The sequence below is a fragment of the Takifugu flavidus genome, chromosome 9 (genome assembly GCF_003711565.1).
Source record: "Takifugu flavidus isolate HTHZ2018 chromosome 9, ASM371156v2, whole genome shotgun sequence".
Taxonomy (NCBI): domain Eukaryota; kingdom Metazoa; phylum Chordata; class Actinopteri; order Tetraodontiformes; family Tetraodontidae; genus Takifugu; species Takifugu flavidus.
The window spans coordinates 7,731,997-7,792,944 of NC_079528.1; the positions used below are offsets into that span (position 1 = coordinate 7,731,997).

At 51.0% G+C, this 60,948-nt stretch overlaps 2 protein-coding genes and 1 long non-coding RNA gene across 5 annotated transcripts; 2 read left to right on the forward strand and 1 right to left on the reverse strand.

Moving 5' to 3' along the window:
- The first annotated feature begins 28,349 nt into the window (after positions 1 to 28,349).
- On the forward strand, positions 28,350 to 32,977 carry LOC130531015 (uncharacterized). Its single transcript, XR_008951990.1, has 4 exons — positions 28,350 to 29,760; positions 31,577 to 31,756; positions 31,847 to 32,187; positions 32,281 to 32,977. It is a non-coding gene; the product is annotated as an uncharacterized LOC130531015 (long non-coding RNA).
- ankrd50 (ankyrin repeat domain 50) lies at positions 32,828 to 57,998 on the reverse strand. Of its 3 annotated transcripts, XM_057042693.1 has the most exons (6): positions 57,498 to 57,998; positions 55,651 to 55,917; positions 54,879 to 55,562; positions 47,511 to 47,743; positions 34,391 to 37,935; positions 32,828 to 34,303 (listed from the first exon to the last, which is right to left on the reverse strand). In XM_057042693.1, exons 3-5 carry the CDS (start codon positions 55,382 to 55,384, stop codon positions 34,394 to 34,396), a joined length of 4,281 nt encoding a protein of 1,426 aa, XP_056898673.1. In that variant the 5' UTR covers positions 55,385 to 55,562; positions 55,651 to 55,917; positions 57,498 to 57,998; the 3' UTR covers positions 32,828 to 34,303; positions 34,391 to 34,393. The 3 variants fall into 3 exon arrangements, with proteins under 3 accessions (XP_056898673.1, XP_056898671.1, XP_056898672.1); XM_057042691.1 differs by having other exon boundaries at positions 54,879 to 55,917; XM_057042692.1 differs by lacking the exon at positions 57,498 to 57,998 and adding an exon at positions 56,953 to 57,230 and having other exon boundaries at positions 54,879 to 55,917.
- Positions 57,999 to 58,344: 346 nt separating this feature from the next.
- Positions 58,345 to 60,247, forward strand: LOC130531885 (complement C1q-like protein 2). The gene is made up of 4 exons (XM_057044062.1): positions 58,345 to 58,510; positions 59,357 to 59,503; positions 59,640 to 59,768; positions 59,838 to 60,247. Exons 1-4 carry the CDS (start codon positions 58,345 to 58,347, stop codon positions 60,107 to 60,109), a joined length of 714 nt encoding a protein of 237 aa, XP_056900042.1. The 3' UTR covers positions 60,110 to 60,247.
- Positions 60,248 to 60,948: the final 701 nt, after the last annotated feature.

Genomic DNA, 60,948 nt, shown 5'->3' on the forward strand with positions numbered 1-60,948 from the left:
ACTGACATGTGCACACGGCTACACTTCAAATATTTGGTCCTTTTATTTATTCTTTTGCTTCCTTTTATGCCACCTTTACTTTACTTTATGGGCCATATATGTTTCCAGTGCAATTTGTCTTCAGAGAGAAGGTGGCACTCAAAGCCTCATAAAGCCCCCCCCACTATACTTTTGACTAAACCCAATCCTGATTCCATTAACCTCCACTTCTGTTTCAAAACTCTTTTAATAATAAGAAGTAAAGGGCCTTTGAATAGCATCAAACATCACACATCCGATTAACAAATAACCGTGCTGGAATCCCACAGGGCTCTGTATCAGCACCACTGTGATCAACAGCAGAGGCTCGTCAAATTAAAATTTTACGCATTTTGTAAAGTTCAGAGGCAACATGGAGTAAAAACAAGGAATTTAGGGGGTCCCAGCACAACGGTTCACCCCGGTTTTCGGTGTGTGCACGAGCAAGAACCAGCAGAATTCCTGAGGTCCGCTTTTGGCGTTCAAAATAAAGCTCTTTCAAAACAAAGCAGTGAAAGGTATGCTGGGAGGAGTGCAGCAGGATGAGATGGGCTGTGGGAAGTGAGGGTTGGAATGTCAGGAGATGAACCTGGCTGTCACCGACAGGAAGTGGGAGTAACCATCTGAGGGGAGTGAAGAGGGAGGAGGTGAGGGGTGGTTTGGACGAGAGAGCACTAATTTAGGAGCACCACCTGCATCATTTACCCACCAGTCCAGAGAGCTTCTGACAGCAGGAGTGACTCCATCCAGAACTTACAAAGCTAGTGCACAAACATTGCTGAAAGTTGCCAGGTGGACTCTGCAAAACATTACGACCTTTCAACTATCAGCAGATTCCTCCTACGGTACACCTCTGTGATGGCGGCGGACTCGATCAGTTTCATCAATGGGGTTAAAATGATCAGCATAATGACGAGGTCACCGTTAGCTTGCTGCTATTACCTGGTGTGACCTGTAGAGGTGGTAGTGAGTTCCTCTGTCCAGTGACAATATGAAACATTGCAATTTCAACATTAAAAAAACCCAGAACATTACTGTTGCACCAATGCAACAACTCATCTGGTCAGTTGTGAAAATATGTCTTTAATTTTAAAATGCATTCCCTGTCTGGCATGTTTGTTGTTGTTTTTAAAAAAAATCAATGTTAAAAATAATGTGTCGCAGCTTTCTGAGAAATGGTAGCATTTTGCTGAAAGAGTGTTTAAATTAATGTGAGACTCATTTTTACAGTAGCTGGGAGAGACAGAAGAGCACAAACGAGAAAAAGACGAGTCTTCTCTGGGGGCTTTCGGGGAAAATCTTTGTGCTTTTTAATGCAAAACATATGGGGGGGGGGGGGGGGGGTTCTCTGGGATCCCAGGGCTTTTCATGTCTGTTGGCTATATATACGCGTGCACCGAAAAGTAAAATATAAGCAGAGTAGGATCGCAGTAAAACCAGAGGATAAAGAGTGATACCTTCACGCTGAGGGTCCGGTTGGGTACCAAGACCGCGCTTCTGGAAGGGTTTTGTCCCCCCTCAGAGACAAAACATTCCACGGGGTGGCTAATTTCTCTAATTACCTTCATGTGAAATGGCTGCCAGATGACAACTACAGGAAATCAACACTTTTACAGTCCTATTATCACTCCCAATCGTACAGTTTCAGAAGCTCTGCAGACAAAACCCAGAACTCGGGAATATCAGGCATGATTCTCTTATGAGGACAACGTTTAGAGACAGAAAAGCAACACTTGTTTGTTTGATTTTATGTCATTGCCAGATTTGGAAGCTCTTTTAGAATCCAGATCCGCTGAGAATAACTCACTCGGAGAACACTCGGCAAGATGACAGGTGCCTTCCCCGACCAAATATGCCAGAATACATTTACTGCCTGGGTCACGACCCCTGGGGGGTCAGAGCGATGTTTTTCAAATGTGCCTGCCTCGACCGGCGCGAGGATGTTGGCATTCTCACTCGCAGGCCCTGCAGTCTGCCGAGCAGCTGTTTGGGATCAGATGCGAGCTCTGCGCGTCCATGCGAGGCTCAACAAACCCTGCCGATTAGTCCCAGTAGAACCGAGACCGCTGGCGCATTCCAGGAACTTGATCTCATGCGATTTCATCACCAGCGGGGGTAGAGGTCTGTCAAAAGGGGTCTCATCTGGAAAAATATAATTGTTTATCTGCTTTAGCATTTGCCTTAACGTCTCTGGGCCCTAAAGGCGTCTGGAAGCCTGGCAATACCGCATTAGATAACGTAATAACACAGACGCGCACGATACACCGCCACAGTTTAACATAAATTCTATTAGAAGAGGTAACATAAAACTTTAACTGAATTAGGTTTTGTCAAAAGATATCGTTTTTTTGTGTGAGCTCAAATATTTTATTATTGTTCGTAATGAAGTTTCGGGCAAAGACAGAGGAGGCTCCAATTCAACAAGCTGTCCAAAAACAAATCCGCGCTTTGCTAGCAGTTAAGCTAGCTTCCTTTGTGTGCAAGTAAAATAGCAATTGAGCTCCAGTCTGTGTCGCCCATCACATTAACGCCAATGTTTAGACTGAAGCCCTTTTAGCACCTGTAAAGGAAAACCCTGATATCAACATCTGGGATATAAGCGAACAAAACCACAACTGAGGTTATTATGTACTATCAAATCGTTAGTTCACTTCTCATCAAATTCCGCGAGTCAAAACCCCAGTTTGTGTGCAGAGCGGCGCTCTGGCGGTACAACTGTTCCCGTCAGCAGCTGCGACTCGACGAGCTGCACAAACGATTGAACTCGAATCAGCAGTAAAACTATCCAAGTCCATGAAAAACTATTTGCATTAGCATTTAGGCACTAAGCTCCTTTTGCACTTTCCACCGGGTGATTATACATTTCTGCAGCAGCATGCGCCCTGCAACTGGAGCACAGAAGATTTATGGCCACAAACATTTGGAGCAGGTGGTGCCTTGACCCCACTTCACTTCCCCTCTTCTGCTTTTTTCCCTTCCTCCTGCGTGCCTCCCTTTTTTTCGGTTGTCCTCCCATCTAATAAAAACAACTCGGTAACTTCCGACGTCTGAAGAGCTGCAGCGGAAGAGAAAATAAATGTTTCCACTCCTGGATGGACCATTGGATTGACAGGAGGACAGGAAGGAAGAGAAGACAGCAAGGAGGAGGAGGAGAAATGTGGATCCGGGAGAGCTTGAATGTGGACTGCAGCTGCAGAACTCCATCTCTTTGGGGTCTGTCAGCTCGGCTCTGATTGGTCTGACATGGCTAATCCACCAGATGTTCGGCATTAACTGATGAGTGCGTGACTGTTTGCTGCTGTGAAGAATGGGGCCGAGGTCCGGGACGGCTGCAGGGTAAACGGCGCCTCTCGGGGACCCGCTGTCCGACGGGGTCCAGGAGACCTGGAGGACAGGGCGACCCTACCCCTCCTGTTAGCACCTTCACACATCCATCCACCGTCTGAAGCCCTTCGTCCTGACCCTGACGGCAGTCCGAGGAGTTTTTGTGCTATTTTCATGTATTCACGCGCATCCGATAACAAACTATGTGAAGAAATAATTGCATCTCTGGAGGTCATGAAAGTGGACACCTCCTTGTTTGGGGGCGTTTAGCCTTCAGACCATCTTGAAGTTTAACCACAGACGTCAGATGGCTGGGCTGCTTTTCTCCCTCCGAAATAGACCAACAGAATGGAAGCAGCTGCGCCGGGCCCCTCTGGGAACCAAAGTGAACCTATCGAATGCCTCCAGACCGAGGACAGACTTCTCAATGTGTGAAAGCTGTGTTGCGCTCACAGACGTGTTTTGTCTGCGCTGTTGGGCCTGTCAATATGTGGGCTCTTGTTTTCCCCCTTCATATTAGCATGGAGGTGTAAATGAGGCGACGTGTCCCCCATTCTGGCTGGAGTAAGTCCACGTCCCCCTCGGCGAAGCTAATGGGCTGGAAGTCAGGGGGAGGTGGTGCTGCGAGGAGGGGACTTGGTTAGCAAGTTTAATTGCGCGGCTGTTGTTTTTTATTCGGCGCACGAGGCCGTCTGAAGGGGCCGGTCAGAACACCATTGTGTTGTTGGCTCGACCATCAACCCTCAGCCGTTCGCCACGTAAAAGCCAGAGGCATCGTGGGAGCTGCCACTTAGCTGTGGTGGACAAGGACAAAAGCAAGAAGCACCCAAATTCACTTGAGTTCAGTGCAGCTTTATCCACTAAGTGTCTGAATCGAGGATATCGTTCCTTCTGAAAACCTGATTTGAACAGGAATAAACCTTGGCTGAGGGATGGGTAGAGAAGAAGATGGAGAGAGAGGTCGGGGAGAGGACAGAAACATTGCAAATGGGAAAGGAATTAGCACGTGGTGGGACTTCCACCGACTGTACAAAATTTACAGTGGTGCTCTGATTTTGATTGTGAAATGTAGATGTCAAAACGAAGCCAGAGTCTTTAAGCCAGCAGCTTTTCTGGGACCTCGTTCTGCTTCAACGGAGGTTTCCAATCTAGGAATAATCAGGAATCAGCATGAAGGAGGTATTGGGAATTGTTGTTTATTTACCCAAAACGTGCAAAGACCAATCTCTGAAGGTTATCTTTTCTGCTCTTTCTCAACATCTGGCTGCAATCCTCCCGCTAATCTGTTTGTAGATCGTGAGAAAATGACAAACCTCGTTTCTCCTCCCTGGAAATGTTCACTTGAACTTGACAGCGGAGACGCAGACCGGTGGCGGCTACTCCCAAATTACATTTCTCCTCCAAATTACACTGCAACCATCAAGGAAGCAGCAGTTTCACACATCCAATAGCTGGAAAATTCACTTCCTGTTGCGGACGTGGCTCCTGTTAGCTTCATGGCTAGCAGTACTCTACTGTAAACATCGGCCTTGTTCCCCTTCGTACAGCGGCCTCCTACTTCAGAAACATGAAAGACACGGTTCACATGGCAACCATTGTTGGTAACGTACAGTCGTTTACAGAGACGTGGGCTTTCTCCTCGTTCAGGTGTTCCAAGCTAGCATCAAAAAAATTCGCCATCAGGAATTGATTGTCGCTCGCTGACTCGTGGACAAACTGACATGTGCGTCTTTTTGTGCAGCTGCTTCGGGTCTCGTCACCACTTTAACACCATTTCTTTGTCGAAAACCCTCTTTTAACCCTGAATAATGTGTAAAGTCCTTTTTGTCCAATCAGACTCTTTCAGATTAGCGTCTGACATTTTGATGCTTTTTGTCATTAATCCTCACTCACTTCCGCTTCCTGGAAACTTTTGGAACGTAGGTTTCTTTGATGGGTCTTGTGGTTTGTGTTCAGGTCTACTTCCCGGCTGCTGTGAACAGGTAGAAACACCTGATGAGGCCCATCCGAACCTTTGTTGTTGGTGTGTTGTCTCTAAGGCAAACTTCACACATCCAATGAGCAGCAGAGTTTGTTTCCCTGCCTGAGGAAACCGCCCCGGGGAAGAAATGGATCCCGGGCGCATCCTGGAGAAAATTTACGATCATCTCCTTTATTTAGGAGCGATAATGACGAGTGGCATGATGCGACTTGTGAGGAACAGAGAAAGAGAGACGAGGCAGCGGATAAATACAGGCTTTAGTTTGGATCAGACATCAGAAAGGCAGAGAAGAAAGGAGATGAATGTGCTCCGCGATGCTTTTTAATTCTGCCATGAAAGGCAGAACACATGTTCAATTGTTGCTATTATAGCCGTCGATGGGTTCGTTGCTTTGTGTGGGAATAAATCATTCGTGAGCTCACCAGCTCGGAATATTTATGAAAAGAACATCTGAGCATCAGATTCACGATCACACAGTTGATGCTAACAGTCACTGCTAACTGACTCGTATAGCAGTAGCTAATTAGCACCTCCAAAGCTGGTTAAAAGACAACTTATGATTAAAAAAAAACAAATCAAGATTTCACATGTTTTTGGCAGAATGTCCAAAATATGCTAACGTTGTAGCCTACTAGCCTGGCATCTGGATTTGTGTCTTTTTAAAACCCGTCTCGGATCTTTTTTTGCGTTTCAAATCTCGACTGAACTTAAAGGTTTCGCTGATTCCACGATGTGTAATGGCGTGCTCTTTACGACACGCGCGTGCGTTTAAAGAGACCTCAACGGCGTGTTGGCATTAATGCTCCGTTCAACCGCTCACATCATCGGCCGGGGCAAAGTTCAAAAGTTGAAGTTGAGATTGAGCAATCTCGGCGCGGACTGTATTTCATTAATGTGACACCTCGATAAGGCGCCAGCGGGCACGGGCTCGGCCCTCGTCGCATTCCAGCTGTGCTCATTAGCCCTGCCTGCTACGGAGGCCGGCGGAGCCGCTAGCCTGGCGGAGCCGCTAGCCTGGCGGAGCCGCTAGCCTGGCGGAGCGCTATCAACACCTCGCTGAGTTCAACTTTAGCTGAGAAATAAATAACACGAGCGTCTTTCCTCGCGGCAGGGCCAAACATGCTGGTTTTGGACGGCGTTCAACAGGGCTTTGATTTTGAAGGAAGGAAAAAAAAAAAAAAACCTCGGGAGGCAAAACAGAATCGCCATTTACAGCCTGTGACAGCCCGCAGCTCTTCGCCCCCCCCCCTCCCTCTACCTCTCGGTGTTTTTACTCCCCGCTCACGTTGGGTAACTGTCATCCGGCTCCTTGGAGCTCGGAGTGTCAGGGCCCGTCAAACTGGATCCCTCTGATGACAAGTGCTGCCCCGGAGCCGTGCAGCAGGTTCTGCAGAGGAGAGGAAGTGGAGCCCCGAGGAGAGATCTTCAGATAGATACCGGCGTGTTTTCAGCGCGCACTTGTACTCGCTGTGCTTCACGTACGCGGGTGCAGGCTTAATTTATTGATTTCAGAACAATAACATGAACCCGACCTGGACTGAGGTACTTTTCTTGTTCGTAAAAATAAACATCTGCCTCTTTAAGCTGCTGCCATATGGATTGTCACAGTTTTGCTTCTGCCTGATACAGTAAATCTTTGTATTTCGGGGAGGGGGGGGGGGGGCAGTATTAAAGCCCCTTAGCTGAGCAGGGGTGTGCAGCATCCCACCACCAGGGGGCATTCAGGGGCCTTTCGATGGGCCTTCCTTCTGTACTCGTGCAGAATCTGACCAAAGGTGACGAATGAGCTGTTCAGCATTGTGGTTGAGGACTCTTGGGGGGGGGGGACAAACCGAGTACTCTGCCGCGCACGTCCAAAAATGCTAATTAATGTTTTGAAGCGGCAGCGAGGCTTTGGGGTCCGTCGGCCGATAACATCTGAGCTGCGGGGATGTGTCGGAGACTCTGCAGTCTTTAATCTACAAATTAAAACCATTAAAGGATGAAGCTACGCCGCCCATTAGCCGTGTTGTGTAAGCAGAGCGAGGCAGACGGTCGTTAAACGAGCCCCGACGATTAACAGCAATTTACTCCGCACCACTCGTCGTGCGTCTGTGTGCATTAGGAGAGGGAGCCTGATTAAACGGTGACGCTTTGGTTCACGGTGGACAATGAAGAGAGGAGGACGACGGCGCCGCTAACTCGCGGCTGCTGACGGATCGGCGCAGGGCGCTCATGACCTCGGTGACACGCTGTGCAAACACGCCGCGCACGCACAAGAGCGGCAGCAGTTCGGTGGTCACGGCGCCGGTTTTGATGGGGACAAAACGCTGACGAGCGGTCGGGCGTCGTGCGTACGGAACCGTACCAATTGGTTTTCCGACCGCGGCACATCTCAGTTCCCACCACCGGGGGGCAGTAGCGATGCTTTGGCTCAGGTTTAATTCAGAAAAACACAGAAAGCGATCAATTAGCTGCCTCGTGGTGACCGAGTCCCGTCTCATTTGCACCCAGACGGCCGAGTTGAAGCGGTAACACCCCCATTTGGGGTAAAACTCCAAGGTAAACACTTCCAGTCCTCACCGGTCCCCCCCCCCTTCCCCCGAGTGTGATTCTATGTTCACTAGTGGGAACCTCTCATTTGTCTTCAGTGGTGGTGACACAATGAAAACAGCTACATGCGGCGCAGCTCACCACACACAGCAAGAGCCCCCGGCCGCTTTATTGGCGAAGGTGCTCTGTTGAATTAACCGGCCGCTTTTGTTCCTAAACCAATATGGCCGGGACATAAAGGGGTCAGGGGACGGCAGGAGCGCACAAAAGCCCGCTGTGGAGGTAGAAGGGCTTTTGGGCAGCTTTCCGCGCACACAGAGTTTGGTTTAGGTTGAAAGGGAACTCTTGATCTGGAAATAACAGAACATTCCAGTAAAAAACACAGCTGTCCCACCCACCCGCACAGCTGCTCCCTGTCTGTCGACCTGACCGCCTGTCTGTCCCTCGCGCCGGCCCGAAATGTTTGTTCTACGTCAAACCGCTACTGTCCATCTTCCTGTCAAAACTTTGCCACAGCAGCTGTAGCAACTAGGCTAAGCTAATCTGTACAAGCGTGCGCAGGAAATCCTCAATTAGCATGAATGCTAATGTGGAAGGTAGTTAGGTAGGACCAACATGGAAACATGAAGCAGGGGGACTTCCCGAGCATTGCTAATGCTAGCAACGGCCAGTAATCCAGGACGAATGGTGCCGTTAAATGTGAGAGCTAGGGGCTAAATCGTACGCTCGGGTACGATATTCCCACCAGGATCGAGTCTCCCCTTCGACATTTCAGCAGGGATTTTGGTTTTCGTGGTGAGTACGGAACGTGTCGTGGCAGAGTTCACAAAGTTTATGGGCTCAGACGCCGCTGTGGCTCCTGGACACTGATTATTGTGTCACTTGTGTCCATACTTGACTGGTGGATTATTTTTAGATGATTTCTCTGAGTTTTCCTGGGGGCGGTAAGGACGACACTTATTGGATATCCTTTTTCTGACTGGTGACACGTTGGCTTTGATGTTTTCTTATCCTTTAATGAGAGGAAGAGATTACCTCATCTTTTAAACGGGGGGCCTCGGAGCATCTCCCGGTTGTTCCTGTAGGAGCCATTTTGGACACAAACTGGATAGCACTCAGGCTAACCCCCGCAGGCCTGGACACGCTTTGGCATGTGTGTTCTGTGGGTCCCGTGAGGCTTCTGTGCATTATAGGAAAACAAGCCCAACAGACCGAACAATGCTCGCTCCTAAAGAGACGCCATAATGTCACATGGTGGGGGTTTGTGCCTCCTGGACCGTCGCTGGTGCGTCTCCGCCGGTCGTCGCCGTGGAGACGTCCCTCTCAAATAAAACCCAACGTGAATAAAAGGATGTTAATTAATGATCTGATCTCGGTCCCACATCACACGGCTGACGATAAGTTTGGAGACGGAAGGCTGGGGGGCACAACATGTGGGTTTCCCCCTTTGTTTGGTGCTGTCAGGAGTGGGGGGGGGGGGCATCAAAGCCGAGCAGAGCTGTTATCAGGGCTCAGCCGAGGAGCTGTCAGAGATAAAGGAGGAAGTGGTTAAAGTGGTCAAAGGCAACGGCGTTCCTCCCTGGAATCCAGCACACACACATCCACAGTCGCACACTTCCTCCGCTCCGTCTGACGGGCTATCTTTAGAACATGAGGGTCGGATGCGCGATAGCGAACAATGCGGCGATTTGCTGCTCGGGTTCGCGTGCGTGCAAAGATGTGCAGCTGGATTTCCTTTGCCACTTCCGGGCTCACGGAATGATTTACAGCGTCTCTGACAGTAACACAACGACAGTTTAATTACTTTGGGAGGTAGAAAGTCATAAATATCACACCTGTGGGAGGTTAGCTTCTCCGTTAGCACCGTTGCTAGCTCCAATATGAAGCTAATATTTGTTCCTGACAAAAAATTTCACCGCGTTTTTTGTTTTTGAAGGAACGCTTGGAACCTCCTTGGGTGATTTTCCATCCTGGAGCTTCCTGGATCTCCGACTGGCGCTCAAGTTATTACAGGTAAGAAACGCAGTCAGGGGCCAATTTCACACTTAAAGGCCGAGATGACACAGAAATCTTGAAATCCGCCTTCAGCCCATGATTACCACCTGCATCAGCAGGGTGTCTTTTCCGAGTGAAATAATGTCTGCTTGTTGGGCTTCATCCTCCCGGGAAATGACAGTGGAATTAGTCTGGACATTACTGCACGCAGTTCAACAAAAGAGGGATTTTTCCACCTGTGTTTTCCCATTTTGTCTCCTGCTCCTTTAGGTTGAGAAATGGTAAAAATGTGAGACTCTTTAGAGGCGAGAGGCCGAAGGATTGGGAATGTTGGGAGCAGAATAAAGCAAAGGAAGGTGACGCATGGGGGCGGGGCCAATTCAGCCCCTTCCCTGGTATCGGTCCCAAAAAAGAACTGTAGAACGCAACAAGGAAACACAGCTGACTCTATTTTAGTCATCTTATTGGTTTGGAGGACCGAAATGCGTCACTTCAGTCCTCCAAACTCCATTTCCTGCATGACTTCCTGTGTTTGTGAGCGAGTTCAGACCGATAGCGTTGGACGCTGTGACCTTCTGACCTCCCTCTGTTCTGCTGTCGATCGCTCAGCGCGAGATTACGCCGACTCTAAAAGTGGTGCCGTCAATTACGGAGTCCTGGAAAAAAAAAAAAGCTCTTTTTTTGTTGTTGTTGTTTCTCTGAAACTCCATTAAACACTAAGTTAAAGTAATTAGATTAGCCGGCTAACAAATGATGAACGGCTGAGAAAAGGGAGAGAGCTGCGGGCAAGGCCGATCAAAAGTAACCGGGATCTATTGCGGGGCGACTGGGCATTATGGATAAGCCGCATCCCTGAAGAGCGAGAATGAAATAAGGGGATTTATCCACAGACACTAATCATTCCCAACTTAGAGCGCTGGCACAAAAAGGAAAGAATGTGTAAAGAGCCCGGGGACACAAAGGCTTCTGGGTGATCAAAAGGGGAATTAAGGGTGACTTCTTCCACTGAGCTATTGTCCGTCTGCTTCATGAAGTATCGCTGCTGGCGGACGGGGGGGGGGGGGGGGATCAAGGATTCCTCGAATTAAAGCCTCTCTCACCTTTTAATCCACCACCTTGCTCTTGCCATGCCTTCAAATCTTCTCCCCGCCGCCCCTGATATTTAAGTGCGCTGGGAAGACTTCCAGAGTCGGCGTGGAGGACTGGGTGGGCTGGCTCCAGCCCCAGGGTCTGGTCCACGCAGAGGTGGGGGTGGGGGGGGGAGGCTGGTGGTTCAGAACCACCGGGATAATGACCATGACAGCCACCCGACCATCTCCCCCCTCCCCCGCTGTCTTTTTAAGTCCTTGTGTAAGGTTTAGCTTCGGCACTCGCTTTGAACCCTGACAATGAATCCCGAACACAACGACACTCCAAGGATTCTCCATTCTCCGGGTCGGGGGTCTTTCTGAGTCGTGTCCTCCTGATCGGCAGATAATGAAAAGTGTTCCCTCTCGACACGATTAACCCGGCGGACCCCACACCTGCCTTTGTGATCCACCCACCGAGCTTTATTAGTTTTCATCCATGGAACCGGGACCAGCTGGAATGTTCCCTTTGAGCCCAAACACCAGAGGAATGATCAGGAATCCGGTCCGTCCTCGCCGTTGTAATTCCCACCTTCCTGCCAAATATCGTGCCGTTAAAACAGCTGCTGTAGGTGTGGAGGACCAGCTCCAGGATCCAGGATCAGCTGGTTTACGGTGCGCATCTCCGCTTCCTGCAAGATCGTGAAAGCCGATGAAAGCGTCCTTATCGTTCCATCCCGGTCTACGGGAAAACGGTTAGCGGTCAGCATCACTGGTCAAATAAAGGTTAAATCAAATAAACTCCAAAAGCAGGAATCTGGCATGGGAGCGCCTGTATAAATCATTCCTATTTTGGCAGGCCGCTCCGCCTGCTTACAAAAGCCATATGTTGGATGCTGGAAGGCTGACAGAGATATTTAGGGAGCTGAGGGATCTCATATGGGCCTCCACTTTTCCAGATGCTCTTTCCTGATGGTGGAATGCATTTGCAGAGAGCTTCCAAAGCAAAGCGGGATTTTAAGGGTGGGGGGGGGTTCACGTAAAATAGGGGCCTCAAAGTCACCACAGAGGAAACATCTGATATTTTCTTGTCTGTTTAATGGGCAGAAATAAAGGAAGGTAAACTTCGGCCTCGGACGACGTTCCCGCTCCTGGTCATTTGTCAAATTAGCGCTAAGTGCCAGCGAGGCCAGATGGGTTTTCCAGTTGCATCCCGGCCTCCTTAAAGAGCCATAAGGATCAGCATTCAGGACACCTTGACTATGTGTCGGCAACCTTCGCTGCTAATTTCAAATGGTTTCGGCATTTTAGTGGTGCAGGAATTTTCTCCTGAGTCCAGAACGGATCCCTCAGCAAATCACTTCCAGCCTCGGACGGAGACGGTTCCTGCAAACACGCGCAGGAATAAACTGGGAATAAAATGGGAATAAGATGGGAATAAGCTGGGAATAAGTTGGGAATAAGCTGGGAATCTGAAAGAACGGGAACCAAAGGAAGGGAAAATGAGCGGCTGCAGACGTGTTACAGCAAGGAAAGGTGGCGACTCGGAGCCGGAAGCGCAGCGCTGGGAACTCACACTTTGGATCAGACCCCTCATATTGACAAGACTTTAATTTCAGTGGCATCAGAACCCGGTTTACTGGTGGTTCTTGTATGTGGCAGCAGGTGGCACCACTATCGGACCCCTCATGGGTTCAGCAACACTTTGGCTCAGCAACTTTCCATCTTTCAGTGAAATTCCTGTCAATTCCTGGATGTGGAACCATTTAAATCTTTTCCTACTTCAGTGTCTCCTCATTCTCCTGGGGATTCTCTCACTGCTCCCACTTATCAGTGTCCTCCAAAGGAACCAGAACCTCCTGGACCAGACCGGAGCAGCAGCAGCAGCAGCGCTTCCTCCCGGTCGGACACTTCCTGCCCTCAGAGCCGCCGCTCCAAACCGACTCTCTCAAAAACCCTTTTAGACACAAAGTGAACACGTTTCCTCTTGAGAAAAACTAAATCCATAAGCAACAAAAGGCAGCGGTACAGAAAACAAACAGTCCGAGCGGCGGGGGACAGCGGCGCTCCGGGCGCTGTCGGAGCGCCGTTTGGTCCGAACGGCGAGAGGAAGTGGAGATAAACAAAAGTATTTTATCTGAGAAAGGTCCACGAAACAAAACAGTCGATGTCCTTGAACAGACCCGGAGTGAAATCCTGAGGAAATGCTATTTCCGTTTAGCGACCTAGCGTCCCGCCATCGGGCCCGGTTTAATCCGAGTTTACACAAGGAGGAAAGGACCTACGAAGATGGAGGCCTCAACGCGCCGAGTGGAACTCCCGTTTGTGGAAAAAAGTTTCCCTGTTTGGAGAGTAAACAGTCGCCTGAAAAAAGATTTGTTTAAGTGTCTTTAAAGTTCTGGGAGAACTGGGAAGTCGGAGTTTAACAGCAGCCAAGTTTGTTTTCCTGCTCAATGCTGGGTTGGACCAAGCCGACTCCCAAAAGAGGGGGATCAATAGACACGTTCCAGGAGTTCCTGGTACTTACTGGTGGCAGGAATTTACAGGAACCGTTCCTCTCACCCCCCCGGTCACCCCCCCCCCCCCCACCCCCCCCTTCTGGGTTCAGCATTACCTCAAGCCCCTCTCAGGAGTTTATCAGGGCCGATCGAAGTACTGGACCCAGGCTCAGTTAGACCCACTAAAGGTTCCTGTAAGTGGCTCTTCGGGGGAGGTTCTTGCAGTGCAGACATGCACCGACGGCCCTGTAAAATCACCCCAAAGGTTGTGGCGAGGAAACGTGCCCGATGTGATTAACATGATTTGGGTGACCACGTTTCCGATCCTTAAACGGGTCGGGTCGACTCTGGTACTGACTTTTACTGCCTGAACGTTACCGAGCGTTAATCTCTACTCTCAGCGCCTTGTTTCAAGTACAAGCAACAAAAATAGTCCCTGTGACTTTAAGGAGTCCTTTAATCTAAAGAAAAGAGCCTCAATAAGTAACGGGCAGTTTTTTAAAATGACATACTGGGCATTAGGCAATATAGACACAATAGTTGGATCTTATTAAATATTCTTTAAGGGGTTGATTTTGTAATTTTATTGGGTAAAATAGTAAAAAAAAAAAAATTATATTAGTGACGTAAAAATGATAACCGTTTGGGTTTATAAAACAGATACTTTAATTTTCTGTAATTTAAGTAGGATTTCTGTCTCCCTCTTGTGGCAGACATACTCATTGCACACACCTAAAAGTTTGGCGTTTATGAGGACTGACAAACACCGTTTTAGCGTCTGTTTCTTGACGTTCTGCTGTATTTTAATAAGGGAACACAATGAGCGTGACCAGTGACGTCACATTCTGGTGTTATTTCCGTCTTGGCTGTGGAAAGAAGGCAGATTAGAGATGGATTGACTGTCTAAAGTAGTGCATGTAATGATAAGATGGTTATCAGTATTTAGATAAATGTTTCTTTCGACATAAATAATTTTTTGTTTTATTTTGAATTAAAAGGCCTCAAAAGCTGCTGTTAGCTTCACCCTGTTGTAGATCGGTAAAGTCGCCGTTAGGGGGCAGTGTGGACACCGAATTTTCCAGTAATGGGGATAAACTGTCAGATTGTGTGTGTGTGTGTGTGTGTGTGTGTGTGTTGGGGGGTATATACGACGCTGACCATCTGTATTTTCCTGATGTGTGCGCAGCTTTTTTGTGTTGAGTCTCCACATTGAAGGTGTGTGTCAGACATGAAACTTTACATCCGGCCGCTGGTTCCTGACTGGTCCAGTTTGAGGGGGCCGCTGGTGCTTGAGAGCCTCTTGGCCCGCTCCTCGGTGCCTGTTTGATTTCCACCGTGAACGATAACGCAGCTGAAGGAAGGAAAAGGCATCTCCTGTGGAAGCTTTGAAGTGGAGCCGAAGGAGCAGGAAGCTCGGAGGTGCGCAGGCCTTTTCTGCATTAGCTCCCACGTTTCCCTCATGTGCCGGACAGAACCGCAGATCTGTGCCAGGACACTGACTAACCCTGAAAACGGCGGCGTGGCCTCTAAATCCCGGCTCCCAACGTCTTCATGCTCTGAAACAGACCCCAGGACTCCACTATTTTATTCCGTTTCCAGTCGATTTCAGCCACCCTCGAAAAAAAGGACAAGCGCCGTCTGATGACAGTAACAGTCCGACTGGAACTGATTAATTGATCAAATCAGTTTTATTTACGACTCAGCTGCAGGCCTGTGCAGCCCGGCAGCAGTAAAGTGCGTGCACGACTCTGATCACGTGTACCAGTGAGCGCACGTGAACTTACCCCGGGTTTGCTGTCACTGCAGTGCCCTCTGCTGGTGTCCCGGGGTACTGCAGTATATTCACCCAGGTTCTGCTTATCCTCTCTCGTGCACGCCTCATATATATACAGCACATAACCTTTGCATGGGCTCCTGCTGCCTCTGCTCTAATCCCAGGAAGGTACATCATCAATTTGAGGACGGTACATCTGTTTGACGTTGATTCGTGGGGGGAGGACGCGAGCGACTGGACGTATCGATGACGTTTATCGGCCTCCTAACTTGAGCCCCACATTCCGCCAGAGACAGCAGACGGGGGATGAAATGTTTTACATACTGCAGTTAACATTTATGGTGTGGAGTATGTGCAGGGACGGGAGTTAGGGGCTCCTCCAGGATGCTTGTAATCTTTTACTGCCGAGTCCATGCGACGTTCCAGTGAGGGATTATTTTACGGAATCAATAAGTCTAGAAGATGATGTCTGACGCCGGAGCGGAGGAGGAGACGGAGCGGCAGTAAAGTCCTGCAGGTTTTACGTGGCCTTCCTTCCCAAACTGTCTCGGGGGAGGGAGCGTTTCAGGTTCCCGAACTCGAAGGTGAAGCATCAGGAAAAAGGTGGAACTCGGTTATTGTGCTGCATTCTTCTGCTCAGCTCTGCTCTGCAGGAGCTGTTATCACGCTCCCAAATCCCAGCAAAAATCCGAGGAATTCCTCTCAGGGCTCCACGCGTGTGCGTGTGCGCGCGCCCCCTCCTTTCCTCCGTATCTGCATCTCGGACTTCCCAAAGCGGGAGCGCTGCCTCATCCCGTGTGGACGACGCCTGCTGTCTTTTGTCTGGAGGTCAATGACGTCTCCTGCCGGATCGATGCTGAGGCAGGAGGATGCCCAAGCACAGGTGGAGGTCTGGGTAGTGATGCCTCACATTAGTTATTGCTGTCCAGTCTGGATGTGTGGTTGCCATAGTGACCCCGGCTGGATTTGGGCCCTGGAGGACTGGACCCAGGTTAGCGCGGCTGCTGATCCCAGTTCCTGTGATGGGACCCAGCTTCACTCTGCTGGGTAAAGAATGTGGAGCCACAGAAAGGTCCCGATGATGTTTTGGCTGTCGACGGTCCGACTCGCCACACGCATCAATCCTGCGGGCGGCTCTGCGGACCCCAGACTCACCCCGACGGGAATGCTGGGGGTCCGGCCCCGACACCCGGGTTACCCCTCACTGAGGGCTGTAATTATGGGGAGGCGGAGAAAAGGAGGCGCCAAACGGCCACACTGGCACCAAAATGGAATGAAACACACACACACACCACACACACACACACCACACACACACACACACACACACACACACACACACACACAGGAGCCAGGTCTCTGCCAACCCTGTCATAAATCTGCCAGCTCAATTAATCAACTGGTCCCCCTGGGGGTTGCTGGAGCCAGGCCCCGTCCCCGCTGACGCCCCCCCCCAACAGAGGACTCCCAGTGGGCTTCAGAAGCTGCTGCTCCCCGGAGAATGACAGGAAGGAAGGAAGAGCCTCAGAATGTGAGCAGCCTCCACAGAGTTCAAACCCCAACTCGAACCCCCCCCCCCCCCACAAGTCATCGGCCTCCTGCTGAAGGCCGCTAATTCCGAATTAAGCTGCCATTTGTCCTTCTCTCTACTGAAAATGTGAGAATTATCTTCCACACAACTGCGATCATCACAATTTAGCTGCAGTTTTGAGAAGTTGGGCAACTATTTTAGATATTCTTTAAATGATTTAAACAAGAAAATGTATCAGGAGGTTCTGCAGTAGTTTTAATCTGTAAAGTTTGAACCAGAGTTTATTTTATAATCTCGATGTTTTTAGGCTCCTAAACTAACAATCCTAGCAGAAGACGCCAGAGGGCGCTGCGGAGCTGTTTAAAGCGCTTCAGAGAAGAATCTTTTTGCTTTCTTTTATTGTGAAAGGATGCTTCATTCAGACTCAGCACAGTGGGGTGAGGACCCTCCTGTGGCCCCTCTGGAGTTGGAAACCAAACCTGCTGTAAACGCTCCTCTGATGGGGTCACACACTTGACCTTCAGCACCGCCGGCTTGTTTCCGAACACAGCTGGTGGTCCTGTAAGATCTGAGGGGAGTGTGTGCAAACCTGTCCGGGGAGCCGAGAGCACGAGATGACCTTTCCTGATATTTCCGGGCGGCCTCGAGCCACAGAGGCCCCCTGTGTGTTCTGCGCGGTGACCAGCAGGGGGCAGCAGTGCGCCGCCGTGAGGGAAGCCCACTTCCTGTGGTGGATTTGACGACTCAGGCATTAACTGAGGCCAGTTTGGTTCCATACCACAGGCAGCTGAGTCACTGCTGCTCTCCCAGTCTCCCAGATAATGAAACCCCAGACTGGATCGGTTCTGAGGGCCTCATTAGCACATCTGAAGACGGGTTTCTCAGATGATAACAGAAGACACACTCAGACGTTAACACAAGGTCACGGTTGCTGTGTGTGGAAAGCTGTTAGCAGAAATCACATCACGCTGGAAAAAGAAGTGGAATTGTAGCTCCGGCAGCTCCACTTTCATCGTTCAGGGCCGCTGTGATGCGTTCAGGTTCAGGAACTCGCCAGCTCGTAAAGAATCTGGGGGATTTCACCACCTTAAAGCCCCCCAAAATCCCACATAATTCCCAAATTAAGCTATCAAAAGGTGAAAACTGAAGCGGTCAACATGGAGGGGCGGGAGGGACGTTAAACGCGACGCTCTCCAGCTGCCGGTCCGGATGATGTCACCCAATATTTCATTCTTCTAAAAGACTTTTGGCAGGAAAAGGCCTCATAATGGAGAGCAGAGGCCCCGATCCCGCACTGCCTCTCATTAGCATCAGTGCATCAGACATTCATCTTCTAAAGACTTGCGTTCGTCTGCTGATGGAGTGAAGCTCGTGTCAGATTTGTGGTCACCAACCCTCAGGGAAACCGGCTCATCTTCCTAAAACCGCCATTTCTTCTGCTCTATATGCTGTCTTCATCGACTCCCTGTCATATTAAACGCATTTAGCATCGCTGGCTAACGCGACCGCGCCGAATGTGTTCGCTGCTCATTTTCACTAAATTAAATTTCGAAAAATGGCGGCGATGTTTGCTTCCCGGAACCTTTTTTCCTCCCCGCCGAGAACCCTAATTCGATGTGGTGATTTGAGAAAACATCGTACATCACTGCTCAAACACTGAGGGAAATTCTGGTTTGCGCAGTGAGAGCGGCGGCCCGGAGGTCCCCGAACATCTGCCTCTCATAAAGGGGAAATCTGCATAAGGAAATGAAAGTTTAAGTGAGCGCGCTGATGTTTTGACGGAGAAATAGATCCTCGAGTCGTCGGAGGAGTGAGCGGTGCGAGTCGCGGGGCCATGGGGGTGCAGCCGCCTCCTTAAAGCCGAATCAGTGATTAACTTATGAGGGAAAATAGACTTAACTCGGGAAAATTAGCAATGCAGGAGGAGGCATTCCTGCGTTAGCGCATGGGAATGCTAGCACACGGAAGCTCCAGGTGGATTTTCCTACAATATCCAAAGTACATTAACGAGTCGATGTAGCCTCGGCGCCAATCGACATGTTTTTATTAGTTTGTGATTCTGAGGCTAGCAGCCGGTAAAACTTTACGTTGTGGTTAAAGGACATGAATTAGCGCTCAGAGCTCAATGTCAGTTATTGCTTTAAAAAATTAAAGCAATAACTTTAATTGGATCAGAGTTTTCTCTGGTTAGCGTCATGATGTACCGAAACCTGATGTACGCGCGTCGTGAAGTCTCGTAGGGGTTTATAAACGCGATGTGTTGCTGTAACCACCGAAAACGCAGCCTGTGAAGGAAGTCGGGCTGTTCTGGCCGACTGTTCCAGCCTGCCGGGGGTGACGCCTGAAGGCAGCAGCGCCACCACCTCCCCCACCTCCCCCCAACTCTCAGCAGGGAGGCGAGGTGTCGACCTGTCGCTCCGCACCGCCAGCCTGTCATTACATCTGGGGGGGAGGAGGAGGAAGAGGAGGAGGAGAGTTTAGATGAGCGGCTGAAGAGGATGAAGACCTTCCGCTGTCTTCTCACTGTCAAACACCCAAAGACAAATTCCTGAATCTCTGGAATGGGAATAACTGGGTCTGGAGTGGGGACCCCATGACCATCCCTCATCCAGCTCCTCCTGGAGAACATCCAGGCATTCCTGAGATAGACGGGTCCGAGGTCTGCTCCTCCCATGAATGCAATACCTCTCGGAGACATTCCAGCTGTATCCCACCTCCGCTGACTCCTTCCCACACGGAGGAGCAGCAGGTCTCCTCGCCAGTGGAAACGCTGCCCACAGCTCAGGAGCAGGCCTCAGGGTCCGGTCGGGGTCCGGTCGGGGTCCGGTCGGGACCGACTGGGGAACCTGCACCTGCCTCCGTCTGGGTTTGCTACCACCGATTTGCCTCCATTTCAGGAAGTGCTTGCAGACGTAGTTTACGGAGCGGGGTCATTCCCCACTCGTCCGTCCTGACGGCGCCGGCCCGGTTCAGAGAATATTCACGGTGTTATGAAGCGATATGAAAGATTCATAAATAATCCGGCCGAGCTGCGTCTTCATCCAGCAGCTCCGCGGAGCAGTAGCTCTTACTGATGGATCGCGCTTCCGTCTTTGAACTCTTCCAGCAAATCTGCTCCGGAATACTAATGGAGCTCATTAACATATTTGGTGCTGGCATCATCCTGCCGCTGCTCTTCAGAGTCCAGAAGGTTGAAAGCTCATAACTACATTAAAGACCACGTTAAAAGAACGTGTTACGTTGAGAGTTTTTTGATCTTGGAGGTCATTAACATCTTCCTTCCTTCATCGGAGCAACGTTCCAAACCTCCTGGACTCTCCGGTGGGTTCAGGGCTCAGGAGACGTTTGTGATCCAGGTCCAGGTTGGGCTGTGGTCTAGCTCTCCAACCCAGTGTCTCAGGGTTGTGTGGTCTGGTTTGCCCTGCCCTGTCCTGGTTTTGTTGTTCCAGAGCACCAAATGGACCAAAACGCTCCAACAGAACCTTCAGGTTTGACCTTCGACCTTTAACATGGAATACAGAGCATTGGGGAGGTTAACCAGCCCACCTGAGATGGTCCTGCTGTGCTCTTCTGAAGCTCTTCTGACCTCCAACGGTGAACTGAACACCCGTCCACTTCACTTCAGCTGTAATCAGCTGTCTGCTTCCGTGGTAACGAGGTGAGACATCCCAGCTCACCCTGAACCTCCAGCAGAAACCCGATGCAGCGGTAAATTGGCTGCGGGGGAGTGAAAACTGCTTGTGAAAACATCTACAATCAGCGTGTTTGCGTCACGAGAGGGAGAACGCATGAAACACCCAACGGCCTGCGTTGCTGCGGCAACCGGAGGGCCCAAGATGGGGGCCAGGCTACGAGCCGGGGCCCAGGCAGCCATCTGAGGGAATCCTCCTGGATTTATTAAATCTGGAATCAGAGGAAGAGTCGGTGACCTGTTGACCTTCAGAGGTCCTCGTTTACAGTCGATAATTGCTTGTATCCCATCCCTAAAAGGTCGGATGATGACACAGGACTTTAATGAATCTGAACATCTGAAGAGACGACGCTTCAGACGGGGGCTGGAGAGCCGCCGTCGGGCCCACAGAGGAACCAGCTGGTTGCTTTGGCTCCTTTCTCCAGAGGTGCTGAAGGTTGCTGTGATTTTTAACCGAAGGTGTGAAGGTGCTCGGCTGAGGGGGGAAGATCTGGAGGCATCTTTGACAGCATCCACCGTCTGTTCCCGATGAATGTTCCTGAAGACCGAACTGTCTCACAGTGCAGTTTATTCCTGGTGCTAATGGCCCCTTAATGAATGTCCTCATATCATCGGACAGCCGATGATGCGTTAGGAGCTGCTCAGGAGGCCGATTGGACCTTTGGAATGGACGCGGAGCCTGTTGTGTGTGCGGCCTAATTGCTTCCCGGCTTTATTAGCATGTTGCCTGCTGGGAAAATGGGAAGCTGCCACTCAGATGAGGTCAACAGCGACGCTCCGGTGAGGAACGGTGTGGTTGTGCCATGACAGTGGCGCTAATGGGATGTCTGTCACCACATTTACAGCAAATATTTCTTCTGGGTAAAAGCACAAGCCGATCCTTCCACCTCAGGAATTAGATCCTCTGTGTGGTCATACCGGAACAACCACCCAGTCTTCCCAACGTATTTCAACTGGGAGACCTCCCACGTCCGTGATGCTGCTGGAGGTGATGAGGAACTAAGTCCGGGTATCATGGTGGATCAGGTTCCAGAGCCCTGGATGACCTCTGTCTCTCAGCAGGACACCCTGGAAACATCTGGAGCTGCATATGGAGCCGGTGTCAGATGTTTGGCCCAGCCGAGCTAGCATGATTAAAGTCGCGCCGTGGCTCCGAGGCTGAATCCAAATCTTCAAACAAATGAGTTTAGATGAATTTATTCATGTAAGCTGATGTTGAACCCAGCAGCTGCAGGACGTGTGTCCCATCAAGAGTTTCAGGCTCCGATTTGGATGCAAAAGCTTCCACAACTGAGTGAGGAGAGGCCGGGAAGACAAAGACGCCCCTCTGAACGAGGCCGTGGACAGTTTGATCCAGCTTTTAAAGGAGCGCTGAAGGGTTGAATAAATAACACAACACGCAGCTGCTCCACCACAAAGCCTCCAAGGTCGGCCTGGATTTTCTCCTCTGAAGGAAGAAAAGCTTCTTAATCCGGTCACAAATATATTTATGGAGAAAGCGTGAAGGAAAACTTTCTTGAATGTAAAATATTAATGGGGCTCATTAAAGGAATCCGAGTCCAACGCTTGACTCCATCTGGCCTGACTTCAGACTGAACTTCAGTGAAGATCTGTGCTTTTGCTTTTCTCTCGCCCCCATCGTGATTCATCCAGGTGCTTCTCCAAGTTCTGATGGGTCCACAGGTGATTCCCAACGTGAGAAGCCACAACTGGTCCATGTGAACGGGGAAGCCCGACGTTTCCACCTTCTGCTCTCTCCAAAGATCACCTGTCAATCACACCAACCAACATTTGTCCTTCTCCTCTATCTAAGCGACTGATGGGGAGAATAATGGAGCCGGGAGAGGGTTTCAGAGGATCCAACCGCGACCTCAAAGCTGCGACTAACTGCCTTTGATCTTTCTCTGGACGTCAGTGCAGCACCGGAACTCCGGGGAGCCGGGATGGAATTTGATGGATTTGCGAGCTTTTATCTTCTTCCGCCTTCTTGTGTCTGTAATGACAAACCAGAGTTGGTTCGTCCTCCATCGTCTGTCCCAAAATGCTTCCTTGACCAGCACTTGATGATCTGTGGAATTCCGCCGGCAACCCTTTGAAACGGTGACTCGATGGAGGTTTCTTTAGAAGTCTGAGGAGGACTTCCTTCTCCTGAGGCGTCTCTGGACGTCTGACGGGAAGCACAGTTTCTGCTTCCCGATTGGCTGAAACGTTGTGAGTTTGAGTCCCTCTGCAGCATCTAAAACTTGTAATTTTTCACTTAGGGTGAACTTTCTGGGGTAATTGCTCCGTTGGCTCCCTCGGGGGTGTCGTTGCCTCTCCGTGCCATCTTGGCTTTATTGCTTTTTCTAGTTCTTCGGTCTGTTAAGAACCTTTATGACGGAGCGGTGTCACAGAAGCCTGGAGGGAGCTGCACAATGGCGTCGTTCCTCAAAGATATCTGCTCCCCTGCCTGCTCCTCCATGTCGGAGTTTAATAGCAGCGGCTGATTTTCCACTTTCCGGTCAATACTTTCTTCCTCGCTGCTCCGACTCTTTACCGGGTCATCACGGGTCGCACGGACGATTCCCGACTTTCCTATATGGCTCCCTATGAGGAGGGAAATCCGGGGAGCTCCGCGGCTCCCTGAAAATGAACCACCGGCGTCTTCACATCGGCCTCGGGTGTGATTCTGCTGACGCTCTAAGATCTTTAATACATGAGAGATTTGTTGGGTTTTGCCTTTTTCCACCTGATCAATGAGGGAATTTCCAGGCGGGAATCTTTCTAATCTATTATTTACAGCCTGTTTGAAGCGGACCAGCTGAAAATTGTCCATATTTTATTAGAAGTTTGAGCAAGACTGGATCTACCCGGCTCCCTGGCCCAGCGTTGACCCTTGAGCAGGTCTTTAGGTGATTGGCGCTTTAGTCAAACTAATCTGTTTATTACTTCCATGAAAAGTAAACCGGAGTGCAGCAACACTCATCCAGCAGCTGCTCAAGTGCAGCTGCTCCGAGGTCACAGTGTGAATAAATGCAGGACGGCGGGCGAGCGGCGCCTGGACCTGCACAACTTCTCTGGTGTCATGAATATCCAAAGGCTTCGGAAAAGACATGCATGGATTTTCCAGGCAGGTGGAATCAACCTCGTCCTCTGACCCCCTCGAACCAAACAACGTCCTTCTGATTGATGGGCAACCCGGGCTCCCCTCCCCCACACTGCTGAAGAGTAGGCGGGTCTCTCCGGCCCAGAGAGGACCAAGACGTAAACATCAACGCGTTTGGATCCATCCGATTTTCTCCCGATTCCCTTTCATTCTTCATCATTTGGCACCATTAAATTCACGCGAGTAAACCGAACTGTCAGCAAAATGGCGCGTTAGCATCGCGCTCAGAGCGGAACAGGGGGGCAGCTTGGTTGTCTCAAGTCTAGTTTTGCGTGGACTTCCGACTTCCTGTTCAGCTCCAATGAGATCGGATGGATCTCATTGGAGGGGAATGTTTGGAGTTCATGGCTCCAACAATCCCTCATGTTAGCTTAATATTTGGGAACATCGGTGTGTCGGACCGTCTATAGTCTATAGACCGTCATTTTATCTATCAGTGTTGGATATCGGACAGGACTTGAACCTGCTCCACACCTCCTGACCTCCTTCCAACAGAGTCGTTCGCTCTTCTTCCAACACGCATCTTCTTGTTCGTATTCCCAACTCTGCCGCCGTTGCTCTTCGCACCTCCTCGGATCTGTTTTGCTGTTTTCTTCTCATTCTGAATTCATCTGTTTCTCCCTCCGACTCAGGAGGGAACGTGTCTCGGGTCTTAGCCGACAGCTCCACTTAGGCGCGATAAGAGGACTTGAAGGCGACACCGTGATCCAGTCAGATGTCGGCTTTGTGGGGGGCCGCCGAGGGGAAGCCGCGCCGACTTACAAGTAAACAAGCCGCTCGGGGAGTCGTGGAGAGGCTCCCCGGAGAGGAGGCCAAAAGAGCAGCGCCTACGGAAAAACCTCGTCCCGTCTTAGCGATCCGGAACCTTTTTAAACCCTCGCCGTCGTCGTTTATAGAAACACGTCTTACGTAAAGAGCTTTTCTTTTTATGCAAATTCTGACGTCAAGTGTTTTAAAAAGTCCACAATCCAAATCTGCCATCTGCCATTCATGAAGTCAATTATGCAGCCGGCACAGAATAATCGAGGCTTCCTCATTTAGCTCGCGTGTGTCATCAGGCCAAATTAGATTTTGGGCTTTTCACTGACGAGAGCTCCGCGGCCACAAGCTCACCAGCGACTGGATTTGCTGGAACTGATTATTGTGACTTTGACTGGAAAACCTTGACTGCGCACTTCATATAATTGGAAGTTTGTTTTTGCTCGAGTGCTCTGAGCTTCGCCAGGAGCTGCTTGTTAGCTGCGGCCGCGCGATGACGGTAAACTTTTAATCATCAGCGTCGGGGTGTGCGGAGAGACTGGCCGGTGAGATTTCTGATGTGGCGAATGCCCGAGGGAAGAGTCAACAAATACAAACTGCAGGCTCTGTAGCTTAGCATGCTATTTATTTTGGTGGGTAATTGCTAGCCCATCGCAGATATGTCTGTCAAAATGGGAAAGATGTCGCAAATTGTGGGGGGCCGAAGTGGTTTCGGTGGTTTTGACACAAATATCAGAACCGTTACCGTGACAACTGACGGGATGTTGATCTTTTCTGTGACGCGCAGCTGTGGATCGTCGTCGCGGTCAGAAAAACTCCTTTTTAACTATTTTCATCCCGCAGTCCCGTCCGCTAGGTGGCGCCAAATCCCGGACAGAAATAAAGGGGAGCCCTCGATTGAATGTGAAGTTTTAACACATCGAATGTCGAACATGTTCTGCTCCTGGGTGGGAACAGACCTCAAAGAGTTAGCGAGCGGCTCCTGGCCAACCCCCTCCAGCACAGACCCCTCCCACCCCACCCATCCGCCTCCTGCAGTAATTACTGGGCCCTTTGCACCCTGCAACCAAAATGGCTGCCGTCCACAGTGATGTCGTTTGAGTCGGACCCCCCCCCCCCGCTGTGGGCCCCACCCCACCTGCCTACCAGCACTATCTGATGCTGGGTGCTACCGGGCTGAGCCTCCCTTTTATCTGGGTCTTGGGGGAGTTGACTTTTAAGCAGCAAGTCTCGGTCATGAAATATGTATAGACGCCGCGCCTCAGCCGGGCCATCACCGGTCTGAGGACACAATTAAGCATGACACCACCCCCCCCCCCCCCACCCGACTGACTGCACCTGTGGACACCCATCCCCCACCATGTTTTTAGAACAAGCTGCCATGATCAGAGGAAGAAAGAGATTAATGAGAGACGCCCCGAAGCACAGCTGACACAAAAGTAATCATTTTTAGAGCTCTGTCGTTAGCATTTCACCGGCTAGCTTGGTTAGCATGATTCCTGCGAGCCAGAGGGGGGTAAATATTCTTGCTAATGGTGGTTTAACGCTCACCGTGACGTTCACGGCGGCACAATGAGAGCATGTAGTTGTACATTAGCACGTTGCACCGATGTCGTTATGTTACCGCCAGAATCTGCTGACGACCGTTTCATCAAAAATGTCCCCACAACAATCGTAAACAATCACCGACGTTAACTGTTCCGATACGATGGACCCATCCTCCCGTCGTGGCGTCAGGGGTTATTTCACAGGGACCAGTTAAATGATCGCAACAACCCAACGGCTCTCGGGGATCCAGCAGTGGGAATCGATGCGTGCCGGAGCGCGCACGCCCCCGTTCCTCCTGTCGGTCGTACACATGATACAACACCAGCTTTCGTCTTCCGGGAAATTCAGTCTGCAAACGTTCCTGTCGGAGACTCAGGCTAGGCTACGCTACGCACTCTTTAGCTGTCAGTCGTCTGTCCGAAGTCTGACTGCTGAGACGCAAACGAGGAGACGCCCTGAAGGGATGTTCAGCTTGACGTTGTTGATCGGTGAATCCCGACAGAGATCCCAGGCAGGTCTAAGGACTCCATCCCAGAATTACCTGCACCAATCAGCTTTGTCTGTTTCCTGTCAACCGCAGGGGCACCAGAGGTGATCTGGCCAGGGGGCAGGGTGACGCCCCGCAGGGGTCAAAGGGCACCCACGCACCCACAGGTGCACCGAGACGCAAACATGATGTCATCGTTTGTTATAAATAAAACACACCAAGGAAGGTGGTTCAGCGGGGGAGGGGCGGAGCCTAGAGAGGCTGTCGCTCCGCTGCAGGGTTCTGAGCCTCGGCCCCGACGTAGAACAAGGAAAAAACCAAATAATCCTGTTCTGAGCCAAGATCCAGGGGTGTTAGCAACATGCTAACCGCTATGTTTACACAGCAGGAACAACAATTAACCTCTGGGGTTTTGGCTCCTTTTGTCTGCTAATCAGATTTCTCGGACAGCCTCTGAGCGCCGCGCCGCTCCGCGCCTTAATCACGCCTCCCGCTGTGCTAATTCAGAAGCTCTGATTATGTCGAGAAATTCCTTTGATGATGACCCAGTGAACCCGTCCCCTCTACGCCGCTACGCCACCTCTGTTTTAAACTTCATCTCAACCTGAGCTTCCGCACTGCTAATGCTAACGTGGCTATGATGGCTAACCCGATCTTATGAAATTAAACTCATCGTATGTTCTTCAAAACGGGCTCGAGACTCTTTTACAACAAGTTGAGATGAACTTTTCTAGCTGCTATCAGTTAACGCTCGCTCATTAGTGACGGGGGATTTATTAGCTTAATCCATCGGTTGCATTTTTGATAGAAATTTCCACATCGATCATCGGTTACCAGCCGACTTTTACAGCAACTAGACAGTAAAAGCACAAAAGTAATGGTTGCTAAGGTGGAACCGGCGTTAGCTTCATGTCGTGTGAGCACAGTAGCATCAGAGCCACAGTTGAAGGGGAAATGTCTGTTTTTTTCTTAGCAGCTCGGCTAACAGAGGTCAGCTCATGTCCTGGAAGCGTATCCTGCTCCTCCAGTACCCGGGGACCCAAATTCTCCCGCTTCTACTCGTGCTCGGAGACCCAGCGGCGGCGGGAATGAATCAAACGACAGTCGTGAGGCTCCTGCAACGGTTGCCGGGGATAAATGAAGCGTGCGGCTGCGCTACAGCGGCTTCTCTACGCCCAAGACGTCAGAAGAGGTGACGCTTCTCGAGGAGCAGTTTCCGCTGGCTCCGCTAATGACGAGTTGGTTCTTTTATCGAAAGTCGGTGAGCTGGATAAAACCAGACAATCCAGTTTAATCTCCCCGAAAAAAGGAAAGCTAAAGACGGCAGCAAATCAAGAGCGGCGGAGAGAAAAGGCGCCGGGAGTTCAGCCGTAATTAAAGATGTTTTTATTTCCTCTTGTCCTTCGGTGTCCAGTAACGACTCTTCATCGCCCCCAGTCTCATTAGCAGCTCTCCATCATTCACCATCTGAGCGCTAAATGGCTACATGAGTGGGTGGTCTGCGCTCTGCTGCCCCCCCACCTGCTGCCCCTCAGTGACCCTTCACACCGGCTCAGGCGCTCCTGTTTTGAGGCGCTCGTCTGGAGCTGAGGACCCTCCTCCTGTAACGTGAAATTTAACGTGATTGGCGGCGTCAAACGGCTCGAACCCGAGCTCCTTTCTGCTCAGCGGCTCTGTGCAGGGTGATTTCCATTCCTTGTGTTGCCATGTCAACAGCCGTTTCTTCTATTTCCTTTGATTTCTGTTCTGTGGTCCGTCTGATTCAGATTCTGTTTGGTTTACACCTGCCGGTTATTACTGCGTTTGTAGCCACGGCAACCGCGACAAGAAAGGCCTGTGAGGGCTCAAAGCTCAAAGGTGATGAAACCGTTTTTTAAAAATATAGAACCAAAAAAAAAGCGTCAAAGAAATTCACTCTTTTCTGTTTCCCTGTTAGCGTGTTTACATGTACTAAGCTAGCCGCACCTGTCCCCGTCAGCCATCTGTCCCCGTCAGGAATCAACGTATGGACGTTCATTTGGCCGATTTATGTCGCTGGAGTTCTGAGGCGATCCTTGAGATATTTAAAAATAGAGGCGCTACTCCCCCACACGCTGGTCAGGACGTGTCCAGGACGCCTGGGGACACCTCGGAGACATTAGACGTCTTGTGGACTTCAGGAGTTCATACTTGGAGGTCCGTACTTTGAGGAACGGACTTCTTGCTGTCTGTGACTACGACAAAATGGATTGTTGGGTATCTGATCTCAGCGAATCACTAGCCTGCAAACAAACATCCGCTGGCGTATGCTAGCTCCATTGCTAGGTAAGCTAATCGTGACAATAATGGCGAGCGAAGATAATTAGACCCCAGCAGATGCAATAATGAAATATTTCCGCTGTTTTTTTTCTTCCCTCTTTTTCGACTGTATTTCACAAATTGGAAGCTTAAATTTACCAAAGTCGACAAAACCTGCTGCCATTTTTTACGAGACAGCGATCACGTTTTGATGAGAACCTTGAGCTTGGAGGAAAGTTCGAGATGCAGCAGTTGAACAAAAAACACAAAATTCAGCGGGAGCTAACCTTGTTCTGGCACTTAGTCGATTTTTTTGTTGACTGACACTTCACACCTGAGGACTGACATGAGGTAATCACGCCTATTTTAATGCTAATTTGGCATTAGCCGTCTCTGTCTGGTCCAGGAGGAGCGCTGCTAGTGTGGCTAATCCCAGAAATTGAGCTCAGTGTTAGCACGCTTCCCTTCACTGCGTCGCCGAAGCGTTCGTGTCCCCGAGTGGTGTTCAAATATTTACCCAGCTGATTGACATCTGCTACGAGTCTCGAATGAGGTCAAATCGTTAAAAGAAAAAAAAAAGACAAAAAATCCAACGCTGGCTGAAGCGGAGCAGATCTCACAAGGGGAGCGTCCACCAGTGAGGTCATGTGACGTCTTAACCCTCGGTGTTTCTCCTCCTGCAGCGTGCGTCGAACTCCAAGAACGCCATTGTTCCACCATCACTGTTCTCCATCTGTCCCCGGGCCCCCTAACAGCCAACACATTGATTCAGTCCACAAACTGCCTGTGTGTGTGTGTGTGTGTGTGTGTGTGTGTGGTGTGTGTGTGTGTGTGTGTGTGTGTGTGTGTGTGTGCTGTCCTGGGCTGAACTCTGCAGCAGTCGTGGCAAAAGCTGCTCGCTGCTGACGGAGGGGAGAGCGTGGCGGTGGTTGGATGTGGGACAGACGAACAGAGGTAGAAAATTAGGCTCGATGAAAACGGGGAAATCAAAAATCCCACAAAAGCGGCGAGTTAAGTGCTGATTGTCGGAGGCAAAACGGAACTTGGCACTGGAGGCTGTCGAGGTCGACAGAGCCGCGCAGCCAGCAGACGCGTTAGCTAGTGGCTAACCGGTAGCACGTTGAGAGGTGAAGGTGAGAGCAGAACCCGACGAGAGGATTCGGGGTGATGGTGGAACAAAGGTGGAACTAGAAGAAAGGTGGAGAGGAATGCAGGAAAGGGGGAGGGGGAAGAAAATAGGTGCAACGCTGCCAAGGCCTAAATGGCGTTGAGGCGCTGCCAACGCTGTGATAATAGGTGATAATAGCTCAGAATGCTAAACCCGTAACACGGCCCAGAACCAGTAAACCAAGCAGGTGGTTCCTCAGCTGGGTTCTAATCTGCCTCGGACTGTTCTGGAGGTGCTAAAGGATTAGCTGATTTCAGACCTGAGCCACGTTATTCGCTGCTTTTAACGCCGATTTTAAATCGGACCGTTGGTTTTGTCCGTAAAGTTTTGCGCAGATGAGACGACGCCTCCCGAACCCCCGACTCGGTCTTCCGTGGAATCGAACCGACTTGTCGGCTCAAACTTTCTGCCACTTCGAGGGAACCCGAATCTCCGCTCGCTGTCGGTTGCGTCCGAGCCACGATCAGACGTCTGGAGGATTGAGACGGAGCCAAGGAAAACCCCAAACGCTTCCGAGCGATCCGGATAAAGGAGCGCATCCAGGAATGTTAATTTCAGAGGGCTGCTGAGTCTTGGCAGCGAGATTCGCTCTTCTGAAAACGCGTTATCGCCTCCACGCGGCCGCGGCTCCTCGAGGAGAGATTGTTTCGCCGCCGACGGTTGGAAACGTTTCACATTTTTACCAACTTCCTGTTCTGTGGAAACCATGAAAGACGGCGCTGATGGCTCCGAATCATCCAATTTCATCGGAAACACTGCATATCTGCCCAGCTAACCGCTACATTAGCATCGCTTTGGGTCAAAAAAAAAAAATCAGCGTGAAACAGAGCGACAGCTCATCTCGCCGCTCTCCTGTCGTGGTCGGCTAGCGATTAGCGATAGCCGCAAACCGGATGACTCTCGTAAAAAGCCGAGACGCTCCGTAGTTACTGAGAAATATTTTCATCTCTCAGGGTTTTAATCTCCCAGAATTATGTTCATATTCCAACTCGGCGGACAAATGTTAGCATCTGACGGAAGGAATGTGTGGGAAAGGCTGCGATCCAGCTGCTCCGGTCCCAAACGGAAACACGTGGAGCTCCTCCAGCTGTGCCCCGGTGATTAACCATCAGGACTCTGGAGACCACTTCCTGCCTCCCAGCTCTTCTTTTACTGTCAGGTGCTTCACAGTGAACGTGGAACACCTGTGTGGAGCTTCAAAGGAGACATTTGTCTTTTCATCCAGGCAGCTCGGTGAGGGGGGGCAGGGGATTATGGGTAATCGGACAACAGAGACAGACAGTTCGCCGTGTTTGGTGCCTTTGTTCACCTCCGGAGTCGCTGCACCTGTGTAGCACAGGGACGATGTTTAACCTCCTGCTTTCCAGAAAAAATCTAATTAGGAGAATAAACCCCCCCCCCCCCCCCCCCCCCCCCAAAAGTAACATTAGCTTGTTTTGGGGCCACGAATCCACCACAATCGTAGTTTATCTCGTAAACTACCGTTGTGAATCACCATCGGCCATTTGCTGTTGCGCAATTCAACAATTCAACTCCCAACATTCACGTCGACAACGAAATTTGAGCATTTTCCGAACTCCCTCCCAGCCCGATGCCGCGCTCACCGCGATGATCTCGAGGCAAATGAATTCTTTTTTTTTTTTTTTTTTTAATGCAGTTATTTAGCGAGTGAAAACCAGAAACGTTTCATGTCTCGTGAGAACCACCACAATCACGGACGTAAATCTCCGGATTTTCAGGATGAGCTCAGTTCTGACCTCCCAACTCTTGGAACTCTTCAGTTCTCAGAGTGCTGCCGCAACCAGAGGCCAACGTTCCTCGGGAGGCAACATCTGGAGTGACCACGAGCTCTGAGACGCGTGTGATGACGGCGAGTTGGAGCCAGATGTGAGGCTGCCGGCAGATCTTCATGTTCCTCATTCCTGAAGGGAGCCGGAGAACCGTTCCACACAAACACGACGGTGCGTTCAAGGAACCCACAATCCTGAAGTTTCTGGAAGAGTCAGATTCTGGAAAATCAAATAATTGTCAAAACAATTTTCACTCCACAGGGAGAAAAAAGAAAGGTTGCTGGACAGATTCCCTCCATTTGGTGCCGGGTGGTGCAGATGGAGGTCATCGGGTTTAGGATGCATCTGGAAGCAGTCGGGAATGGAACCGTCGCCATCTTGTGCGGATGCTGTGTGGGAGCTTGTTAGCGCCGTATCCAAAACAAGGGCACAGCTGGAGGAGAACCAGATGTTGCCACTGGCAGCAAATTCTCCAGGAGTTCCTCCGAGTTCGGGCGGAATGTTACCACATGACGTCAGTGCCAGATGGTTTACGGATCAATGATCGGAATTAAGACTTTGGAACCCTGCGAAACTCCCTGTCAAAATCTCCTGAGAAAAAAGTGCTTAAAATCTTTTTTTTATTTTTTTTATTCTAAAACAATGTGAGGAATCTTCTCAGATCTTTAATTCCTCAGTAATATTCTTTGTTGCAGCTCCAAAGTTGGAAGTTCTGGAGGTGACGGAACAGCACAACGGTGAGGTAAGAGTCCACAAAGGCAGGGAATAATCTGGATGAAGAGGAAATTAGGAATATCTGTGAGATGAAACCTTTTTCTTGTCTTCCTCTTTATTTGATGAATTTCTCTTATTTTAAACCAGAATTTTTTTAAAAGTGACTTGAAAGTTTTCAGAGGAAGAAATAGATCAGATAATTTTTTGATCTAATCTGACTCCAGCGAGGAATCGACTCCAGGTTTGAGTGTCGGAAAAATGATGTAAAAAATGTTTTGCAGAGATTCCAAATTCAAAATGGAAAAACGACACGTAAAAAAAAAAAAAGTCCAAGTTTTACCAGCGAAATGTGTTTTTTCCCGTTTGTTAAAATTTGGCGAACAGGAATACAGAGAGAAATCCTAAATAAATGTTAAGAAATTTAAAAAAAACAACAAAAAAAACGGTAAAACTTGAACGTCAGAACTTTTTGTTCCATCCAAATGTTAAAATTCCGACTCAGATTTTCTTGAAGAAGTTCAGCAGACGTTTCTCAGCAGTAAAGCAAATATGTTTATTCAGCACTTTAATATACATCAGAAAATTCCACCTCGTATAATACAGGAATTCTGTAAATGAAAGTCGAATGTACATGTTAAGCTATTTACAACCAACCAGGCCGTCAGATCAGCGCTGACAGACGGAAACGAGGAACCAGAACCTTCGTCCCTAACGAACCTCCACACAGCTGAGAACGTCCTGGTCCTTCGCCAGAACCAGATGCTAACGGCACTCACGAGAACCAGATGTTTCGGTTCCCTCGGTTTCTCACGGTAGGAGAAAAGTAGACAAGCGTATTTTTACAAGTCAACTTTGGCTTCACGGTTCTGCGATTTCTACCTTCCACAGCTGCGATTGGTCTTTATAGCAGGACCTCTGGGGCCACGCCCCCGGAGCCACGCCCCCTGTAGCCACGCCCCAAACAATCCAGCAGCGATAATTGGAAACGAACCCACATTTTACACCAGATGGTTTCTGTCCGATTCAGGCAGATTATTGACGTGGTACTAGAGGCTGTGTGGGCGGAGCTAGACGGGACGATCCAGAGCGTCATTAGCTGCGAAGATTAATGTGCGTCGAGCAAGAAATCGGCATGACCCGCCATTTTTAGCCAGTAACTGTTAGCACACGTGGTGGAACGGACCCGTTTCCTGTTCTGAAGCAGATAACATGAAGACCAACCCGTCACTCCAACACCTGCAATTTAGCATCTTTTGACGGCTAGCGGGTTTTTAAACACACTGACGAAAAAAAAAAAAAAAAAATCAAAAATCCCATAGGGACAAAATTTAAAAAACAAAATCAACAAACCTTCCGCTTTCTTTGTATTTATTCATAATGATGCACAAAGCCAACAGAACTCGGGAGGCAGCTTCTGAACACAGCACCATGGTAGAGCGTCGCGCAACACAAAACGCAGCGAAAAAAGTGGCTTTTTGTTCCAAAAATAAATACACTTGTAAAATAATTATAAACACATTACGCACAACATAGGTTTAGCACACTGATGAGGGTTAACACGGATTATTGGGGGTCTCTAGGAAGGCGGACTATCGACGCGCTAGAGGCAAACCGCTGTTACATCCTGCGATCGGTGACAACGTACTCGCGGCACATTGCTGTCAGTGTGAAAAAGAGACGGAACAAAGTAAAAAAAAAAAAGGCATTGGTATGTTTCTTATTGGATGGGATACAGAATGGATAGAACAAATGTATGTCTGTCATATTACTCAAAGTGCATACACTGTTTATTAAATAGCATTACTTTAAATTAAAATGTTTGCACGGAGGCGAACAGACGCAGGCACATCGATGCATCAGTCCAGCTAAGCCTTGAGGCATCAGTAAGGTCAGAGGTCAGAGTCCCTCCGAGGTCTCTCACTGATGAAGGAACCGCTCTACGCAGATGACAGTTGCTTTGGCACGTCCCCTACGATGTCTGCAGGACAAACGGGACCAGGACATCTGAAACGGGGGGGGGGAAAACCTGTTTGTTTCAGCAGAAGAAGAAAAATGTCAGATGACCCTCATCAGAAGGGTGTCATGTCTTACCAGCTACAACGGGGTCTCCTTTTTGTAGTTAAAGCCGGGGTCCGATCCGTCAATCTGCAGTTTCAGGGCTTGTTTAAGGCTTAGCTCGGTCTCCCCGATGGGATAGTTCTCCAGAACCTCCTGATGGCCTCGGTTCGGAGCGGACCGCGGCATCGACACTCTGCTGAGAAAGACCTGGTTACCCTGGAGGTGATAGTTAGGGTTGGTCATGATGCCGTTCCTCTTCTTCTCAGAACAGCTCTGCTGCTGGATGAAGAACTGGTCCTGGGCTTGGACCCTGTCCGGTCGAACCGACCCGCCGATCATGATCTTGTAGTGAGGGTCTTTCACGCCGATGTTTGCGACTGACTTGTTGAGGGCGACTCTCTTGTCGAACTGCGTCATCTCATATTCCAGGACCTGCCCTTGGCTCGGCGGCCCGTTCTTGCCTTTTTTCTTGTCTCCCGAGGCTCCTTTGCTGTTTGTCGTCCCGTTCCCGATCTTGCCTGCTTTTGTTGATTTGTGGGCTGGTTTTAACTGGGACCAGTCGAAGTCGTTGGCCGGAGACGACGGCTGCTGACCGGTGGACCTGGTGGTGGAGGAAGGGGACACGAGAGACTGTCTGCTCCGGCTGCGAGGCAGCGAGTGCTGCTGGATTTGCTCCGTGAAGGTCAGTCCGTGGAAGCTGTCGATGGGGACGGTCTGGGCCGTTGCCGTGGACGACGTGGTCCTCAAAGAGGAGTTCTTGGAACTTTTGAGGGAGTTGTTGGACAGGGAGGATTTCTGCCGGTCTACCGTCGAATCCGGAGACTCCGAGGGCGAACTGAAAGCATGAACGGGCCCGTTGGGCACGCCGCGCCCGGACAGCTGCACGTCTCCTGCGCCCGTGCTACCAGAGCTGCTTGATTTGATGGTGAGGGACTGCATCTTGCCCGTCACGGCCAGCGGCGTTTTCTGCTCCATGGTGTGGACTGGAGAGGGGTTGCAGCCGTTCAGGGTCGAGGCCCCGTACTTTTCCAGCAGTTTGATGATCATGGAGTGGCCGCCTTTGGCCGCCACTCTCATGGCCGTGCGGCCAAACTGGTCGGCGTGGTTGGGGTCGGCGCCGTTTTCCAGGAGGATCTGGACGACGTCGATGTGTCCCTCCTGCGCTGCGATGCCCAGCGCCGTCGCCCCCTGATTGCACGTGTGATCCACGTGTGTGCTGCTTTCGATCAAAAACTGCACGACTTTTGTGTGTCCCTGCCACGCGGCCGATTGGAGGGCGGAGCGCTTCTCATTGTCGCAAGCGTTGACGTCGGCGTGGTAGTTAATCAGCAGCCTCACCATTTCGATGTGCCCCTGCCAGCAAGACACGTGGAGCGCCGTCCTGCCCTCGGTGTCGGAAGCTTCCACGTTTGCTCCGTTCTCGAGGAAATATTCCGCCATGGCTAAATGGTTCTCAAGTGCCAGGATGTAGAGCGTCGGGCGTCCGTCTGCATCTTTGTAATCAATGTCAGCGCCGTGGCTCAGCAGCAGTTCAACGATGTCCCTGTGCCCCTCCAGTGCCGCCACCCTCAGTCCATTCCTCCCATCATACCCCCGCTGGTCGATGCAGGACTTGTTTTCCAGAAGAATGTGCACGCAGTCATAATGTCCCTCTTGCGCAGCTAATATCAGCGGGATTCTACCGTCGTTATCGACCTCCGTGCAACGGGCGCCTTGCTCGATGAGCGCGTCGCACACTTGGCGGTGGCCTTCGAACGAAGCCATGTGCAACGGCGTCCAGCCGGCGTCGTCCCTGTGGTTCTCGTCCAGACCTCTGTCCAGCAGAGTCCTGACCACCTCCACGTTACCCTGAGCCGACGATATGCTCAGCACGGTTCTGCCCTCGCTGTCAATGCTGTCCACAGCGGCCCCCCAGAAAAGTAAGGTGTTGACCACGGAGGCGTGGCCCATTGAGGCGGCAGCGAGGAGCGGAGTGCGACCGTTGTTATCGGTGTGATCCACATCGGCACCCCCTTCCAAAAGGAGATCCACTACGTCCACGTGTCCTTCATAGCCAGCCACGAGAAGGGGGGTCATGCAATCTTTGTCACAGTGGTCAACCTCGGCCCCCCGGTCAATCAGAAGGCTCACCACGGACGCGTGACCTTTACTGGCAGGAACGCAGAGCGCAGCGACAGAGAGGGCGGTCCTGCCGTCCACGTCCTCGTGGTTAACCTCGGCTCCGTGGTCTAGGAGATGCTCCACGATCTCCCTGTGGCCCATGTACGCGGCGGCGATGAGGGCCGTCCTTCCTTCATTGTCAGCTTTGTTCACCTCGGCCCCGTGCTGGAGAAGGTTCAGCACGATGTCTTCATGTCCTCCCCACGCCGCGGCCCTCAAAGCAGTCCTCCCGTCGGCGTCGGCGCAGTCCACTTTGGCGCCAGCGTAAAGCAGAGCCGACACGACCTCCGAGTGTCCGCCCCACGCCGCGGAGCGCAGGGCGGTCCACCCGTCGTGGTCCGTGTGGTTGATGTTGGCCTCGCAGCCGATCAGGCAGTTGACCACTTTGGTGTGACCCTGCCGTGCAGCCAGAGTAAGTGCTGTCTGTCCGTGGTTGTCTTCCAGCTCCATGTTTGCTCCTCTAGATATGAGCAGGTTCACCACGTCCAGGTTTCCGCTGTAGGCGGCGTTGGCCAGCAGCGTTCTTCCGCTGGAGTCGCACTGGTTCACCGACGCCCCGTTGTCAAGCAGCGTCCGTATGGAGTCTTCTCGCTCCAGGGCCTGTTGCACGATGCAAGACGCGTGGTCGTCCTCGTTGTTCACGTGAGCTCCGGCTTTCACCAGAAGCTGCAGGACCTCCTGTTCTTTAGGGATGGAGCTGTTCAGAGAGTCTTTAGTGGGAGTTCCATTCCAGACCATCCAAAGAGCCAAGTTGAAGGTCTCGATCTGCAAATTGGAATTGACGAGGTGGAGGGCAAATTCCTGCACCTCCCCAGGCTTGAGCTGCTTGGCCCGACACGTGTAGCTCATGGCCAGCATCCTGTGTCCTTCTGCCGCGTTGCACAAGTACTTTTGGGTGCAGTGTTTTACATCCAGGAGCCACTCGGCAAAACTGTAGTGAAAAAGGATTTTAGTATTCCCAAGGCCATCCACCAGCAGCTTGGAGAGAATGTCCATCTTCTTCTGAAACTCCTCCATGGTCAGAGTCATGTTTTTGGTCCAGACGGCGTGGTACAGCTCCTTGACCGTGAGGGGCCTACATGTGGCCAGGATTACGTTGAGGATGGGCTGGACTTTGGCAAACTGTTTCCTGACAAATAGTCTCTGGCAGAGCCACAGATAGAGGCCGTTCAGGGTCCCGGGGATGTCGCGGATCTCGCGGAGCATGATGAAGTTCTCCACCACACCGTCCAGCACCCGCTCCAGGTAGAGGAAGCAGCCGCTGCTCTTGATGTGGAGCTGGTTGAGCATCTCGGCGGTCTCCTTCGTAAGGTGCTGCCTCAGAGCCTCCTCCTGGTCCAGTCTGTGAAGGATGTACTGCTGCACATCCTTGACGATGTAGGCCTTGCGGAGATCATCGAGGCTAATTTTACGGAATCCTGGAGGGGCAAAAAAAAAAAAAATTAGAGAAGAGGAATTTTTAGCCATGTGGAGAATCACAAGAATGTAAGAAGAGCACTGTTCCGTCTCCTCGTCAGTCATTCCCTGGACGTTTGACCTTGATCATATCCACTTATCGTGCTCCGTTGGGTAATCACTTTAAACCAACCTTCAATTTTCGGAATGCAATTATCAACAGTAAAGCTGTTTATTTAAAAAAAGCTGTCGGCGGAATTCCGGCTGCTGGAGGCAGACGTGAGCAGCAGGAGTTCACGTTCACTCAATGCCAGAGAAGAACTGAAGAAAACAAAATAGTGGCAATTAGTGGACGGTGCTGCGTCTGGTGAACCAGACAGGAAAAGGGAAAAAACATACACGAGGAAAACGGACAAATTGGGATAATTACATCAAATAATAAAAGCTGTGCTGCTGTTCAGGAGAAGCAGGACAGATTTGATTTCCATGCCTGGAGAACATCCATGGTCTAAAATACCTCTCAGTGCTCCCAGTGAGCACCTTTAAAACCTTCAAAAACAGGGAATTGTCACACTGATGCTGGAAATGGAAAGATCTTTAGTGGGAATTCCTCTTCACAACATCTGGGACTAATGGGCATGAAGTCAACGTGCTTCCATGTATAAACAAACTGGTCATGGTTCTGCGCTCTTGCAGCATTTTTGCCAGTTATATTTGCACTTCCTGTGGTTCTCAGGGTGACTGGGGCAGGATAAAAAAGGCTCTTTCACTGGTGCTCCCACACGGCACTACTATGACTTCCAACTGTGGGAAAAGTCTCCTTCCTTTAAATTGTGCTGTATAGACCATGAACCAACACTGACCCTTTAAACACATTTAAATCTTTGCCTCATCTCATGGTTAACAGGAAGTACTTCTGGGGGATTTCCTGTGAAAACAGCCTTTTATCTTTGACAATTAGCCTCGACTGCTGTGATTATAGAACCCATGACGTGAATGTGCTGTGGGATGTGTCTCCCCAGGGGGCCAGAGTCCAACACACCTGGAAGCTTGATAAGCAGAGTTCCCATGCCGCTGCCGACTGTTTGGGCAGATCTGGGAGCAGCGGACACCTTATCTTCTGCTTCTGGGTTTGTTCAAGATAAGCCCGACAACAACTGTACATCTCAATAATCCCCTTTCTCTCTGCGTGTTTGCACACAAACAGACAGAACTATTTAGCTACTTCTGGCCCTGCTTTCACTTTAGCATCCATCGTTGCTAAAGTCATGAACCGTGTTGACACCTCCCACCAAACAGGCGTCTGTAAGCTTCACATCGCGTGGAATGAAAGCAGAAACTGCGGAATGCGACTGGGTTCCCATAACATCTGGATCTCCTTCATAGGTGAGTGATTCTCAGCAGCAGATGTGGCCACCAGGTGGTGCTGTTCTCCAGTTCAGCAAAGGTTAGTCAAGTCACCTGATGAGTCCACGCTATTACACTCTGGCATCAAAAAAAAGCTTAGTCAGCACGTTCAGGTCTGCAGGCGGAAGGAGCTGCGCGGGGAGGAGGCAGCTGTTCAGATTAATACGAGCTATAAAGCGGCGCTCCCCAGCCTTATACCACGTAATTGCACAGTCATTACAAAAACCCAATGACCCTAACCCACTTTCAGCCTGTCATTGTTTTCAGTGACTGAGTGCGTCTTCCTCCCTCCCTCCCTGCGCACCATTGGCTCTCACCCGGTGCACAGGGAGCAAGAAAGCAGCTGAAGGGACCAAAAAAAAAGAAATGCTGGCACAGAAAACCCGATTTCAAATAAACCTCGGCGCAAACGTTAACGTAATCGGAGATCTCGCAACTGCTGGAAGGATCCTCGTAATCCTAATGCGAGCGGCGGTTTTGTCCTCCGGCGCCAACTTCAAGCAGCTGAGGTCGAATTTCAGCCCATCATTCAATTCCTCTTCGTCTCCTTTTGTTTCAGACCCTTAATGTTCTTTTGTTCCGCCCGAAGGTCGGACTAGCCGCGCTACGTCCTCTCACGTTCTACGTTTTTAAAGAAAAACAGAACGAGTGCATCTCAGTGGTGCATCGACACCCGATGGACATCCTGAGTTTGGTCCAGTGGAGAACAGGAAACCCACTTAGCAAGAGCGGAAGAGGCCACCGACGGGGGGGAGCAAGTTGTGAGGTTAGCAAGAAGCTAAAAAAAGGACTCTGACCTGCAGTATTTTGTCCAATTCAGAGACCAAGAACAGCATCATGTGTGCATAAAGGCCCGGTGGAGGTGCTGATGGATCACGAGGATTCTCTCCGGGGACCTAACGAATAAACACTCTCTACATTCCACTATTCCCAGCACACGTTCTGAAGATACAGGGACCAGAACAGGCCGGAATCTGACGGCAGGAAGCTACCGAGAGCAGAGAACGCGCAGTCAGAACCATTCAAGATGGCGGATGGCGCCGAGGTCGCGAAGCTTCTGCAGCGTTACCGCTCCGAACTCCACCACAAACGCGGAGAGCAGCTGCGGCGTAACAGGAAGTGAGCAGCGCACGCACGATCTGTCGGTTACCAACACTCAGACCTTTTTCTCTTGAAGGCGGGAGCTGTGCGCCATTGCTAAGTGGGTTACACAAACAGGCCGAGTATGTGTGCGGGGACGGTTCGAGGCGGAACAAAAGCGAGTGCTAAACAAGCAACAAATGACACATTCATCAGAGTGAGGGATGCAGCTCCCGAGTACAGGCCTCGGAGCCAGCTGCTGCTCGTTACAGGACTGGACCCGGGCCAGCGGAGACAGAGCTCCACGCACAAAAGAGGGACTGTTCGCCTTCCAGATTAATATTTCAGATGACAAATGAGGGAGCATGTGAACGTCAGCTGAGAGACCAGAGGTCCGAGCCCGGCGGGGCGGCGTTTCGAGGGCGAATCGCCGCGTCGTTGCGTCGTCTCGGATCTAAAAGAAAAGAGAAACCTGAACCTGCCCGCCCTCCTCCCCGAGCTCTCCAGTAAACCCTGCTCGACAAACGTCTGCTCGACAGCTGCGCTGCTCCCCGCTCCAAAAAAACACCCCGGCCGCGCCAGCCTCCCCAACGCAAGTATGTGGACGAGAGCGGGCTCCAAGGGTCTGCAAACAACGGCCCTTTGAAACGGGCTGCTGCTGTTTAAACTGGGAGAAGCACAGGCGGCTTCCTTGTTTGACAACACGCACCCTCTAATTTCTGCTCCGGCGCATGAGTGCAGACGACGCTCTCTGCGTTATCTTGCGATAAACGTGGCGTGTTCGCGAGCGAGGGGAGACGACGGCGATCCTGCTGGAGGTCCGCGGGATGAGGCCTTTTAAGCACGCGCTACTTTTTTTTTTTGGCCGCCCAAACGATTAAACAGTTACATTTATGTTGCACTGGAGGCAGAGAGCAAACACGCCTGCCTGCACACGCCCGCAGCTTCTGACTGCGTGTGAAATGGTTTCCAGTCAAACCTGTTGTGGTGCAACTGCACGGAGGCCCGTCAGGTGAGGGGGGGGGGGGGGGACACACACACGCCGACCTCAGCGTGGTGGAGGGGGAGGGGGAGGGGAGGGTGCTTTTGAATGACAGCAGCTCATTGAAACAGTCACAAAGGAGCCCATGGTGAGGCTGCACACCTGGGCCACCGCAGCGTCCCAGCATGCAGCTGGACGCACGACTGGGAAAGTGAAAAGTGCACGTTTCACCAGGAGCGCACGGACCAAAATGGAAGCAACGGAGTATAAATAGACTAAACGTATTCCAACGGTCTCTTTGGGCATTTGTCAGTACAGCTGCAGCAACGAATCCGCTATTTTGACAGTTTTTTCTGCCCAAACTGATGAATATACACGGCGTGAAGGCCAAGCAGCTCCGTGACTGGGGTCCGCTGCCCCCCCGGATCAAATGTCCCCAATTTTTCTTTATTTGACCTGCCGGTGACCTCAGTTAGGCTCTGAGAGCACATGTTTCTATTCACCTGTGCAGCAGCCGCTTCAGTTCAGCGCGCCAGGTTTTATTGGCCGTCAATTCAAACGAGCCATTATCTGCTATCAGCCGGTGCCGGGAAGGTCTGGAACCAGTTTGGGAAGGCTTTGGCTGGGGAAAAAAGCCAGTGGACAGGAGGAGAACTGTGGCAGCCTGGTGTGGAATCAGGTACTTGCAAAGTTATTCCTGGCATGTAGGTTAAAAGGTAACGTGGTATTTTAGCAATTTAACCCCCCTTTTACCCCCGAAGCAACCCTGGAAAACCCTGGAATTGCACAGCATTTATGCCTCTTAAAGTTGAATTTAAATTACAGCAAAAACCGCGGAGTCACGGTCTCACCTGAGTCTTTGAAGCAGCAAAGAGTCTCCAGAGATGGAGAGCAGGGGCATGCCACAAACCAAAGGGCATCACCTCTGGAGGAGCAGGAGAAGAAGGTTCTGCAGGGCTTCTGCAGGCGGTTTCAGACGCAGACGCTGCAGACCTGTAATTTACCAGGCTGTCAGACTGCACGCTGCTAAATTACAGTATTCAGGCCGGGATTATGGTCTTCAGCTCCTCCAGAGAGCGGCTCAACATGCAGCCTCACCGATGAAAACCCCAACATGACTCGGCTCTCCCGATGCCTCTCTTTTTTTGAGGTTAGTTAATTAAATGTGCTGCTCTTTTAACCTGGACTTAACTGGATGTGACCTCTGCCCGGAGCGTGGAGCTCTTTCCACTGTAACGGCGACAAATTGTCCCTGGCATCTCATCCCTGATAGATTTTACTTCAAATTTAAGAGCTAATCTGCCGCCTCCGCATAAACACACACATCCAGGCCTCTAAATGATGCTGTGAAATGTCATTTAGTGGGGAGCCAGTGAGCCGAACCGCCTTTGTCTTCCTCCGGGGAGCATTCCACAGTGCTGGAGAAATAAGCCGTGCTCCTTGCTTCACAACTGTGTCGGTGTTGTCAGTCAGCCAGAACAGCCGCGCTCCCTCCAGCAGCGTCTCGCATACGGCGCACGTATAACGCGCACGCATAACGCGCGTCCGCTCCCTCCGTCACGGTCTGGGCTGCTCGGGGAGGTGCGGCGGGGATCAGTGGTGCTAAATCAGATCTGGCCGTTGGGTGGGGAAAGGTTCAACCACCGGGAGGCGACGTGGACGGGAAGCCTCAAAGAAAAGCTCCGCCCACCTGAAGGTCGGTGGTGGGCGATGGAGGAAGACCGTTGGGTTACTTAGGAAGACTCAGGAGATGAGAGAATGAGTGAGCCCGGGTCCAAATGCCTCCCGGGAGGCGCCGTAACATTCCTCGCGCGGAGCCAAAACAGTAACTGTCTTAATTACAGCTGTGATTCACAGGGAGCCGCGGCTCTGGAAGCCTGTGTGGCCGATCCCAGAGTTCCCTGCTGAGAGAAGAACCCCGGCAAAGAAGAGAAACATCCCGGTGTTTTACGATCGCATCGGCAGGAGCGACGCGCCGTCTCCGAGAGCTCAGACCGCCCCCGGCCCCTCAGGGAAGACCTGCACCGCCATCCTGCCCATCCCTTTCAATACTAAACTGATGACAACAGACGCGGGTAAATAATCGCGCATCTTCCGCCTCATTAATGCTCCCGGTCGCCTCCGCATATGCGAGCGGCGCCGCCTTTGACTGGCACGCCGGCTCCACAGAAGCGGGCAGATGGCAGCCATTACAGTCGGTGACGTCCCTGCAATATAAGAAGATCACACGCTGGGCCGGAGCAGATGCTGCGAGGGTGGTTGGGATTAAAATTAGACCGGAGCTGCTCTAACAAGGCCGGGAGCGCTGGGAATATCTGCGGAAAACAATGCAAACAAAACTCCAAGAACGTCTGCAGCGAGTCTGACAGCGTCGAGAGGCTGAGACGTCGGCGTGCCTGAGAGGACGCTTCTATTTCAAATCCCGTCCCCGTGTTTCCCACCTCCGCTCCGCCCTCTCTTCCCCCTCTCCTCTGCTTCTCCGTCTCGCCGCGGGCCTCCTTTTATTGGCACGGAATCTGCACGACTCCGCGCTGAAAACCGCTGCCTCAGTGTTTCCACTCTGCTACCCTATCGTGGCCTTACAGTGGCAGAGCCAGGACGGGGGGGAGGGGGGGCGGAGCAAACGGCGCCCCCCCCCCCCAACATAGGTCTGCCGTCACTGACCTCAATTCTGAGTTTGACCCACATCCTAAAGAACGCTTGGATCTTCCATCGATACCAGTCAAATCTAATATATAAATGGTGAGGCAGAATCGGAGTCGTCATGTGATCGGAGCGCTGGGACACTGCAGAATTCCTCCTCCTCCTCCCCGGCAAACAGAACCGTCTTTGTTTGTGGAGCTTTGGTCGGGCGGATGCGAGGATCCCGAGCGCCTCCTCCTTCCTGCCGGGTCTCAGAGGTGTAGAAACCCTCCGAAAGCACATTCCTCTCGGACAGACGCGGGGAATTACCACTGAGCAAGGATCCTGGAATTCAGAGCTTTGTGTGGTGCGGGGACACTCATCTCGGAGTAGAACCAATAAAGGAGAAACTGGCTGATTCAGATCCTGTGGGTCAGCGTGGGTCATTCCACACACCTGCAGTCATCCAGCCCCCATCCGACCAGGTTAAACTGGAAACTCCACAAGAACACATTCCTGCACCTCTAAACAGTATGGAGGGTATTTTTAGCCGCCTCCCGGCCTCTGTTTCATATGCTGAAGTCCTGCATGAATGGAAATGATTCACAAGGTAAAAGGAGGACAAGGTTAAGTGGAGGAATGTGTTTATCTCTCCATACACACCGGTCACGCAGAAGAATTTCCACCGCTGAAGTAAAAGCGGAAGACGGAGTGTAGACAAAACAAATAGAGCAGCTAAAAGCAGAGGACAAAGGTTGTGGCAGGATGCACAAACTCAACAGGATCCAGCTTCATTCTGAAATAATGCAGAGGCAAAATGGCCGAAGGTCACGTGGTCGCAGCCCCGGGGCTCCGCATTGATGAAAACATCAACTCAACTTAAGCTAAGTAACATCACCGAAAACTCCGATGATCCGGTTGGGTTGAGCCGCTCGTGCACGCACTCGGCAGGCTCAAAAATAGACTCCGACCTGCACGTGAGCGCAGCCTGCCGTCTGAACTTTGACCCCGACGGCGGAAAAGCATAACAGAAGCGAGGAGGAGGCCCATGAAAGCACAAGACGTTGAGGTTTGTGGAGCAGTTTCTATCTGTTGGGGAACGTTTGGTTGGAACCGTCGACTGGAAAAGGGCAACGACTAATGAGCTGGGGGGTAATCTTAAATCTCTCTTTAATTATGCTGCATCGACAGCGTCCACGTTCGTCAACTTTGTGCACGTACACACGCCGACCTTTAATCCTGCTGCCGTCCAGCATTTCCCTCCAAATCCAACACTGGATTTTTTTTCCCTGACGAGTTGGAAGAGAAAAGTTCACGATTCCGAGAACTGACGTTAAGTTTAAAAGGAGCCTTTAAATAATTAAAATGGAGGAACGGGGCCCTCGCGTGTCCTTCAGAGCTTTAAGATGGAGGAATCTCAGCTTGGCTCTGATTCCACTCCACAGGTTTCCATTTCTAGCTTGATTGCCGGGCAATTGGAATAAAAGCTTCCCAAACGCTCGGCCGTCATCAAAGTGGCAATGAAAGAGAGGAGAGAACCAGTCTGGAGGAGAGGAGATGATAATGTTTATCAGATTGTTCCAAGAAGAAATTCCTTTCAAACAATATCAACGGCTGGTTGTCTAGCAACAACCGCTCAGAAGTGGCTGAATTAGCATTTACGGTTATTTATACACATACGTTCCTCTGCTGTCACCCCGGAGTGACTCTAAAAACACAATCCCAAGATTTGGGTCCGATACAGCGGCGGCGTTAACACACACACACACACGTGCGCGCGAGCGTGCGCACATCGTGAAACACGATTTCATGCAAATTGCTGCTGAGAGGAAATCAAACATAAAACTTTTCCATCTGTGTCGTGCGTGAAGGTTGGGGATGATGTGAGAACCGGTCCTGGATTTCATCGAGCGCCTACGCTGGCGCTTTGATGGTGATGGCGGTGGGTTGTTTTGGGGGGGGGGGTTATGGGTGAGCCGGAGCGCCCCCAACGCCCCCTCCCCATCGAGCTTGATCCCCACCACCAAAGCGTGATCAGCCAGTCCGGGTCCACCAGGACAGATCCGTCGTGTTCTGGCTGCTTCTCTGGAATCCGTCCTTGACGTTCCGACATTCGGGAATATTCGGCTCAATCTCTGAATCCGAGGTCATCGTATGGAGTCAGTAATTCCACAACAACGCTGGCACGGAGGGTTTTACCAGAGGACCCAGGTGACCTTCACTTAAACATGCTGGTAAACAGAACTCAGCGACCTAAATGTGTGCAGCTCTTCTAACTGGGCCAAAGTCATTTTTCGCTTCCTTTGCAGCTGGAATCCCTGGGCTCAAACTTCCAAAATAACATTAAACAGCTGACTATTCCGACATTAAAGCCACAGGAATCCCTGAATCCATCAGACTTCACAAAAAAAAACTAAACGGTTGTATTTTCCATCCCAGTTAAATGCCTCTTATTACCAGAACCGGGAGAAAACCCACACGTGTACGAGGATTCGCCTCCACACAGAGTGGACCGACCGGGACTGGAACCCTTAACCTTCGTGCTATGAAGCTACTGTGCTAACAGTGCTGATTAAATGAAGCAGCTAATTGGCGAGACCGATGGAGCTCTTCCTGGTTTATCTGCGATGACGTCGGTGAAACGAGAAACAAGACGAACTTATCGGAGCTTTATTCCAGCCGTCTTGGCCGCGTGATCCGTTTCAAATCCATGTTTGTTGCCAGCTAGTGTAAAATATGCCTACGCACCTCCACCAGCGTCCTTCTGGAACTGAGCCAGAGCGTGAACTCACGCCCACAAACGGCCCTTTGGGGAAAAAAACCCAAAATACACAGACTGACTTCATCTCGCCGTGTTCCGACCAAGCAGAAAAGACCAGGAGGACGGTAAACTGGCCTCTCAGGCACTTCACATTCCCAGCGCCGCTGCTGCCGCTAAGCTATTTTTCCCCTTGTATTTCCGCATTGTTAGCGACCGGTGAGGAAGCACAAAGGCAGCGGAACGTCACAAATCCTGGGTGCTGGTTCTGTCGTCTGAGACGTTCTGTCCAGATTCAACAGGAATAAAACACGGAAGCATTCGGGAAAACCGTCCCGGCACCAGCATCTAATGAGGATTTAACGCAGGGTGGCCAGTTTAGGCAACACGATGGAACATATGGGCCAGCGACGGGCTCCTCCCGTCTCATCTGGACCGCTGTGGGCGTTACGTAACCAGGTCCAGAAGCTCCCACATGCAGTGGTTTCTGGGAGAGGTAACATGGGTACACTCGGCGCCGCGGCTCTGTGGGGGAGAATTCCTCCCACACACTTAGGTCCTTGATTAAAGCTGTGCCAGCTCATCACCGCAGAGGAGGCAGCCAGGAAGTTACCGGCCGCTGGGGGAGCGCGGCAGGAAGTGCTGCGGGCCGCTGGTTGGGAACGGGGGACCCTGGTCCCGAGTTTAACTGTCCGGCTGATGGAAACGAGTGTGAAGCAGCACTGATGGCTCCAAATATGGAGGCTTACCCGTGAAGAGTTTGGTGATGGCCTTGTTCTGACGACGCGCCGAGCAGACGAGGAGGAGCCACGGGGGCAGGAACTCGTGGTGGCTGGCCAGGAGCTCGGCGATGGTCCTGGGGGAGCCCGGGGAGGAGCGCTGCTCTCCCTCTCCCAGCTGACAGCCTTCGTCGATGGAGTCCACCAGCAGGAAGAGTGACTGCTGGGGGGGCTTCACGCCCAGGAGAGGCAGGAGGACACATCTGTGGACAGAGGAGGGGCAGATGTCACCCTGTTACCGACCAGCGTTGGACAAATCGGCAAAGGCCTCAACTGTTTACGTAAATACGTTTAAAAAAAACAAGGAAGAAACCGAAGTTCTCGGAGATCTTGAGTCAACATTGTAAAACAGTCGTGGAGGAACTTGCTTTCACTCCCCCAGCGAGCAAGAGAGGCTTTTCCTCCCGTTCCCGGTTCTCAAACGGTCAGAACCGTAGGCGTTTAAATGTGCCTCAACCCAACCCCAATTATATCCATTAACAGACTGTGTGTGGAGGATTTAAGCTTGCAAAAACAAGCAGAGCAGAAAGTCATTTATAATTCAGCGCGGCCTTTTTGTCTGCTAGAAAAACCGGCCCCGGAGCGTCTGGAGACTTCACTGTAGGATTTTACTGAATTAAAGCCAAAGAAAAGTTTTTCAATGACTCCGATGATGCCGCAGAAAAGACGTCAAACCCACAGCGCGAATATTCGTGCCTGATAAACGGCTCTGAATCAGTTCTGATACAAGAAGAGACGCAGCCAATCACACACACACACACACATACTAGTAATCCTACCTTTGTGAGGCCCCAACCCTAAGCAGGTCTTTGTGAGCCCCTAACTGAAACCCCAACTATACCCTCATTAACTGTAAACACGACCCCCGTGCGGGCCTCTGAATCTGTGCGGGCCCAAATGTTCAGTTGCAGCTGTTTTCCGCCGCCGGTCAGGCATCCGTTTTGGAAAATGTCATTTCCCAAGACTTAGAGCATTACGTCCGGCTCAACAGGCCGTGATGAGGGATCAGAGGAGTCGATGGTAGTGACATTTTAATCTGGGTCTAGGTTAATTAAACATTTAGAGAAGGGCTGAGCGAATCATGTAATCAGAGCAAGGGCCTAATTTAAGAGGCGACGGCAGCGTCGGGGCATCTGAGGTGGATGTCACGCAAATAAAATCGTTCACCTCCCTCAAGAGGGGGATTAATGGAATCGACGTTGGTTGAGAACTTGGCCATAAATGTCCAGAATAATGTTTTAAAGTGGCTTCTCGTGGCTGTTCTACAGCCTGTCAACGAGCCTGTGGCCCTAAAAGCCATTTTCTTTAAAGCGTCCACAGATTCAGGCCAGCTTTTAAACGATCCTCACACACCCCGAAGCAGAGACGGCCGAGGCCTCCCCGGCGTTCTGTCCGTCCACACTTGTTGAGTTCATCCCTAACTTTCCTCCATCATTTACAATAGAATTAGAACCAGAGAAAGACACAAAAAAAAAGGCTGCCTGTTCGTGTTATTTTGACTCAAACACATTTAAACCCGTGCAAAACTTTATGATTTACAATGGAAAAACCTCCTTGGTGGCAGTAAAAGTTGTTGCTATTCTAGAGAAGAACAAACAAAAGTTAATTACACATTAAAAAAAATCTCTAAAATTCCACTCATTCCTCCGGCGTGCGGACAATGGGCGGCTGAACCAAAGCTTCTATAAAACTCTGCCTTTAGACCTTTGTCTCTACCCATGTCTGAATACTTGACAGGACAGAAATCAGAGCTGAAATGGTCCCGAGCCTTTGAGAAACACAGTCAATCACTCATTCTGACCACTGTGGTGCAAAGAGAACCTGCAGCACCATCTGGGAGCCTAGCCAAAAGGAATGTCCATCCACGGGGGTGCAGTGTGTGTGTGTGTGTGTGTGCATGGTTGCATCAGAGACCGTGTCGCCCACTGAGACAATCAAATCCACAGTGACAGCAAGTGGGCAAAACAAAGAGTCATTCTTCTCCCACAATTCAGCGACTCTCAGCCTGTCACGGGCTGAAAAGACGACGGACGCGGACAAAGAAAACTCGGCGTGACGGTGGAGGGAAGCTAAGCCGGGGGAAAAGCTGATTTAGTGGGCCAGACGAACGTGGAGCGTACCTGAGCCAGGAATGAGAGTGCTTAAGCCCACACACGGAGGTGCTGGACGGTTGCACCAGCTCTTCTGGTGCTCGCTCCAGCCCTCACGGCCAGAGGTACGGGAGAGAGAGAGAGAGGAAGAGGAGGGAAGGATGCACCTAATGCACCCGCCATCTGTCGTGTCGTGTTCGCGGCGGCGGCGCCCGCTGCTCCCGCCGTGCAACGCGCAAAAGTGAGGCATTTAGCCGGCGTGTCCGTGCCAACGGGGCAGCGCTGGGCGCGGAGCCAGAGGCCGGGGAAATTTACACCGCTGGCTTTATGGAGTCAGCACAAACCCCGGACTCCACCGCGGCACCGGCGCTCCGCTCGTTAGGAAGGAGGGGGAATACGCGCTCCGCTCCGCTCTGGGCCTCCGCCCCGCCCCCGCTCTCCTGGGGGGAGGAGCTCTGCAGGACGGCTGCTCAGCTTTGCTGGAAAGATCTGGAGCGAACGGGGACGCCGTCCCTCCTGTCCTGGTGTGTTTCCCTCTGTGAGTCCTGCATCAGAGCGAACATCAGCACCATCAACGTGTTCGCACTCGTTACTCTGAGGAGGACACGAAGAGTAGGTGGGGGTGGGGGTGGGGGTGGGGGGGTTCTGGAGCATCCCTCCATCAAGAAAACTCCAAATCTGATTTCCATTAGTGTTCCTACAGCTCCGAATCAAATCAGGAAGCTGATGACAGATGTTTACACCCACGGGTGCCTTTAATCACCCGACCCTCTGAGGACCCCCCCCCTCCGCAAACATCAAAAACACAGAACTGGGTCTCAGAATGTGTCCAGTGGATCATGTCAACGAGTCCAGGAAAGCCACGCATCCCTGCTGACATTAAAATACTCATCAGACATCCCAGTGAGAGGTCACAGGTTTGAGCTCCATCTCCTGTTATTGCAGAAGCAGCTACCCCCCCCCTCCCAAAAAGGAGATGAGAATCGAGCCTCTAGCTCCGCTGCATATGTAAATGCGTATGTAATGAAAGCAGTTTGCTCTTCCTGTTGTCAAACAGCAGGAAACGGCAGTTGATGGTGCGTTCAAGGACCTCCGAGTGTGCAGATCTGGTTCTGTTCTGCCTCTTAAAGGTTCCACATCAAACCTTTTGAACCACAACCTCATCAGCAAAACAACTACGGCCGTTTACAGCTTCATGGATTTTTTTTTTTTGGGATCGATTCTCTGGATCCAAAGCGGACGAATGATTCCAGCTGTCCGAGGAGCATGAGCCAATAATGACCTTTAACATTAAACACTCGCACTCCTGTGACGGCACCCGAGGGTCCGTCCAACATGCTTAATGTTACATTTGGCGCTAATTTCCCCCAATGCCCCCACACCGAACACTCAACCCTGGTCAGTGTTAAATCCGGCCCCCGGAGGACGGTGACGTGCGTGTCGCTGCGACCTCGGCCTGAGCTTTACGTCTCCACTCGTCCTTCGTTTCGGGGCTCTAGTTGCAACATCAAGTCATTTATGACTTGGAACCCTGGTGTAAACACACAGAGCACTTCTTTAACGACCGACGTGCATTCCTCGGATCCCCGGGCTCTTCCCAGCCCGGGCGAGCTGTGCATTCCTGGCCCGCCACCCAACACTGTCAGAGGAGTCTGAAATTTCATCCCTCCCCTCCCCGCTGCCTTTTCCCTTCCAAAAACAACCCCTCCCGCCCTCACGCTCCGTACTCGCCTACGGAGGCTCAGACCTTGGAGATCGGAAAAAGAGTCAGGACAAACGCCGTTTAGGGTCCAACATCAACGACATGGACGCTTTTACTGGCCGCTTTTATGGTTTTGGGGGGCGGGAATCTGTGATGTCACAGATTCGAACGCACCAATCCAAGCGGGGCGACGTCGAAACGACCCCGCGGAGGCGTTTGCTGGACCGCCGCTCAGTCGAACGGAACCACACCAAAGCAAACGGCTGCGCGCCAACTCAAACCTGCCGCCATCCTGCATTTTCCAGGACCAACTGATGCTTGTACAGTTCTTATTGACATTATTTGAGGAGCGTTAGCTTTACGTTAGGGCGCACGCGTCAGCAAACATGCCGTGCTTTTGCCTCCCGTACGGACCCTTACTGTCCTCTTATGTCACCCAACCGGAGCGGCGCCGCATGGGAGCCTGGTTTATGGCGCGGGATGGCAGCAATACGACCGAGTTATGGGCCCATTTACGGACGCACACAAACAAACCCGCGCGCGGCGCTGGCGCCATGAACCAGCCGCTGCCCCGGTTCTGCTGAGTCATGGCTGCAGCCGCGCCGGCGTTGCTCCTCTGGCCGTGACACACCGACTCCGGCTGAGCGGCCGAGACTCTTCTCCAGTTTTTAATCAGCTGCGGGTTTTTCCGCCGCCGTGCGCCACATGAAAGGCGCAGGGTCGTTTTCATTTAGCGTCCTTTAACCCCAATAAGGGAGGGAGGGGGGCGCCCACACGGCCGAAAAGTCAACACAAAAGAGCAGAAAAAGCTACAAAGCTCCTGGTTATTTTTGGATTAAAGCTGCTAAAGGGCGTTTTCACCTTTAGCGTGTTTGTCTCGCAAGACACCGAAGGCAAACGCAACAATCCGGGGAGAGACGGGCAAAATAAATTGGAAAAAAAAAAGTAAAATAACAAATAAATGCTGTCCAAAGCGCCACAGGAAGGGCGAGCTGGAAGGGAGAGTCTCATCTCCAAATGGGCCGCTGATTGTTCGTCCTGGCAGTCTCAATGGAAAACTGGCATTCCCAAACCGCACACGCGCCAGTCTCAAATGGAATTTTCCACCAGTAAACGAACGGGGCTAAACTGGACTTTATTAAAGGTCATCAGTAAAATAAAAGGTCCGTCCCATCAGCAACAAAGAGACCTGTTGCCTTTGGTTAGACTCACATGACTGGGTTAACTCCACCTATCTGAAGCAGCTCTTTGTCCGGAGGGTGTGGAATGCCGAAGGGCAGGAGGCCGACTCGTTGGCTGAAAACTCAAAAGGGCTGATTTAAAACCGGGAGAACAAAGATGCTGGACGCTCTGCGGCTCCATCCGCTCGCTAACGAACCTGCCAACACAATGACAACAAGGCTGCGACCCCAGAGTCAGAGATGGAAATGACTTTGACCCGTTCAGGCAGCCCAATTCCCAGTGACGGAGGCGGTTATCCGAGCGAGGCGGAGGCCTCCTGGATCGGCTGCCACCTTTGCTGACAGGCTTTCGCTTTGCTAGCACATCGCCGCAGGATCAACAGGAAGATGCGGAATTAAAATGAACGCCAGGAAAGTCGGAGAGGTGTGGAAAAAAAGAAAATCCATAAGATATTGATTTTCCATTGAAACAGCTTAAGATTTAAAGACGCTCCTTCAGGCACCTTCATAACCAAAACACGTTTCTTTGCAGATGATTTATAGATTAAATCAATGTAGGGATAAATAATCGATGCCGCTGTCGTTTAGGTGCGTTTTAACGCCACTTTTGGATCGTTTGTTCCTCTCCGTGATCCATCGTTACTGTCCGGTTTGCTTCTCCTTTCATTACATTTAATTCCCCACGAGTCAGTTAAATTATGTAAACTCAAACTGCTGAATATGCAGAATGTTAAATTGTAGAAATGTCCCATCTAAATGTGTTTGGCCAGCGTTTTATTTCTATTTATGACATCTGGGGGGTTTGTGGGAATGTTTAACCAGATTAACTGAGTTAAATCCCAGTTAATGTTGGAGGGAAACTGGATCTGACCTCTGCTGTCTCTGTGGGAAAGAAAACTTTTGATGTTTATTTGTAACTCCAAGAAGGCAGATAAGAAAAATACAAAGAATTCACACTCGGAAGCATTTTTAAGGGTCTCCACCGGGCAGTTAATCATTGAAGAATATCGGCCAAACGACCCAAACTGCTCGGAATTCTGTGGATTCAAGGACGTGAAAACACGCGTCCCAACTAGTCCTGACGTCACCGGTGTGTTTTTACTGCTAACAAACCGCTTGTTTGCCTTTGATGGTGAAGAAGACCAGCATCAACCACCCCCCCACCCCCAACCAGATCTCCGACTAGACGGAATATCGAAGATTCCCCGTGCAAATGTCGGGCTCACAACGGAACGTGAAGACGAAAATACACTATTGATGCAGCGGTGGTGTCTGGCGGGGCCCCGAGGGAAAGCTGACGTCAGCAAAACAACGGACGCGCCGCCGCTTCGTGACCCGGCGGTGACCCGAGCGGGTCGGCGGCGCCGTGCGAGGACGAGCGGACGACGGCGGCGGCGCTCGCTTCCGCCACCGCCGGGACTCAAAAGGTGCGTGCTCAAAAAAGATTTGCCTTGCTGAACGTTTGACCTACTTATCCTTCCCTCCCTCCCACACACACCCTCACACACACACACCCTCACACACACCCAGTCCCTTTAAAGCCTCAGACTACAACAGTCCATCTTGGTCGGGTTACATGCCCGGGCAGGGCACCCGGAGTCTGACTCTACTGTACTGCACTTTCACACGTGCACGGCTCCCTGTGCACGTTGTTATCATGCTGGAATTTCTAACTATTCTCATGGAACCTGACATTTTTAACTTCAGCCGCATCGTCCCAATTTTTTGGATTTTTGGTTTTTTCCCCCCAGTTATTCCATTAACATCAGTGACATTCTTTAATAAAAAAAGACTTTTAAATCCCTCAAAAGGAATTCCCACCATAAAAATAAATCTTTTCTTGAGCTCTGAAGCAGTTAAAAGCATAAAATCTACTTTAGTCTTTGGCTGTTGGCAAACCAGCTGCTTCCTTCGTGCCAGAAATATTAATTTAAACCATCTGTGGCTTTAATTGTGCAGTATTGCTTTAGCCATTAAGAGCATCAACGGCATGAACTGCTTTATACGTTGGGTCCCCAAAGGACGCGTGGATGTTGAGCGGACGCTCTGCACCACTTACAGACCCAACGACTGGTTTATGAGGGCGGGTAAGACGTCGCCGAGTCGTGGCCCAATAAAGGTTCTGTTGGCTCGTTTAGAGACGCCGTCAATATCAGAGCTGGGAATCAGCTGAGCAAACGTAACGACGCCTGAATCCGAGGCCAAGCAGGGACACTCCCACCAGTGGGGGGGGGGGAGTGTAACCGCAACATAAGCTGCAGGGGCGGGGCTGTGTGAGGAGGGGGGAGGGGAGCGCCAGGGGTCAGGAGGGGGGAGGGGTTTGGGGTTTTAGCTGAGATCACCGATCATCCTTCGGCTCCCTTACCGTTTGAAGGCTTCCGTGGGGTTCCTCTCGCACTCCCCGGGCTGCAGAGTGCCGTGCGCGGCCGGATCGCGCACCTTCTCCTCGTATCCCGGCACCAGCCCGCTGCGGCAGATCTGCGCCACCAGGCTCTGGACGAACCCGCCGACGGACAGCGTGTCGGCGTCGTCCGCCCGGCAGAAGTGGTAGGCCAGGCCCTGCTGCTGGAGGCCCCGCTGCGTCCCCTGTGCCGACGTGGGCCACAGGAGCTCCGTGCACACCGCCGTCTTCCCGCTGCCCGGCCCCCCCACCAGCAGAACCCCCCAGGAGCTACCCGGCTTCGCCGAGCCAGACGTCAGGGTGCCGGGATTGGACACGCCCCCGGCGGGCGCCAGCAGGGGCTGCTTGCTGGGAGAGGCGCCGGTTCCGCTGAGGTTGCTGGTTTTCTCCTGGAGGCAGTGCTGGATCTTGTGGAAGACCCACTCCCGGCAGTAAAAGCGCTTCCCCTGCAGCAAACTGGTTTGAGCCATCTTGATCTAGAGCTGCTGTCCCTGCTCCTCCTCCTCATAGGGGTCCCGCCGCGCCGCCTCTGGCGATCTCAACTCCAAGAGGAACAATCTCAGCGGCCATTTCCACAGTTTGAAATGTCAGTGACGTCCCCGGTGTTTGCGTTCGCGCGGAAGTCGCCGGGGAACGCTCAGACGGCTGCTGCAGATGGAATATCTAGGTCAACATTCAAAAAAGGAAGGGGGGGGGGAATCAGAATCCAGGCCCAAAACGAAGGTTTTCCACCAACTTTTTCCACAGCTTTCCCACTGGTCGAGGGCTCCGTGTCATTGTGAGCGTGCTGCTTCAGCGGGGCATGGCGGGGCATGGCGGGGCACCCGGCTCCTGAGCGCGCCACCGTCTCGTGCAATTAGCCATGGGAGCAGCCGAAGGGGTTCTGCTGATGCATGTCAGGCGCTACCAGGACGGGCCGGGGTGCCTTTCCATTACATTACCAGGGAAGAGGCTGCCAGCGCGGGCTCATTTTCTCCAATAACACTCCGGTCTGGGCTCCTCCCTGTTAAACACACAGAAATTCACATTTAAAGGCTGGAACGAGGGAGCGGCTGATCACCTTCACCCATTTTCAATCGGATCATAACAAGGATCTGGAGACACAAAACACCTCCACGGCAGGGATTCTCCGCCCGGCCGGAAGTAATTCATCCGTGTTTTATGGCGCTCTTTATTTCAATCTAGTCCCCATCATGATTCAGTAACAACCGGCACTCATTAACCCGCTCCGCCACCAGATAAGAGAACGGGAGCAGGTGACGGCTCGCTCCGGCGTCACCACCGGAAAGGTGTCACGCGATGTGATCACCGTTGTGTCATTACGCCCGGAACCGGAAACTGGACTTTAAACTAAGGAAAATCAACACAGCGAGAGGATATTATGACATCAGAGGCGTTTATTACATTATATAACCTGCCGCATTTCTCTTAATTATCCATTTATAGCCTCACAATAGCACAATTCCGCGCTACAATCTCGCGCAATCATCATTTACTCGCCGTCCGTCTCGATGTTACACCGTGAAAACGACGCATAAGATGAGAAAATTTGCTGTTCCTGTTGCTTAGCTACACGTGTTGTAATTTATTCATGCATATCCTGGCACAATAACCACCAAATTTAAGTAGAACGAGGTGATAATGGAAGCGTCACCGTCTGACTTGGGACCCCTGACCAGATCCCTTCAGTTCAGGCCAAATTTGTGTAGAACGTAACTTTTCCCCCCACAGGGAATCATTTCCCGTTCGTCCCTTAAGTCTCTTCCTGGGGTGGGAGGTGTGCATGCCAGGCTGCCATCCTCCACACACCACTGCCTGCAGCCCTGCAACTACATTCTTGGCAGGGGGTTCATCCAGTTTCTCCAGTCCGTCCACTGATTCCCCCCCTTCCTTCCTATGAGGCTTTAAATCCCAAACAGTCCACATCCGTCCTGAACTCTGCATGTGTGTGAGGGGGGGTGGCTGGGTTCAAATCAGGACCAACCCCCCTCTTTATCCTGCACTTACAGCAGGTCATTTGCGCGGAAGGTAACCTCACCTTAAAGGGGCTTTAACGGCTTTTTACGGTGTCGATCCGCACGCACGGCTCCGCGACAGCGTGCAACCGCGTTCAATCACAAGCTCCAAACCGAGGGGGGAAGAGTTTAAGCTCGTCCTTCCTCCGTCCGCATGCTGCTCTGCAAATAAATGCAAACACGACCGAGCGGCACGCACTTTGTCACGCAGCCAAACGCAGCGATCGACGCGCACGCACTTTCGCACCGGCCCGGAGCTCCAGGAACGCTCCATTCGCCGCTCGTGCGCGGAGGCGGAAGCTACAAGTATTCACCGACCCCGCTGCGCGTAAAGGCAGCACAAGTCTTTTGTATGAGCAAACCTCACCCATTTCAGATGGGATACCGTTTACACCTCCAGAGAGCAGGGGGGGGGGGGGGTGCAGCCCCCCCGTCCGGAGCAGCGAACACTCGCAACTACACCTAAAATAAAGCTAGTTGTTGCCGTCTACCGGTTGTCCGTTAAAGCGCATTTTTTAGCCAATTCACGGTTTCCGCTGCAGTTTTGTGCCAGGGTTTCCATCCTTACCTCCTGACGCTCGCTCTCTCTCTCTCTCTCTTTTTGGCTGTTTGTTCAATTCGGGGCTGCTGCCGCGTCCGTGGACTCGGTCCCGGCTCCGTCCGCGCTGAGGCGGGGCAAAGCGACAGAATTCAGCCGCCGACTGTGCGCATCCGAGCGGCGCTGGCGTCTCCTGGTCGGTCTCTTTTCCTCTGGCGGCGTCGGCTCCTCCTGCAGCCCGACAACAGCTCCACAGCGAGCCGACTGACTCTCCGCCTCCGAGCACTCTCCGGTCCTCCCTGCGCCGCATGCGACGCACACGCACGAGCGGCGCAAGGCCATCTGGGACTTGGAGTTTTTACAATGACTTACAAAAAACCGCGACAAAGCTTTCTATGGAAACCCTGTTTTCATGTGTTTCTAAAGGGATTCATACTATTCAAAAAAGAATGAACGATGCTAAAAAGTACGATCTGGGGCAATGTTTGATTTTGAGAAGTAATAAAACACGCTAACGACGTAGCATAAAGATCTCAGAATCAGGTAAACTGCGCAAAGTGATTTAAAGGAAGGAAACACAGCTTTAAATGTTATCACCGTTACAGATAATATAAGCATTAGTCTGCATGGACACACTTTTTGCATAAGCATTAACATAAAGTATGTGTTAATTAAATAACGATGTGACCATTTAGATAAATTAAAGTATGTTTTCTCTCTGTTGAGTGTTTCCCTAGGGGTGAAAAAGACCTAACAAAACAATCAACACGACAGGAAAACATGTTTTTGGCTCGGTGTATCCGCCTTTGCTAGCCCACTATTTACATCCCGGGCGAGCTGGGGACGCTATGGGACGTGGTCGTAGGAGCTGATGGTCATGAAGATCAGACTGTCGGAGCCTCGGAGGGCGGTGGACGACCCAAAGACCGAGCTGAAGAATTCTCCGTTATTCCCAAACTTGGGGCCTCCAGGCCTGAAGAGCAGCAAGGGTGAAGTTCTCCTAAGTCTGTCCAAGATCAACCTGATGGAGGTGAAAGTATTCAGTAAGGCTTGACCATGAAATGTGACTGTTTATGGAAATGTAAAGAGTTGAGGGTGGATTCATTTATCACGCTGGTTTTTGTCAGCTTGTGTCTTCATTTTTGCACTTCTGAAGGCCTGAATGTTATAATTCGGGGGTGCCCACACTTTTTTAGCATGCAAGCTACTTTTCAAATGACCAAGTCAAGAAGATCTACCTACTATAAATTTGCAAAACATACATTTATTCATAAATATATCGAGAATTCTTTATATGATCCATATATGTTGGTGGACCGCCCATAGCTACATGAATCCATATTGCTCAATACAAATCTGTGCAAAATGTTTTTGGTCATTACCTTACTCAAATTTCAATGTGTGTTGATGTACCTTGCATAACCGAATGAGCCAATATTGCAAAACACACATAATAATTAACTAATTGGCTTAAAATCAGAGGTAATTCGCTGACTAGCTTAGCGTTTAGCGCCGTTGTTTGCGCATGAGCGGTGACCTAAAGGTCAAAATTCAGTTGTCATCTAACTGGCTGCCCTGTATATCAATCAAGTGACGGGATGAATGACAGGCTGATATTTTTTAATGTCACGCCTCGATCGACCGGTAGATCGCGATCGACATAATGAGCATCCCTGTTATAATAAGTGACTCTGTTAGACATTAACAGTCTGATTATGTAAAATGATCTTCTGTATTCTCAAACATCACATGCAAAAAGTCCATGTAGATTTACCCAGATGGTCATTCAACCTCAGTCTGGACAGCCTATATAAGTGAGGGCTAACTCTACCACGGTACTTTGGTCACAAAATGAGGGCTATCACTGGGTTGCTGCTGTTGCTGATCAGCCTGTCTGGATCATGATGGAGGTGGCACCGAGCCTTCCAACATCTGGCCCGAAGTCAAGGCGCTCAAAGAGCTTTTGGCAGAGCTCTTGGTGAAGCAAACGATCCTGGAGACAGAGGTGAACAACCTGAAGGATGAGCTGACTCTTGGTAAGCAAAATCACGGTAGCTGGTTCATCTGCTCAGATGCTGACCAAAATATGTCAAAATGACACTAAAGTGGTTGGTTTTTGAGTTCCTCCACAGTTCTTCCAGTAACCATTGTGCTACTTTTGCGTATTAACAGAGAGGACGAAGGTGGCCTTTTACGCAGCTCTGACCGACTCAGGAAAACTCGTGGCGCCCAAGGAGGGATTGAAACTGAAATACAGCAAAGTTTTCACAAACGTCGGCAACGCCTACGACAACACGACAGGTGAGTCGCCGCAGCGCCAGGTCACGTCGCCGTCCATCGCCTCTAACTGGTTTCCACTTTATCTTGTAGGTGTCTTCACAGCACCGGTCAAAGGGGTCTACCGTTTCCAATTCACGGCCTTTGGGTACAACTCATGTACCATTCGTTTTCACGTGTACAAGAACAACGAAAGGATCATGAATAACTGGAAGCATAACCAAGAAAACGTTGCCACGTACATCACCAACTCCTTCATTTTAGAGCTGAACGAAGGAGACACCGTTCACTTCTATGTGCCACCAGGCGCGTGTCTCTACGACGATTTACAAAACTACAGCACCATCACCGGCTCCCTTCTCTAGCTGATGTAAACAAATGTTAGCTTTGATTCGTCGCGTCCTGCCGCATCATGTCGGAGAACCACACAGTCTGAAGTCGACAATAACTGTGTTGAGCGTGTGATGTTCAAAATTAAAATAAAAAAAACCCCTGCATTACAATGATGAGGGTGTGACTGGATAATTTAAGAGCTGAAAATAACGAGAGAAAAAAAGATACTGTGTGTGTCTGCATTCTTGTCTACATGACATAGTGAGGACCACATTAGGTATTTGAACGTGAGGACCTTTGATAAGTGAGTACCGTGCAACTGGTCCTCACATCTTTAAACATCTCTTTATGGTTTTAGAGTTGGATTTAAGGTTCGGTTTAGAATTGGGTTAAGGTTCGGATCAGTGGTTCAGTAGATGTTGAGTCCCCGGGATGTATAATTTCAGTCAGGGTCCACATAAAGGTACAAATACGAACACGTGTGTGATGGATTGGTAATCAGAAAAGGGCTAAAACAAACAATTAAAAAAATCTGTGGATAAAGTTACAATTACAAAATGGAATCTAAACATAACAGTACCAATGAGGCGGCGCCCGCGTGAGACATTATTGGCTAAATGAACGCCGCCAGTAATCAGCTCGGATTGTTACCGCCTCGGACCTCAGCTGTGTTGGTGTCCTGTCATCACTGACTTTAACATGAATTAGCGATGGCGCCCGTGGGCCAGAGACAGAGCTCTGATTGGCTGTTCATCTTTAGATTAGATTTAAAGCACACACACTCAGCCTGTGATTACAAATTACAACACAAGCGTGGCCTGGGCCTCCGTGATTGCCCATTATGTGTTGGTGCGCCTGCATTCGGAGGGTG

Coding starts and splice junctions, on each gene's coding strand:
- ankrd50 (XM_057042693.1), bottom strand. CDS start 55,384: ATGGCTCAAACCAGTTTGCTGCAGGGGAAGCGCTTTTACTGCCGGGAG. Junction 47,744..54,878: donor CCCACGGAAGCCTTCAAACG/GTAAGGGAGCCG, acceptor CTCTGTCCACAG/ATGTGTCCTCCTGCCTCTCC. Junction 37,936..47,510: donor CATCACCAAACTCTTCACGG/GTAAGCCTCCAT, acceptor TTGCCCCTCCAG/GATTCCGTAAAATTAGCCTC.
- LOC130531885 (XM_057044062.1), top strand. CDS start 58,345: ATGAAGATCAGACTGTCGGAGCCTCGGAGGGCGGTGGACGACCCAAAG. Junction 58,511..59,356: donor GATGGAGGTGAAAGTATTCA/GTAAGGCTTGAC, acceptor GTTGCTGATCAG/CCTGTCTGGATCATGATGGA. Junction 59,769..59,837: donor CGCCTACGACAACACGACAG/GTGAGTCGCCGC, acceptor TTTATCTTGTAG/GTGTCTTCACAGCACCGGTC.